This window comes from Salmo salar, chromosome ssa05 (assembly GCF_905237065.1).
Source record: "Salmo salar chromosome ssa05, Ssal_v3.1, whole genome shotgun sequence".
NCBI lineage: Eukaryota > Metazoa > Chordata > Actinopteri > Salmoniformes > Salmonidae > Salmo > Salmo salar.
Genome location: NC_059446.1, coordinates 28,694,828 through 28,766,916, shown reverse-complemented (window position 1 = coordinate 28,766,916; position 72,089 = coordinate 28,694,828). Strand labels below are relative to the sequence as shown.

The window sequence follows — 72,089 nt, the reverse complement described above, 5'->3', positions numbered from 1 at the left end:
TAAACAAGCGTACAGTCAATAACACAATAGAAAAAAATGAAAGTCTATATACAGTGTGTGCAAATGGCATGAGGAGGTAAGGCAATAAATAGGCCATAGGAGCAAAGTAATTACAATTTAGCAGATTAACACTGGAGTGATAGATGAGCAGATGATGATGAACAGATGATGGTGTGTAAGTAGTGATACTGGTGTGCAAAAGAGCAGCAAAGTAAATAAAAACAATATGGGGATGAGGTAGGTAGATTGGGTGGGCTATTTACAGATGGACTATGAACAGCTGCAGCGATCTGTTAGCTGCTCAGATAGCTGATGTTTAAAGTTAGTGAGGGAAATGTAAGTCTCCAGCTTCAGCGATTTTTGCAATTTGTTCCAGTCATTGGCAGCAGAGAACTGGAAGGAAAGGCGGCCAAAGGAGGTGTTGGCTTTGGGGATGACCAGTGAGATATAGCTGCTGGAGTGCGTGCTATGTGTGGGTGTTGCTATCGTGACCAGTGAGCTGAGATAAGGTGGAGCTTTACCTAGCATAGACTTATAGATGACCTGGAGCCAGCGGGTCTGGCGACAAATATGTAGCGAGGGCCAGCCGACTAGAGCATACAGGTTGCCGTGGTGGGTAGTATAAGGCGCTTTGGTAACAAAACGGATGGCACTGTGATAGACTGCATCCAATTTGCTGAGTAGAGTATTGGAAGCTATTTTGTAGATGACATCGCCGAAGTCGAGGATCGGTAGGATAGTCAGTTTTACTAGGGTAAGTTTGGCGGCATGAGTGAAGGAGGCTTTGTTGCGAAGTAGAAAGCCAATTCTAGATTTCATTTTGGATTGGAGATGTTTGATATGAGTCTGGAAGGAGAGTTTACAGACTAGCCAGACACCTAGGTATTTGTAGTTGTCCACGTATTCTAGGTCAGAACCGTCCAGAGTAGTGATGCTAGTCGGGCGGGCGTGTGCGGGCAGCAAACGGTAGAAAAGCATGCATTTTGTTTTGCTAGCGTTTAAGAGCAGTTTTGCGGCCATTGTGGTTCTGAACTCACTAAATTCTCGGGGGAGAAGAGCCTTGGTTGGGGAGGTGAACAAGAACCTGATGGTCACTCTAATAGAGCTCCAGTGTTTCTGTGGATATGGGAGAACATTCCAGAAGGACAACCATCTCTGTAGCACTCCACCAATCAGGCCTTTATAGTAGAGTAACCAGATGGAAGCCACTCCTCAGTAAAAGGCACAAGACAGCCCGCTTGGAGTTTGCCAAAAGGCACCTAAAGGACTCTCAGACCATGAGAAACAAGATTCTCTGGTCTGATGAAATCAAGACTGAACTCTTTGGCCTGAATGCCAAGCGTTACATCTGGATGAAACCTTGCACCATCCCTACGGTGAAGCATGGTGGCAGCATCATGCTGTGGGGATGTTTTTCAGCAGCATGGACTGGGAGACTAGTCACATTCGTGGGAAAGATGAACAGAGCAAAGTACAGAGATCCTTGATGAAAACCTGCTCCAGAGCGCTCAGGACCTCAGACTGGGGTGAAGGTTCACCTTCCAACAGGACAACGACTCTCTAAGCCAACAACAAAGACAACGCAGAAGTGGCTTCGGGACAAGTGTCTGAATGTCCTTGAGTGGCCCAGCCAGAGCCTGGACTTGAACCCGATCGAACATCTCTGGAGAGACCTGAAAAAAGCTGTACAGCACACTCCCCATCCAACCTGACAGAGCTTGAGAGGATCTGCAGAGAAGAATGGGAGAAACTCACCAAATACAGGTGTGCCAAATTTGTAGTGTAATACCCAAGAAGACTCTAGGCTGTAATCGCTGCCAAAGGTGCTTCAACAACGTAGTGAGTAAAGGGCCTGAATACTTATATAAATGTGATATTTCAGTTTTTTGTTTTTCAAAAAATTGCTAAAAAATCTACAAACCTGCTTTTGTTTTGTCATTTATGGGGTATTGTGTGTAGATTGATGATAAAACTGTTTTAATCCAGTTTAGAATAAGACTGTAACATAACAAAATGTGGAAAAAGTCAAGGGGTCTAAATACTTTCATAATGCACTGTATATCCCTAGCTAATATTGGCTGCTAAAATGAATGACTTTCAGCTCCAAAGGCAGGTGTAAAACACAGTTTATTTCTGTAGCCTATCTTGTGTTTTGAAAAAGCATCACGATTTATGGCTGTAACTACATGCTACATTTGCTCAGCAATTGTGTGCGCATGTTCGCGCAAAATTCTTTTTGGGGGTCACGGGTCAAAAAGTTAGAAAACTTTGATAGTTTACTTGATAGTGGCAACAAATAGAGTTGGGTGGATATTGTCATGATAGGCCACAGTATTTCTGACCATTTTCTATTTTGACTGGAATTGTGTCGGTCATTGTTAATAAGTGCAGCAGTTATTCCAGTTCAAAATCGTCTTGCAAAATAATTTACTCATCAGATTGTCCTACTTTCCCATCTTCCTGTAATAATTGCTCAACGAGTCTGTGACCGCGATTGTGGGAATTCTTTTTTGGGGGGGTGCCCTTTTTTTGCTTGAGCACATGCCCCCCAAAAGGTCTGTGCATGGCCCTGCACACACACTTACACCCTTACAAACACACACTAGTGCTGAGCAATTAACTGAAATGTATGCTATTTTTAATAACGAATTGACCTATATCGGTTCAATAATTTGAATTCAATTTTTTTTAGCTCAATGTACAGTTTCTCTAGAGATAAATCAGATCAAGCCCGAACTGTGCGATGTAGTAGGGAGTTATAGTTTCCAACAGGCCAATGTTCTACATAATTTAGCGCAGAAAACGTGGTAATTAACTACAATGACGATAATCCATTGCGCGCTGATTTGTGTGGGCACGGAGAGAGCAGTTGCTTTGTGAGGTATCTCTACCTGAAAATGCCTTTTTTGGTTACTGTATCACCAACTGATTTTTGCTCTATATGGAGTAGCCCTAAAATCCCTCTGGAGTAAATGTCAGTTGGCTTTTCATGGCCGAGCATTCAGAGGTCAAGACAGCAGGTGCGGTAGAGAGAGAATCAAAAACAGCAGGTCCGGGACAAGTTAGCACGTCCAGTGAACAGGTCCGGGTCCTATAGCCGCAGGCAGAACAGTTGAAACTGGAGCATCAGCACGACCAGGTGGACTGGGGACAGCTAGGAGTCATCAGGCCAGGTAGTCCTGAGGCATGGTCCTCGGGCTCAGGTCCTCCGGGATGGAGAGAGGGATTTTAGCAGTCATGTGCATTTTACCAGTAAGCATAAGGTCTCATGAGTCATAAGTAACCCCTGTGGATAAGCCAAGTCCTAGTAGACTACCCCTGGTTGAGAAACACTGATCTAAGTGATTGATAGTTTGTATTCAGCAGTCATAAAAGTATGCCTTATTTACTTTGAAGAACTACTACAATTTTGATTTTGTCAGACAGCATTCACAGCAGCTCTATAGAGATGAGATGATGACTTGGAATGAAATAATAAAGTCAACAAATAAAACAATAATAAAACAATTAATAAAGTAAACTAATGTGAATAAATTATGGTTAATAAGAGATCAGCAGTAATGGCAGTGACTACCATCATTGGACTTTTATTAATTGTTTTATTCTATGTTGTTACAGCATTCAACACACATAATGCATAGTGTATTTAATGTAAAAAAAGATAATCGAAACTGAAATTGAAAACCGTTGTAATAATCAAACCGATACCGAACCTACCTCAAAAAGTACTAATCGCTCAGCAATAGCACACGCACACACACCATGCTTTAATCCAGGAAGCTTGCTGTCTAGCAGAGCTGAATAAATACCCAGTTATATCATGTTGTACTTTGTTTATAGCTCATTTCAAACACTGGGTAGATTTATTTTCAGAAGCGATGGAGGGGAAGGATAAAATCAATAGGCAGAATAATGATGCGAGTCCCGTCTGTACTACCTTTTCTCCTTTAAATTCAGAATCATCAGTCAAACCAGCGTTTTCCAAACCAGGGGTCACGACCCCATGTGGGGTTGCCTGATTTGAAAATGGGGTTGTGTGAGAAACTCGCTAGATGCAGTTGTAATAAACAGACCGGTTTCAGTTTTCGTCCTACAAATGTGGCTCTATCTTTTTGAACAGTTTAAGATGCAAAATATTATGACCCCATCACTGAAAGATAAGACTCTCAGGAACATGTATGTGTCTTCTGTTTCATTCTACAATGCCCACAAGCCACGCAGGACTGATTAGAACAGAAATCAGACTGGGGGAAAGAAGATCATACAAAATTGTTGCCTGATGATCTTCTGAACTTCCCAATACCTTCCTGACGTATTTCAGTCACTTCAACCCATAGTTCCTTCTGATTTAAATACTGTCAAATGTACGGTCAGACTGATTTGTAATAGACTGTCATAGTCCACATTAAAAAAGATAACATTGGCCATTCATTACAATTAAAATTTTTAACTTTTTTAATTGTGACTATGACAGTCTATTACAAATCAGTCTGACAGTACTTTTGACAGTATTTCAATCTGAAGGAAGTATGGGTTGAATCAAGTCATGATTTTTGAGGTCCAAAGTCTTTGTCTTCCCTTAAAACATTTCTTTGTTGTCAAATATGCAGTTTAACATGCAATTTCCTTATGTTAAACTGCACATTTGTGTATGTGCGTGCGTGCGTGCGTGCGTGCGTGCGAGAAGGAGAGAGACTGTGATGAAGAGAAGAGAGAAGCCAAGAAGCTGCTCAGTGTGCTTTTCAAAGCCTCCTCAATGTAGCAAAACAGCAACAGAAAATAAACACCATTTTAGCTAATGAGGTGTTTAGAGGTCCATGGGCTTTCCTCCCTGCATAATGATGGGGGAATGAGGAAATGTATTTACACAGAGGGAAGATAAAAGGATTTGTAAGGGTATGTAAGTACAGAAGAGGAGCCGAGAAGGCGATCAATAATTAATTTACTTTCAGCCAGTCAAGGGCAATTAAAAAGCCCCTCCACCCACCCACCCACCCACCAACTAATCTCACTGACCATTGTCCCAAACAGGGATTACAGCATTTATGGATCGATACTACGACACACAAACTCCCCCACAAACACTGTAGAGCTGGATTACAAGTGTTTTGATACCATTACAAATGGATAAACACACTGTTGTTGATGGATTTCTGTTTACCTTGAGTATGTAACTGGAAACAACAGCTAGGTACATAGAATGTACTCACTGACTGTTTATAGCCTATATGCTGTATATTGTACACCACCACACACACGGGCTTGTTTCCAAGATGGCATAGCAGTCAGACGTCCTTTGTCCTCCTCTTGTCGTGTCCCGTGTATATATATATTTACATATTTTCTTCGCATATCTTTTTATATATTTTTTTCAAAAAACTCAACCTCAAAACACTCTCCTGCAACCCGCCTCACCAATTAAAAAAAAAAAAGTATTATTTACCTCAAATCTGAAATCCACAACAGAACCTAGCCAGAGGTCAGCCAGAGGTTAGCCAGTTCACTGGCTAAAGTTGGAGTTCAGCTAGCCACGGTTGGCGGTCATCAGCTATCCCTTAGCTCGAAAAGCTATCGGCAGTTTTGTACAGCGCGACTCAGACCAGAGCATACCGGATCTCTCCATATCCCTGGATTTCTACCGCAAGGCTCTGGACATTTACACCTGGATCTTGCAGCTGCTACCCGAGTGACTATTGGCTAACGTCGGTCCCGGAGATAACATCAATTATTCCGGAGCTAGCCAGCTGAAGAGTTCCATCAGCCACTCCTGGGCTACAATCACCTATCCGGACCCATTTTACTGCTGATGCGGAGCCCCATCGGGCCTTCACGACTGGACTATCGACGTTATCTGCCCGAGGGAGTTATCCAACTGGCCCCTCCATCGCGACGTATCCTGAACGCCCATCAGCGGCCAGCTAATCATTAGCTGTCTTATTGGCTGCTATCTGAATAGGTCTATCGGACAATTTTCTTGGGCCACTATAACTATAACTATTTTGCCAATTGGACTGGTCCCCCCTACCACACGGAACCCCACAAATCTACAGACGGAAACGCACGAGGTGGCTAAAAACAGACCTCCCTCCATCTTCGGCCCGGCTAGTTGTCTGAATCTCACTGGACCCTTATGATCACTCGGCTAAGCATGCCTCTCCTTAATGTCAATATGCCTTGTCCATTGCTGTTCTGGTTAGTGTTTATTGGCTTATTTCACTGTAGAGCCTCTAGCCCTGCTCATTATACCTTATCCAACCTTTCAGTTCCACCACCCACACATGCTATAACATCTTCTGGTTTCAATGATATTTCTAGAGACAATATCTCTCTCATCATCACTCAATGTCTAGGTTTACCTCCACTGTATTCACATCCTACCATACCTTTGTCTGTACATTATACCTTGAAGCTATTTTATCGCCCCCAGAAACCTGCTCCTTTTACTCTCTATTCCAGACGTCATAGACGACCAATTCTCATAGCTTTTAGCCGTACCCTTATCCTACTCCTGCTTTAGCACACTCTGCCAACCCGGATGTCCTAAACGTGTATGAATCCTGGCTTAGGAAGTCCACCAAAAACTCTGAAATCTTCATCCCTAACTACAACATTTTCAGACAAGATAGAACGGCCAAATGGGGTGGTGTTGCAATCTACTGCAGAGATAGCCTGCAGAGTTCTGTCCTACTATCCAGGTCTGTACCCAAGCAATTTGAACTTCTACTTTTAAAAATCCATCTCTCTAAAAACAAGTCTCTCACCGTTGCCGCCTGCTATAGACCACTCTCAGCCCCCAGCTGTGTTCTGGACACCATATGTGAACTGATTGCCCCCCATCTATCTTCAGAGCTCGTGCTGCTAGGTGACCAAAACTGGGATATGCTTAACACCCCAGCCATCCTACAATCTAAGCTTGATGCCCTCAATCTCACACAAATAATCAATGAACCTACCAGGTACCACCCCAAAGCCGTAAACACAGGCACCTTCATAGATATCATCCTAACCAACTTTCCCTCTAAATACACCTCTGCTGTTTTCAACCAAGATCTCAGCGATCACTGCCCCATTGCCTGCACCCGTAATGGGTGAGTGGTCAAACGACCTCCACTCATCACTGTCAAACGCTCCCCGAAACATTTCAGTAAGGAAGCCTTTCTAATCGACCTGGCCCGGGTATCCTGGAAGGATATTGACCTCATCCCTTCAGCAGAGGATGCCTGGTTATTTTTTTTAAATGCCTTCCTCACCATCTTAAATAAACATGCCCCATTCAAGAAATTTAGAACCCGGAACAGATATAGCCCTTGGTTCTCTCCAGACCTGACTGCCCTTAACCAACACAGAAACATCTTGTGGCGTTCTGCATTAGCATCGAACAGCCCCCGTGATATGCAACTTTTCAAGGAAGTTAGAAACCAATATACACAGGCAGTTAGAAAAGTCAAGGCTAGCTTTTTCAAGCAGAAATTTGCTTCCTGCAACACAAACTCCAAAAAGTTCTGGGACACTGTAAAGTCCATGAAGAATAAGAACACCTCCTCCCAGCTGCCCACTGCACTGAGGATAGGAAACTCTGTCACCTCCGATAAATCCATTATAATTGAGAATTTCAATAAGCATTTTTCTACGGCTGGCCATGCTTTCCACCTGGCTACTCCTACCGTGGTCAACAGCACTGCACCCCCCACAGCTACTCGCCCAAGCCTTCCCCATTTCTCCTTCTCCCAAATCCAGTCAGCTGAAGTTCTGAAAAAGCTGCAAAATCTGGACCCCTACAAATCAGCCGGTCTAGAGAATCTGGACCCTTTCTTTCTAAAACTATCTGCCGAAATTGTTGCAACCCCTAGTACTAGCCTGTTCAACCTCTATTTCGTGTCGTCTGAGATTCCAAAAGATTGGAAAACAGCTGCTGTCATCTCCCTCTTCAAAGGAGGGGACACTCTTGACCCAAACTGCTACAGACCTATATCTATCCTACCCTGCCTTTCTAAGGTCTTCGAAAGCCAAGTCAACAAACAGATTACCGACCATTTTGAATCCCACCGCACCTTCTCTGCTATGCAATCGGGTTTCAGAGCTGGTCATGGGTGCACCTCAGCCACGCTCAAGGTCCTAAACAATATCGTAACCGCCATCGATAAGAAACAATACTGTGCTGCCGTATTCATTGACCTGGCCAAGGCTTTCGACTTTGTCAATCACCACATCCTCATCGGCAGACTCAATAGCCTTGGTTTCTCAAATGATTGCCTCGCCTGGTTCACCAACTACTACTCTGATAGAGTTCAATGTGTTAAATCGGATGACCTGTTGTCCGGGCCTCTGGTAGTCTCTATGGGGTGCCACAGGGTTCAGTTCTTGGGCCAACTCTTTTCTCTGTATACATCAATGATGTCGCTCTTGCTGCTGGTGAGTCTCTGATCCACCTCTACGCAGACGACACCATTCTGTATACTTCTGGCCCTTCTTTGGACACTGTGTTAACAACCCTCCAGACGAGCTTCAATGCCATACAACTCTCCTTCCGTGGCCTCCAACTGCTCTTAAATACAAGTAAAACTAAATGCATGTTCTTCAATCGATCGCTGCCTGCACCTGCCCGCCCGTCCAGCATCACTACTCTGGACGGTTCTGACTTAGAATATGTGGACAACTACAAATACCTAGGTGTCTGGTTAGACTGTAAGCTCTCCTTCCAGACTCACATCAAACATCTCCAATCCAAAGTTAAATCTAGAATTGGCTTCCTATTTCGCAACAAAGCATCCTTCACTCATGCTGCCAAACATACCCTCGTAAAACTGACCATCCTACCGATCCTCGACTTCGGCGATGTCATTTACAAAATAGCCTCCAATACCCTACTCAATAAACGGGATGCAGTCTATCACAGTGCCATCCGTTTTGTCACCAAAGCCCCATATACTACCCATTGCTGCGACCTGTATGCTCTCGTTGACTGGCCCTCGCTTCATACTCGTCGCCAAACCCACTGGCTCCAGGTCATCTACAAGACCCTGCTAGGTAAAGCCCCCCCTTATCTCCGCTCACTGGTCACCATAGCAGCACCCACCTGTAGCACGCGCTCCAGCAGGTATATCTCTCTGGTCACCCCCAAAGCCAATTCCTCCTTTGGCCGTCTCTCCTTCTAGTTCTCTGCTGCCAATGACTGGAACGAACTACAAAAATCTCTGAAACTGGAAACACTTATCTCTCTCACTAGCTTTAAGCACCAGCTGTCAGAGCAGCTCACAGATCACTGCACCTGTACATAGCCCATCTATAATTTAGCCCATACAACTACCTCTTCCCCATACTGTATTTATTTGTTTTGCTCCTTTGCACCCCATTATTTCTATTTCTACTTTGCACTTTCTTCCACTACAAATCTACCATTCCAGTGTTTTACTTGCTAAATTGTATTTACTTTGCCACCATGGCCTTTTTTGCCTTTACCTCCCTTATCTCACCTCATTTGCTCACATTGTATATAGACTTATTTTTCTACTGTATTATTGACTGTATGTTTGTTTTACTCCATGTGTAACTCTGTGTTGTTGTATGTGATCGAACTGCTTTGCTCTATCTTGGCCAGGTCGCAATTGTAAATGAGAACTTGTTCTCAACTTGCCTACCTGGTTAAAGAAAGGTGAAATAAATAAATAAATGTTACCTTTCTAAAACAGTTGAAATATTTAGTGAACAGTAGTAGGGTAGAATAAAAGATAAAACACAATGCAGATTTTGTTTTTCACAGATTTTTTTCCATTAAACATCATGTTCAGCTTTCATGGCATCGTGTAGACTAGGGCTATACATTTACACCAATGGGAACATAAGCTTTCCTAGTGACCTCTAGACTTCTCCTATATGTTCCAACTTCCACCACATAATCTAAATACACTGACATACTATGTGCTGGATATGAAACACCACCACTATCTAGACTAGATATCTGACCGCGTCTGTTGAAGATCAGGAGGATGTACAGAAAGCATTTTCACTGCCTCATCCCAGGCATTACCTGATATAAATGTAACGTGGGGGATATACACATAAAATATCTATTCCTATAGCCATACTATAGCATATTTTTTTTACATGTGAGGTGAGGTCTTCGGGAGTAATCTAAAATACATAGGTTCTTTACATCAGGGAGTGGAGCACTGGAATGATCAGGTCAGAAATATACAAAAATATTACTCAAGCAACTCAATGAAAGCTTCTCATAGACGCCATCTTCAGTGCCTAGTGCTCCATACAATCACTGCTGGCACACACAACAGGATTAGATCATCTCAAAGTCTCATAGTTGCACACCCCCTAGCCACATCGACCGGACCACAGTGGAGACGGTGGAAAGCTTCAAGTTCCTCAGCGTACACATCACTGACAAACTGAAATGATCCACCCACACAGACAGTGTGGTGAAGAAGGCGCAACAGCGCTTCTTCAACCTCAGGAGGCTGAAGACATTTCCTGTCGGGCTGTATCCCCACCTGGTACGGCACTGCCCGCAACCGCAGGTCTGCCCAACACATCACCAGGGGCAAACTACCTGCCCTCCAGGACTCTTACAGCACCTAATGTCACAGGAAGGACAAAAAGATCATCAAGGACAACAACAACCCGAGCCACTGCCTGTTCACCCCGCTATCATCCAGAAGGTGAGGTAAATACAGGTGCATCAAAGCTGGGACCGAGAGACTGAAAAACAGCTTCTATCACAAGGCCATCAGACTGTTAAATAGCCATCACTAGCACATTAGAGGCTGCTGCCTATATACATAGACTTGAAATTACTGGCCACCTGAACAAATAAAACACTAGTCACTTTAATAATGTTTACATATTTTCATTACTAATCTCATGTGTATATACTGTGTTCTATTATATTCTGCTGTATCTTAGTCTATGCCGCTCTGACATTGCTCGTCCATTTATATTTATATATTCTTAATTCCATTCCTTTACTTAGATTTGTGTGTATTGGGTATATGTTGTGAAATTGTTAGATATTTGTTAGATTTAGTCGGAGCTAGAAACACAAGCATTTCACTACACCCGTAATAACATTTGCTGAACACGTGTATGTGACCAATAAAATGTGATTTGATTTAATTTGACATAGGCATTCAATCGTCAATCAATTTATTACGTTTCTGGCCAACACACAAAAGACATACCTAGGGAGGCGTGCCATGGGAGAAGGGGAACGCGTACCAGAGGCCACGGTCGCCACACCCGTCCTCCCAAGGCACGCCAGCCTGCACATAGTAAGGGGATCCGCTGAATGACACAAACAGGATGGCTTAATTAACGATCATGCCCATAATTAACCATCACGCCCTTAATTAACAATCACATACGCCTGGCACTAGCAGACCTACAAGGATGCGGTCACATTAGGACAACGGTTCTACCCAGTTACAGAAATATGAAGCACCTTAAAACAACACCAGTGTAAAAGTGGGTCAGAAAATTCTGACTGTGAGATGGGACTCAAAGATGGATGATAGGGGAGGCTTTGGGAAATATATCTCACGCCCGGGGATAGTTGGCTTTCAGCCTTCCACACCATGGCACCAGGCAGTTACTGTCTGCAGACACTGATGGAGGCTCATCTAACTAAGTAACTGCATGCCCCTGACATCTGATCTGGGCTAGTTAATGCACACATCTGTACAGTTATACATGGAGAGGAAGAGAGGGAGGTGGGAGGGAGAGAGAAACAGAGAAAGAGAAACAGACAGAGAGAGAAAAAAGAGAGAACAGAGCAGAGAAGAGAGAGAGAGATGAAAAAGAGAGAGAAACAGACAGAGAAGAGAGAACAGAGGAGAGAAGAGAAACCAACCAAGAGAGAGAGAAACAGACAGAGAGAATAGATAGAGAAGCAGAGAGTGAGAGAAACAGACAGAGAGAAAAACATAGAAAGAATAGATAGAGAGAAACAGAGAGAGAGAGAGAAAGATAAAGTGAGAGAGAGAAACAGATAGAAAGTATAGATAGAGAGAAACAGAGAGAAACAGAGAGAGAAGCAGAGAGTGAGAGAAACAGAGAGAAACAGAGAGAAACAGAGAGAAAAGAAATGAGAGAAACAGAGAGAAACAGAGAGAGAAGCAGAGAGTGAGAGAAACAGAGAGAAACAGAGAGAAACAGAGAGAAAAGAACTGAGAGAAACAGAGAGAAACAGAGAGAGAAGCAGAGAGTGAGAGAAACAGAGAGAAACAGAGAGAAACAGAGAGAAAAGAACTGAGAGAAACAGAGAGAAACAGAGCAAAAAAACAGAGCTATACGAACTCTCTGTCTAGGGATTTGGGGCAATATAAACTCTCCACCACTCCTTGAACGGAAATGCATTAGTTATTTGTTTCTTTGGAGGTCAAACACTTTTTAAACTTTAAGAGCTTGTCTCTGTGTGTATATAGGCGTGTGTGTGTGTGTGTGTGTGTGTGTGTGTGTGTGTGTGTGTGTGTGTGTGTGTGTGTGTGTGTGTGTGTGTGTGTGTGCAATTAGCATAAACACAAGCCTTGCATTTTATAAACTGCCTCATATTCTGCCAAGCACATCCATTACATGTAAATGTAGGTCCCAGAACCAGACGTCTCAGTTACAAGATTAACAAGTAGATGTGCATTTGTCATCCCACAATGAGAGTGAGATAGAAACAAGCTGGGATCATTACAGCTATGAGAAGCTGTGAGAAACTGCCAGCTATGTCTTGAATAACAGTAAGTCTAGTGACCCTCTGGGCCACTTCAATCCAGTCTACCGAGACAGCCAAAGCATAGTGGGACTGAACAATCTCACTCTCGAACTGGAAGGCAGGTGACATCCCCTTACATGGGAGCCAGAAGGGGACTTAGGCTACACCTCTTGAGGACCGCTAGACTATAACTACTTGGAGCCTCTTATGTTGAGCATGCCTGGATAGTGTGTTGAGTGCATGGGGTTGGAACTCATCTGTGTTCAATCGACCCATAGAAGAAGAAAAAATTGCTTGGAAAGCAGTGCAATGCTTGACTCTCTCTCTGTCCCGCTTGGTACGCGATACACAAGTTGCCCTAGCAGGAAGTTGATAGTTGCCTAAGGCAATGGGGGGAAATTGAAAAGTGGGACTGAAAAAAGAAAATGCACTCCAGCTGCTATTTACAGATATCTCTTTCCCAGGTGCATCAGTGGAAATGGAGACAGTCTGTGATTGGAATCCTAATTTTCTTTTTTCAAAGCAAGTCTTCACAATGGAAAGTCATACAAGCTAGAAGAGTACACAGATGGAGTTAGCCGTTGATATAGCAACAGACGCTAACAGCTCATCAAATCCCATTGTGACGCCAGGGTGGACATATTTTGGCTCATGGACACTATTTGGCATTACAGGCCCATACTGCCTCCATGTGGATGATGGAAATAACTTCAGATTTCAGTGAATTTCCCATGATCCAGGAGGATGTCAACACTGGGGGTCTGTTCAGGAGAGTGACTAAACCAGCTATCCAGCCTTGATGAAGAATTACATTTTTTTTATTATATATATATATATATACACACAGTGAGGGAAAAAAGTATTTGATCCCCTGCTGATTTTGTACGTTTGCCCACTGACAAAGAAATTATCAGTCTATCATTTTAATGGTAGGTTTATTTGAACAGTGAGAGACAGAATAAAAGCAAAAAAAACAGAAAAACGCATGTCAAAAATGTTATAAAATGATTTGCATTTTATTGAGGGCAATAAGTATTTGACCCCCTCTCAATCAGAAAGATTTCTGGCTCCCAGGTGTTTTTTATACAGGTAACGAGCTGAGATTGGGAGCACACTCTTAAAGAGAGTGCTCCTAATTTCAGCTTGTTACCTGTATAAAAGACACCTGTCCACAGAAGCAATCAATCAGATTCCAAACTCTCCACCATGGCCAAGACCAAAGAGCTCTCCAAGGATGTCAGGGACAAGATTGTAGACCTACACAAGGCTGAAATGGGCTACAAGACCATCGCCAAGCAGCTTGGTGAGAAGGTGGCAACAGTTGGTGCGATTATTCGCAAATGGAAGAAACACAAAAGAACTGTCAATCTCCCTCGGCCTGGGGCTCCATGCAAGATCTCCCCTCGTGGAGTTGCAATGACCATGAGAACGGTGAGGAATCAGCCCAGAACTACACGGGAGGATCTTGTCAATGATCTCAAGGCAGCTGGGACCATAGTCACCAAGAAAACAATTGGTAACACACTACGCCGTGACGGACTGAAATCCTGCAGCGCGCACAAGGTCCCCCTGCTCAAGAAAGCACATATACATGCCCGTCTGAAGTTTGCCAATGAACATCTGAATGATTCAGAGGAGAAGTGTTGTGGTCAGTTGAGACCAAAATGGAGCTCTTTGGCATTAACTCAACTCGCCGTGTTTGGAGGAGGAGGAATGCTGCCTATGACCCCAAGAACACCATCCCCACTGTCAAACATGGAGGTGGAAACATTATGCTTTGGGGGTGTTTTTCTGCTAAGGGGACAGGACAACTTCACCGCATCAAAGGGACTATGGACGGGGCCATGTACCGTCAAATCTTGGGTGAGAACCTCCTTCCCTCAGCCAGGGCATTGAAAATGGGTCGTGGATGGGTATTCCAGCATGACAATGACCCGAAACACGGCAACAAAGGCAACAAAGGAGGCAACAAAGGAAGGAGGCAACAAAGGAGTGGCTCAAGAAGAAGCACATTAAGGTCCTGGAGTGGCCTAACCAGTCTCCAGACCTTAATCCCATAGAAAATCTGTGGAGGGAGCTGAAGGTTCGAGTTGCCAAACGTCAGCCTCAAAACCTTAATGACTTGGAGAAGATCTGCAAAGAGGAGTGGGACAAAATCCCTCCTGAGATGTGTGCAAACCTGATGGCCAACTGCAAGAAACGTCTGACCTCTGTGATTGCCAACAAGGGTTTTGCCACCAAGTACTAAGTCATGTTTTGCAGAGGGGTCAAATACTTATTTCCCTCATTAAAATGCAAATCAATTTATAACATTTTTGACATGCGTTTTTCAGGATTTTTTTGTTGTTATTCTGTCTCTTACTGTTCAAATAAACCTACCATTAAAATTATAGACTGATAATTTCTTTGTCATTGGGCAATCGTACAAAATCAGCAGGGGATCAAATAATTTTTTCCCTCACTGTGTATTATATATATATATATATATATATATATGCAGTACCACCTACTCATTTCAGGGGTTTTTTTTAATTTATTTTTTACTATTTTCTATATTGTATAATTGCAGCCCAAATAAATGGTTCAGAGTTCAAGTAACAGACACATCTCAACATCAACTGTTCAGAGGAGACTGTGTGAATCAGGCCTTCATGGTCGATATAGCTGCAAAGAAACCACTACTAAAAGACACCAATAAGAAGAAGAGACTTGCTTGCTCCAAGAAATACTAGCAATAGACATTAGAATGGTGGAATCTGTCCTTTGGTCTGATGAGTCCAAATGTGAGATTTTTGATTCCAACAGTCGTGTCTTTGTGAGACGCAGAGTAGGTGAACGGATGATCTCTGCATGTGTGGTTCCCACCCTGAAGCCTGGAGGAGGTGTGATGGTGTGGGGGTGCTTTGCTGGTGACACTGTCACTGATTTATTTAGAACTCAAGGCACACTTAATCAGCATGGCTACCACAGCATTCTGCAGCAATACGCTATCCCATCTGGATTGCGCTTAGTGGGACTATCATTTGCTTTTCAACAGGATAATGACCCAACAAACCTCCAGGATGTGTAAGGAGAGTGATGGAGTGCTGCATTAGATGATCTGGCCTCCATAATTACCTGACCTCAACCCAACTGAGATGGTTTGGGATGCGTTGGACCACAGAGTGAAGGAAAAGCAGTCAACAAGTGCTCAGCATATGTGGGAGCTCCTTCAAGACTGTTGGAAAAGCATTCCAGGTGAAGCTGGTGGAGAGAATGCCAAGCATGCGCAAAGCTGTCATCAAGGAAAAGGGTGGCTACTTTGAAGAATCTAAAATATAAAGTATGTTTTGATTTGTTTAACACTTTTTTGGTTACTACATGATTCCATATGTGTTATTTCATAGTTTTGATGTCTTCACTATTATTCTACAATGTAGATAAATAGTAAAAATAAAGAAAAACCCTTTAATGAGTAGTTGTGTCCAAACGTTTGACTGGTACTGCATATATTATTTGATTGTTTTTTTTTATTTGTCCACGGGTCTACAAAAGGTCTCCAGTTGAGGTCAGAAGTTGGAGAAGTTAAGCTGACTACTTATTTTGCACACACTTATAGCAGGTTACACATTTATAGCAGGTTTCAACCATTGATGTACATAAACCCTGATTTGTTTATGCTATGTATTGGCCATTGAGAGGCTTTGAAGCCATTGGTTGGCCATATTGGCACTATCCAATAGGAGCAGTCCTCCTTAAGAATGAATGGAATTCTACTGTATTTCAATTAAATGTTTCGAGGACAAAATTAAATGCATTTATGCATTTTTGTTGTAGTGGGGACAGTAACATTAGCAAACTCAAAGACTAATATCTAAGGAAATTTAATTTAAAAGTATTTATTAAGGTGTCTAATAGAATAAATGTGTGGATGCAGACCCACAAGCCACTACGGCCCCTCATGATGAGTTGCCTGTTAGTTCAGTCCATTTAAAGCATATTAAAAAAAGTATAAATCTGTATTTTTAAGCTAGAGATACCTATTTTTTTGCATGGGGTACGTCTCAATCTACCGCGTTTGTCAGACCAGGAGATATCTCGAAAATCGGTCTTCTCACGAAAACGTCTGTAACGTCCAACTGGTTTGGTCGACTGATATTACCCCTCTATGGAAAGAACACATTGGTGTTCTCCGTTTTGCTCTACGACCCCCACAAGTGTCAGGGGACTCGTCTGAAGGTAACCCGGTACCGGGCTGAAAAATGAAAGGACATGAATATGTTATGGTAATTCCACTGTAAAAAAAAAAATGAAATCACTCCAGAGTTTAAAAAAAATATATATCTCAGATATAGGACCGATACTTCAAAACATACATCCTTTTGATTACAGTTTTACTATCCGTTTCCCATGCATGAATCTCTTATTCAATGAGTTTCTACGGGTTAATAGCATTAAGGCCAAATTCAATGTTTTGTCAAATAATTGTTTTACATATTTTTATTTATACCTACAGGGGTGCTAAATGAAATATAACTCTCGGAGAACATGTCCGTTGGTGCTACATGTTATATTTGTCACTGTTTTCAGACTGGGAAGGACACATTTTGCAGAAAGTTGTTCCGTATGCTAGTTTGCAACATTGCAGAGAATTTAAGAAAACCTGGAGGAAAAACCTTGGGGGAAAAAAAGTCATTGTTGTCAGAAGTGCGCTTATACACAAAATCGACTTACCGGTACAATGTTGCACCTACGATACTAATCTGCTGAGCACTAATGGAGCTCCGCCCAATCAAGGCATTTGGTTTGGTTTGACATGTATTGAGGCGGCACCAATTTACACAGGGTCTCCATCCCTATTTATCTATTTTTCTGCCATGAACTTCCCCAGGCTTAGCCGTATTAGGGAAGCCTGGTTCTCGAAGAGGCTAGCTTAGTAGAAACCCAACCCCGGGCCCTTAGAATCTAGAGGGATACAATATACATTTCTTTATTAAAAGACAGGTGCTGCTGATAATACTACCATCGCTATCGAGTGAGACGACATGTATGTGTAGCCAATGGGTCTGATGCTGTCTGGCCAAAAAGAGTATGGCATGTTTTGCGGTGTGTGTGTGTGTGGGGGGGGGGGGGCTCAGATTGGCCTCTGCCTGGGGCCTCCAAATCACTAAGTTTGCCCCAGCTCACCAAGGCCAACCAGTTCCAATGTTACTTTGTAGTTTAGTCCATCTAGGCCAGCGGTTCCCAAACGTTTTCGGTTAGTGTACCACTAACTGTATTTTTCTCTGCCCGGAGTACCCTTGAAGTACCCCCTCATGTGAATTTTACCAGTATGCCTATGGTCTCATAAGCCTTCTCAAGTACCCCCTATGCATAGGCCAAGTACACCAGTACCCCTGGTTGGGAACCACTAATCTAGGCCAACCAGCTCCAACGTTGCTTGGTACTTCAATGGTTTAAATTGAGCTGACACAAATACACTAAATACAAGGTCATTCAAAAGGACTGAGGTCCCACATTGGTCCATACAGTCTCCATGTGCAGGAGCACATCATACCCAAACCAACGGCTAGACAAGGGACTCCCTAAAAACACGCCACTTTGATAGAGCTACGACCAGAAGTGAATTTTTATAGCAGGTTAGGAGAGAATTTTTGCTAACCCTAACCCTTTTCCTAACCCTAACCTAATTCTCCTAACCTGCTACGAAAAAGTAACTTCCTGTCATAGGAGTATCAAAGTGTTTTTAGGAAATCTCAGCTAGACACACCCTTCCTTTTATCAACTCCAAACAGGAAATTGCCTCAGATTAGCCTTGTTAGTATACCTACTGCCATCTACTGGTGTGGTAGTGCTTTCTTAACGAAATGCACTCGGAACTGCCAAGCTAGGAATACGTCAGACAACGATGAAAAGTCTTTACATCGTTGGAGCAACTTACATTATGCGAATTGTCTGCATAATCTTGTCATCCTGAAGTCTGCGGTCGGTGTGCTCACATTACACCAATTTGCTCACATTGAGACCTGTCAACACCCCTCCCTGTCCTGTGCTTTCCAGATGTGTCGTGGCCTGCCTGTACAAGTTGCAAGTCGCATCATAGCACTCCAGTAGTACCACCCCACTACACAAGATACAACAAACATTTCTGGCATGTCAGAAAAATAATTGGGACCTAAGATGCGGATTGGGAGTTTAGACCCATAATCGCACATCTTTCACCCGCTCACATTATGCGACCTGCGACGTCTTGGTCGGAGTTTACGATCGACGTTAGGATTTATGTTGGCTGTACACTACACGATCTTGGCCCCGATTTAGCCGTCCCAGACAGTTTTGGATATTGGAGACAAAATCCCCATGTCTTTGCCTACCCATCACCAACGGTTGTTTTATGTGAGAGGGTCAGAGCATTTGAGCAGTCCCAGATGTCCCAATATTTTCAAACGTTTGACTTTATCAGCACAAAATCTGCAATACTCCTGTAGTGTGAGATGTGCAATGACAAGATTTGAGAATGATGGTCAGCAACAGCCAATGAGAGCTCGCCAGAGAAAAGCCAGTGAGTTGATGACGTTGTTTCGCATCATGCAGAAATGTAGACCAGGGATGGGCAACTTTGATGTGAGTGTGGGCCACAAAAAACCTCAACTCATCATGAGGGGCCGCAGTGACTCGCGGGTTTGCATACCCACATCCATACCACACCCCAAACCCACCGCTCCCCTACCCAGTTAGCAAAAAAGTTTTGCGACCCCCCTCTTGACAACATTTTTTCATGCAATTCTACTCATTTTGACATGGGGCGTAAAGAAAATGTTGCCGTTTTAAAGCATGTTTGCTGCAATTCTACACATTTCTCCATGGGGCGGAGAGAAGATTTAGCAATTTTATAACTCATGTCATGTAATTCTACTCGGCAGAGGGAAATTTGTAGTTTTACAGCTAATTTCCTGCAATTATACACATTATTTTTATATGATATCTGAGTGAGAGTGACTAACAAAATCAATGGGGAACCCCCCGGTCGGTAATTTGACAATGATTAGGCCGACTACAAGTTTCGATAGCTGGCCGCTAGACTAACTTACCAATCTCCTAAAAAAAATGTTGCTGACATGGGCTAATTGAGTGACTGTCAATGACTGACAAGAGAAAAACTGCTGATGCACAACCACATTTCAAAATTGCACCCTGTGTATTCTACTATTCTAACTCTCAGACCCAAATGACCCTGTGTATTCTACTATTCTAACTCTCAGAGCCAAATGACCCTGTGTATTCTACTATTCTAACTCGCAACAGTAAGTTGAGACCTCGACTGCGTCCGCGGGCCGCCATTTGCCCATGCCTGGTGTACTCTCAAACGATGACTACTATTAGTATGCGTTTGTACTTGCCTTTACCCAAAGCGACAAATCATTACAGCTCTGAAGTTCACAAGCAATGTTATTTCAACTCTGTATGCCAAGTGTGAATGTCTGACTGAAAATGTTTGAGGCGCATCACTGTTGTCGCGAGTCAGCGAGGTATCGAGAATCCTCACAATCAATCATCTTACAGTGTGTGACATCCTGTCTGTGCCAGATTGTTAAGTGCACACCCCACTACGATGGCAAGACAAAAAACTACAGGAAAGACGGTTGTTTAATGTGAGATGCTCAGCGATGTTAGGATTTAGAAAGTCGTGTAGTGTACATCTGGCATTACATGCAAGCCCAGAAATGTGTGATGGATCCCAAATCAGTTTAAAATAGTGTAATGCATGGCCACACAACAATCAGATCTAAGCCTGCGTTTACACAGGTAGCCTAAGTCAGATTTTTCCCACTAATTGGTATTTTGACAGATCTTTTTCAGAACTGATCTGATTGGTCAAAAGAAAAATTTGTGAAACAAATATCAGAATTGGGCGGCATGTGTATTACATTTCAAAGATTCTCAACATTTCACAGTCTATATTTCATACACTATTGGCTAATCTGCAAACAAAAAGGAAAACTTAAACTAGCTGGATGACTTCAGGTGGTTACAGTTAAACGTACATAAAAGGTTTCCCTCTATAGCTTTATTAAACAAGTTCACACGGATTAACACCATATTCGCTCATCTGGTCTGTTCTCTCAATTTGTCTGATATCAGAAATGATTAATGACATGTTTTGTGGAAGGAAATGGCTTGTCATTAATTATAGGTGTTGATCAATTCTCGGGCCGACTCTTCTCTGTATACATCAATGATGTCGCTCCTGTTGCTGGTGATTCTCTGATCCACCTCTACGAAGACGACACCATTCTGTATACTTCTGGCCCCTCTTTGGACACAGTGTTAACTAAACTCCAGACGAGCTTCAATGCCATACAACTCTCCTTCCATGGCCTCCAACTGCTCTTAAACGCAAGTAAAACGAAATGCATGCTATTCAATCGATCACTGCCCGCACCTGCTCGCCCGTCCAGCATCACTACTCTGGACGGCTCTGACTTAGAATACGTGGACAACTACAAATACCTAGGTGTCTGGTTAGACTGTAAACTCTCCTTCCAGACTCACATTAAGCATCTCCAATCCAAAATTAAATCGAGAATCGGCTTCCTATATCACAACAAAGCATCCTTCACTCATGCTGCCAAACACACCCTCGTAAAACTGACCATCCTACCGATCCTCGACTTCGGTGATGTCATCTATAAAATAGCCTCCAACACTCTACTCAACAAATTGGATGCAGTCTATCACAATGCCATCCGTTTTGTCACCAAAGCCCCATACACATCCCACCACTGCAACCTGTACGCTCTCGTTGGTTGGCACTCGCTTCATACCCGTCACCAAACCCACTGGCTCCAGGTCATCTACAAGTCTCTGCTAGGTAAAGCCCCGCCTTATCTCAGCTCACTGGTCACCATAGCAGCACCCACTCGTAGCACGCGCTCCAGCAGGTATATCTCACTGGTCACCCCCAAAGCCAATTCCTCCTTTGGTCATCTTTCCTTCCAGTTCTCTGCTGCCAATGACTGGAACGAACTGCAAGAATCTCTGAAGCTGGAGACTCATATCTCCCTCACTAGCTTTAAGCATCAGCTGTCAGAGCGGCTCACAGATCACTGCACCTGTACATTGCCCATCTGTAAAGAGCCCATCTATCTACCTCATCCCCATACTGTATTTATTTATCTTGCTCCATTGCACCCCAGTATCTCTACTTGCACATTCATCTTTTGCACATCTACCATTCCAGTGTTTAATTGATATATTGTAATTACTTCACCACCATGGCCTATTTATTGCCTTAACTCCCTTATCTTACCACATTTGCACTCACTGTATATAGACTTTTGTTTTCTTTTGTTCTACTGTATTATTGACTGTATGTTTTGTTTATTCCATGTGTAACTGTTGTTGTATGTGTCGAATTGCTATGCTTTATCTTGGCTAGGTCGCAGTTGCAAATGAGAACTTGTTCTCAACTAGCCTACCTTTTAAATAAAGGTGAAATAAAAATAAATCAGGGCTACCAAGAAATCTTAGGTATTGCAGTACATCCACACATCAGAAAGGAGCAGATTTTTATTCAGTAAATGAAAACTTAAGCAAAAGAGTACATTTTGTGTGCACTACATCACACACTGACTTTTATCCATAGCAAGTCTGTTTTGTAGAAACACAACTGGTGGGAAAATGCACATTTTCCTTTTGCGGATTTTAGAATATTTGCATGAAAATGAGAATTAACGCACTCTGAAACTTTGGTATAATTTCAGCCAGCCAGTAGTTTTGAAAGTGGTGCTCAGGAGCTAAAAGTGGTCCTTGTTTTTTGTGTAGTATGTCAAATTGTGTACTAAGTCATCCATATCTTATATTAGATCCTGCTAAAAAATGTTACTCTTTTCTTGCAATTTGGGTGATTTGTTACGATTCGAATTCATACAATATGTTACACATTTTTTGTGCTTAGGATCCTGGAGTGCATCATTAAGAGGTTTATCTTGATGTGTTCTTTTGAATGGCTCATGGAAAATAAGTAAAATACCTTTATCACCTTTTTAGGCATACGATTGCACCGAGTCTGGTGGGGCTTGATGCAGATGAAGAAAGCTTCTCTGAAACAGTTGTTTTGAACAAGACTACAGGCATCAACATCCATTTAAACAGAATAATCTCTCAATTTCCAGCTTCAAGACAACATACTTTACATTTATTTACAGTCATCTTTTGTACCATGTTCATAGGAGCAAGACAAGGTGCCAAAGCAAGGCATTCAGTTACACCTAATACACCTCCAATGAATACAAGTACAGTTTTACATACACTTTATCAAAGCATCTTGATGTGCTTAGAAAATGTTTTTAAAAAAACAATACAGGTTTACATGAAGAATACAATATTGTGACAGAAAAAAAAATAACACTAAATAGATCTGCAATACGAAAAGTTGTGAACATTTTACTGAAAGCAAACTATCGTATCAGTCAACTTTGACCACTTAAGGCTAAATCAATTGAAAATAATGAACTGAGATTCAATGGAGAAAACTACAGCACTTCTTTAGATCTGGTAAAACAAACTACATTTGGCAAAAAGATAAGCTCCTTTTTGATCCCAAAAAAGCGCAGCCAGGGTTAAGTGGTGGGCGTGGAAACGGGGCGTGGTCAGTGCTGCTGAATTTAGTAAACAAATTTTAGGCCCCCAATATTGATGTTTTTTGGTTTACATTTTTGCAGTTTTAAAGTTAATTTCTTCCAATTCTAAACATTTTGCCATGGACCCAAGAGAACATTTGGCAGTTAAAGAACAAACTGTAATTCTATGCATTTTCCCATGGCTAAAACTGTCTTATTCTGGTCAAACTTAATAACAAATACTGATAAATTGTTTTGGGAATTTTAAATTCCCCTGACTGTTCAGCGTTTATTTTGATAATTGTTAGTTCTCAAAGACGATATTATATTGCTGCTTAAGTTTATATTCCGAAAATGAATGAGTATGTGTGTGTAATATATACATACATACATACATTTTACACATACACTAACAGTCTAAAGTTTGGACACACCTCATTCCAGGGTTTTTCTGTATTCTTACTATTTTCTACATTGTAGAATAATAGTGAAGACATCAAAACTATGAAATAATATATGGAATCATGTAATAACCCAAAAAATATAATTTTCATTTGAGATTCTTCAAAGTAGCCACCCTTTGCCTTGATGACAGCTTTGCACACTCTTGGCATTCTCTCAACCAGCTTTATGATGTAGTCACCTGGAATGCATTTCAATTAACTGGTGTGCTTTGTTAAAGTTAATTTGTAGAATTGCTTTCCTCCTTAATGCATTTGAGCCAATCAGTTGTGTTGTGTCAAGGTATGGGTGGTATACAGAAGATAACCCTATTTGGTAAAATACCAAGTCCATATTATGGCAAGAAAAGCTCAAATAAGCAAAGAGAAATGACAGTCCATCATTACTTTAAGACGGTCAGTCAATCCGGAAAATATCAAGAACTTTGAAAGTCTCTTCAAGTGCAGTCGCAAGAACCATCAAGCACTATGATTAAACTGGCTCTCATGAGGACTGCCACAGGAAAGGAAGACCCAGAGTTACCTCTGCTACAGAGGATAAGTTCATTAGTTACCAGCCTCAGAAATTGCTGCCCAGAATAAATGCTTCACAGAGTTCAAGTAACAGACACATCTCAACATCAACTGTTCAGAGGAGACTGCGTGAATCAGGCCTTCGCCAAACAGAAGAACAAACTTGCTTGGGCCAAGAAACACAAGAAATGGACATTAGACCGGTGGAAATCTGTCCTTTCGTCTGATGAGTCCAAATTTGAGATTTTTGGTTCCAACCGCTGTGTCTTAGTGAGACAAAGTGTAGGTGAACAGATCTTCGCCTGTGTGGTTCCCACCGTGAAGCATGGACGAGGTGGTGTGACAGTGCTTTGCTGGGAACAGCCAGTGATTTATTAAGAATTCAAGGCACGCTTAACCAGCATGGCTACCACAACATTCTGCAGCAATACGCCATCCTATCTGGTTTGTGCTTAGTGGGACTATCATTTGTTTTTCAACATGACAATGACCCAACACACCTCCAGGCTGGGTAAGGGCTATTTGACCAAGGAGGAGAGTGATGAGTGCTGCATCAGATGATCTGGCTTCCACAATCACCTGACCTCAACCCAATTGAGATGGCTTGGGATGAGTTGGGAATTTCTTATTATTCTCCTGACTGTTGTGCGTTTATTTTGATGATTGATAGATTATATTAAATAAAAAACATATTTTTACATACTTATTTGGTTTTTGCTGTTTAAGCAAAATTACATTCCGAAAATGTATTATAGTGCTCAGCATTTGTGGGAACTCCTTCAAGACTGCATTCCAGATGAAGCAGGGTGAGAGAATGCCAAGAGTGTGCCAAGCTGTCATCAAGGCAAAGGGTGGCTATTTGAAGAATCTTAAATATAAAATATATTTTGATTTGTTTAACACTTTTTGGGGTACTACATGATTCCATATGTGATATTTTATAGTTGATGTCTTCACTATATTTTCTACATTTTACAATGTAGAAAATAGTAAAAATAAAGAAAAACCCTTGAATGAGTAGGTGTGTCCAAACTTTTGACTGGTACTAATATATATATTTTTTAAATATTTTTTTTTTAGTTTGGAATTAGGCGTCCCGAAAACACGCTTACGCAGAAAAATCCCTGGCAGCTACGAGTGTGATACTGTTAAACATAAAACATATCAACAAAAAGCCTCCTAGTATATCCTCAGTAAGAAAAGTGAAATGGCGCATAAAAAAGAACATAGTTAACTTTTGGGGGGGTATTTCAATTCTCATGGTTATTCCACCCTTCATCGAAGGTATAGGTTTGTTTATGGGCAAATATGAATGAGACCATTTTGTCGTGAAATCATATTACAATTGATTGAATAAAGGCAATTGTCTGTGTTGAAGCTCTGGTTTCAATTGGGTAGCAGATTAAACTTCGCAACAGCATTTCAACAAACGCCATGGAAACGGAAAGGAAAAACAACCAACCAACAAACAAAAAAAACTACTTAGACGACAAACTTGTTCTTGGTGGTGGAACCACTCTTGGTGGCAGTGTCCGCGTGTGATTGATATCCGATGATCACCTTGTGTGGCACGCCTAACCTCTCCTTCCACCCTTGTCTACAGAGGAGGGAAAATACACAGTCTAGTAAAAATATCTGGATATGGATAAAAACAAGAGATGGTCAACATCTTTCAGGGCTAACTAAATGGTATGGCAACGCCAGCTCACCCTATGTGTGTAATGGCATCCTTGTTTTCGTAGTCTGTTGTCCATATCGCAAGTTTGTCTCCTTTCGTTCGGATGTTGACTACTGCCCCGCATACATCATCACTGTGGTCATCGAAGGCTTCGCCCACTAGGCACAGGAGCTGAAACGCACATGGACAGCCAGATGTTTTAATACTTTAATGACAGCTAGACATAATCAACTTTCTGAGACATGTATTGCATGTCCAAGTAATGCATTTGTATATGTACTTCTGGGAAAAAGTCTGTGAATATATATTGTGTGTGTGTGTGAGAGAGAGAGGCGACTAGATAACTCTGCTATGTCCCACACACTTAACATGAGATAAATACACCAACTTTTACAGAGTAGGGTTACATACAAATAGTTAATACATCTTAGTGTAGTTCTGCCCTTTGTGCGTGTAATCAGACTTGTAGGGGTGGGGTACTAACCGTTTCCAGCCAGAAGCGGTCGAGGTCGGCCCTGCGCTGCTGTTTGGAAAGTGTGATGAGCCATCTGCCGCCACGCTTGTTCCTCTCGTCCTCCCACATGGGCTCGATACCATCCTGCAGCACAAAAACAGACCAGGCTCAGGGGTTAAAGGGCAAAGTTCAATTCATTACTTTTTTTGCCTTTATAGGTCAGGGGTTGCTTGTCTGCAAAGATCAGCCTCGACATTTGCTTGTTTTGGTTGCAAAACTTGATACTACATGATAGATGGGCTTTGGATTAAACTGGTTTTCAGATAAAGGGATTAAGCTATACCCAAGAACAACTCTGTTCTCAGTTTCTGTATGTTTGGTTGTTACTTAAGAGGAATAGATGAAACCTAAAACTGGAATCCAGTTCAACATAAGGAACGGAACTGAAAGCTGACTGAAGTGAAAAGCAGCCAAGCAATACTAGTATAAGATCATGCCATTGAATTATGACTGATAGAGGCTGTTTAACAGTCTGAGTTGTGGTCTATTTAGGGCAGACTGACCTCCTTGGGTGGGGTCGTAACCCTTGCAGTGAAAGCTAAAGCCACAGGCTGAAACGAGACCTTGGGAGATGTGACAACTCCCTGTCATAGTGTAGTGTATGGAAGAAAAAGGAGCATGTGTGATATTACAGAAAGGGAAAAATCATCCTTACCTTGAAAAGTGAGTAGTCACAGCCAGAGATCAAGTTACTTGATAGTTGGATGTGATTATACAGACTGGGAAAACAGGAGGAAAGGCATAGTATTGACACAGTAAGTCACTCAGTCTGAATATATGTAAGATGTTGTAGGTGACTTTCTCCAATAAAATACTTACGCCCAGAAGTCTTCCACCGTGTCAAACTTGGAGATGAGACGGAGGTTTGCTTGCCAGGTTTTCGTTTTGTCATTCTTAAAGAACCACAGAGCCCATCTGTAGAGCAAACAAAATACAACGATTTTATGTCAACACTATAGACAGATTGGCTGACGTCACAAAAATAATGTGTGAGCATCAATGTGGCCGGAAGCCATGATTTGTTATGATTCTCAACGGTCAGATAGCTAGCAACAGGTGTTTGACTGATTTCATGGCAATGCTAATTTGGCAAGAATTCACTAGCTAGCTAACCAACAACGATGTATTTGAAAGAGAAGAGCTCATTGTGCAAATGTATTTATATTTTCAATGAATATTTGGAGACGACATGTAAACTATATTTAAACATTCTAAGCCAACCCTGTCAGTTTTGCCCCATAGTTGCACATGCGTCGGTTTTGTTGCTGAACAACCAACCTGTCTATAGACTATAAGTGTATATTGACAATGCATCACGCAAAACACACTCCCAGTCAACCTTATGACAGTTTTCAGTTTACTATGTACGTTTCTTACATTGTGTAGGGATTGAGGGGGAAGATGTTGGTCCTGTGTGGCTGGTTGAGCATGGCGCTTGCGGGTTCGATTCCCGCTGGGGCCACCCATATGTAAAATGCATTCAGTCATGACTAAGTTGCTTTGGATAAAAGTGTCTTAAATGGCATATAATAAGATGAGCTGTACTTGAACCAGCAACCTTGTGGTAACATGGCAAGTGGTCTGTGGATAAATGGTGCAGATCAGCGGCCACAGTACACTTTTAGGGATATACAGTGCTTCCTGTAATATGTTAACCCATGCCTGACAAGCTGGTAGAAACCATAGTCAGGAATTAACATTAGTGCATACTGATATCCCAATGGATATAGCTAGTTATGTATTTTCATGTGGAACTAGCTAGGTTAAGCAGCTATAGTACTTACCTATTTTGTAGTGGATGTTTGATGTAATCTTCAGGATTTACAACTTCTTGACCAGTTGTTTCACTTTTTTTGCCCTCAGAATTAGGGGGATTCAAACTTGATTCCTGGAGAGATGGGGGAAGAGATCTCAAAAAGCGACCTAGCATTTGAGACAAACCATTTCACGCCCAACTGGTACAACTTGTCCCTGGAACGCACCAAGAAGGTCAACTGACTAGCCACCTTTCTTGAAGGGGCGGTGGCGACCGTGCCTGTTACTAGTACTGTTAACGGTTGACACTGCTGGGCATGGATATTTTTAACCTTCAATACTTATGAAGATATAGTGACTAACATTGAGACGTCTTGTAACTTGCTATATGCCCAACTCCAGCATGCACAATCGATTAGCTAGCGACAGTTCGTGTTTCACTTAGGAGCCCTCGAAGAGTCGAACATTCCAACAATCATTCTCACATTTGCGGTGGTCGTGCACTCGCAGCAACACCCACCATACATTTGCATCACTAGCTAATATATCACATTTGATATATTTCAGAATAACTAACCTGAAACTGCCCATTATCTTACAAAATGTAGAGTTAATGCAATCACTCACCAACTCAGCTGTCGCCATCTTCTGATTATCTGATTCACAATTCTGTAATGTGAAACATAAAAGCGGATTGGATTGCGCTTTCCAACGTGACAACCAAGTATGGTAAACCTAACTGCGCATGCTCAGATGTGAGCTCTTCAACTTCAAAATTGCTTGGAACACTTGCAAAGTACAGTAATTAAGTCGATGACCACTATTTATTTTGTGAATCGCTTTATTTTTACACTAGTTTAAGGCATTAGGGTTTACCCACCTATTTTATTACCACTTCATCTGTACACAATGCAGACATTTTATTTAGTCTCCATTAATCATTTTCATATGCTTTGATACCAGGGTCTCAGTGACAATCTTACTACATCAAAACATGCCAATAAACTGCTCAAAATAGTGCCTGCTCCATCATATTTTACCTGTTAAATCCCTATCAATGATGCATCCATGATCAATCAAATCAATGTCGCATAAGTAAACCATTTGGTTGTGTAGCTCTGGATGATTGACAGACTTCAATAGGATTAAATGGATAGAGTTTTAGTCTGGAAAGTCCTTTGTCCAATTTCTGAGCCATCCAGAAAAAAATATTTTCAAAAGTATAGCCGGTACCTACGGCACATTTCATTTCAAACTGTAAAGAAAACATAAGAGAGGACTATTGCTTTTCTGAATTTTTTTATTGATCCTAATTGACATGGACAGAGCCACATATGTACGCAACTGGACTGGAGAGATAATCCTGAAAGTTTAATGACATTAAGTGCACAGGGTTAAGTGCTACAGTGTATGAAAGGTGATTGTTTTATAAAGGCCTGGAGGTGAGTGTGATGCGCAACATGGCAGGGAGGCACTTCAGAACTTCAAGACGGTACGGATGCTGTAAAGGACAAATTAAAATACGGTGATTAGCATAAAGCTTTAAAGGCCTTTAATATACTTTGTGTTGGAAGTATACATTTTTATAAACTAACATCACACTGATGTAATATGATGCAACACCTGATCTATTTACCTCTTTCCAGCATGCATGAGGTCAAATGCCTCATTGATCTGGTCAAAGGGCAAGGTGTGGGTCACAAACTCATCCACCTTCAGCTTCTTGTTCATGTAGTCAGTCACTAGTTTGGGGACGCTATCCACACTCTTCCAGCCTTGGACAAAGGAATAGGAAAACATAATGAGGAATCTATGCATTACCTTACTGCATTGTCATACTTCCATTTAAAAAAAAAAGTCTCCTAACTAGTGCCACATTACTGCTCATTTATCCCCCCAAAAAATAGGTGACTTTACAGTTTAAAATACATTTATGTCAAAAAAAAGGCAAGGTTTCTCATAAAAATCATCCACGACATTAACCTCCAAATGCTGTGCCCCTCCACACACGGCCGGTAACCAGCTGGAACGGACGTGTGGAGATCTCCTTTCCCGCGCCTGCCACCCCGATGATGATGCTCTCGCCCCAGCCTTTGTGGCACGCCTCCAGAGCTGCCCTCTGAAACAACAAATTGAGCATCATCAGAAGATCGGCTTCCCTAAATACTCTTCTGCTTAGCAAAGTGACATGTATTTTGCAGTTGTGGTCCAAGCCTGAAGTACCCCCTACAATGACCTCTGGTGGTGAAGAGTATAACACCTTCCATCGTGTTGAGAGTCTTTATTTTGTTAGACAACAATAAGAACTGAGGACAATGTACATAACAATAGACCGACAGACAACAATGCCATGGTGTAGCCTAATACAAAAATAAATAAGGACAAAACATTGTTAGCTTACATTCCATGGCATATGTCTTTCTAAGCCTGTCTTTCTAAAGTCATCGAAAGCAGAGTTAAACAAATTACCGACCATTTTAAATCCCACCGTACCTTCTCCGCTATGCAATCTGGTTTCAGAGCTGGTCACGGGTGCACCTCAGCCACGCTCAAGGTCCTAAACGACATAACCGCCATCGATAAGAGACATTACTGTGCAGCCGTATTCATCGACCTGGCCAAGGCTTTCGACTCTGTCAATCACCACATTCTTATTGGCAGACTCGACAGCCTTGGTTTCTCAAATGATTGCCTCGCCTGGTTTACCAACTACTTCTCTGATAGAGTTCAGTGTGTCAAATCGGAGGGCCTGTTGTCCGGACCTCTGGCAGTCTATGGGGGTGCCACAGGGTTCAAATCTCAGGCCGACTCTCTTCTCTGTATACATCAATGATGTCGCTCTTGCTGCTGGTGATTCTCTGATCCACCTCTACGCAGACGACACCATCCTGTATACTTCTGGCCCCTCTGGACACTGTTAACTAACCTCCAGACGAGCTTCAATGCCATACAACTCTCCTTCCGTGGCCTCCAACTGCTCTTAAACGCAAGTAAACTAAATGCATGCTATTCAAGCGATCACTGCCCGCACCTGCTCACCCGTCTAGCATCACTACTCTGGACGGCTCTGACTTAGAATACGTGGACAACTACAAATACCTAATGTGTCTGGTTAGACTGTAAAACGCTCCTTCCAGACTCACATTAAGTATCCCCAATCCAAAATTAAACCTAGAATTGGTTTCCTATATCACAACAAAGCATCCTTCACTCATGCTGCCAAACATACCCTCGTAAAACTGACCATCCTACCGATCCTCGACTTCGGCGATGTCATCTATAAAATAGCCTCCAACACTCTACTCAACAAATTGGATGCAGTCTATCACAATGCCATCCGTTTTGTCACCAAAGCCCCATACACTACCCACCACTGCGACCTGTACGCTCTCGTTGGTTGGCCCTCGCTTCATACTCGTCGCCAAATCCACTGGCTACAGGTCATCTACAAGTCTCTGCTAGGTAAAACCCCGCCTTATCTCAGCTCACCGGTCACCATAACAGCACCCACTCGTAGCACGCGCTCCAGCAGGTATATCTCACTGGTCACCCCCAAAGCCAATTCCTCCTTTGGTCGTCTTTTCTTCCAGTTCTCTGCTGCCAATGACTGGAACGAACTGCAAGAATCTCTGAAGCTGGAGACTCATATCTCCCTCACTAGCTTTAAGCATCAGCTGTCAGAGCGGCTCACAGATCACTGCACATAGCCCATCTATCTACCTACCTCATCCCCATACTGTATTCATTAATTTTGCTCCTTTGCACCACAGTATCTCTACTTGCACATTCATCTTCTGCACATCTACCATTCCAGTGTTTAATTGCTATATTGTAATTACTTTGCCACCATGGCCTATTTATTGCCTTAACTCCCTTATCTTACCTCATTTGCACTCACTGTATATAGACTTTTTGTTCTACTGTATGTTTTGTTTATTCCATGTGTAAGTCTGTGTTGAATTGCTATGCTTTATCTTGGCCAGGTCGCAGTTGCAAATGATAACTTGTTCTCAACTAGCTTACCTTGTTAAATAAAGGTGAAATAAAAAAAATATGGAACATTTTGCCCTTATAATAACATGCAGTATATTTGCTGTAATTAACATTGTTCAATAGAACTCTAGTCAACTTAGTCAAATAAATATGCCTAAATAGTTAACCAACACTCCCACTTTCTTTGATGCTGTTGAATTTTCTGTTTTCTAATAGTAATTGTACTTTCAAGGATGAATCGGTGTCTTAACCTGTTGAGGTGTAGGGGGCAGTATAAATTAAACTGGTTACTACTCTGGCCCAGAAGCTAGAATATGCATATCATTAGTAGATTTGGATATAAAACACTCTGAAGTTTCTAAAACTGTTTGAATGGTGTCTGTGAGTATAACAGAACTCCTATGGCAGGCAAAAACCTGAGAAAAATCCAACCAGGAAGTGGAAAGTCTGAGAATTGTAGTTCTTTTGATTCTCTATCAAAACTACAGTTTGTGGGGTCATGTTGCACTTCCTAAGGCTTCCATTGGCTGTCAACAGCCTTCAGAAAGTTTTCAGCATTCTCCTGTCACTGGGCAGATAATAGGAGCTCAGTCACTGAGTGGACTGCCTGGAGACAAAGGGATTGGATATGCGCGATCCCGCCGTTCCTTCTTTTTCTTCTTGAATGAATATGCTATTTTCCGGTTGGAATATTATCGCAATTTTACTTTAAAAATACCATAAAGATTGATTTTTAAACAGCGTTTGACATGCTTCTAAGTACGGTAATGGAACATTTTGACTTCGGTAACGCGCTCGTGCGTTATGCCTTTGGATAGTGCTCTGAATGCACGAACAAAGAGGCATTTGGACATAAATATGGATTATTTCGAACAAAAACATTTATTGTGGAAGTAGCAGTCCTGGGAGTGCATTCTGATGAAGATCAGCAAAGGTAAGAGAATATTTATAATACTAATTCTGAGTTTAGGTTGCCCCGAACTTGGCGGGTGTCTGTATAGCCCGCTGTGATGGCGAGCTATGTACTCAGAATATTGAAAAATGTGCTTTCTCCGTAAAGCCATTTTAAAATCTGACACAGCGGTTGCATCCAGGAGTAGTCTATCCATAATTCTTTAAATAATTGTTCTATATTTTGTCAACGTTTATGATGAGTGTTTTTGTAAATTGATGTGCACAGGTCACCGGACGTTTTGGTGGGAATACATTTTCTGAATATCACGCGCCAATGTAGAATGCTGTTTTTGGATATAAATATGAACTTTATCGAACAAAACATACATGTATTGTGTAACATAATGTCCTAGGAGTGTCATCTGATGAAGATCGTCAAAGGTTAGTGCTTCATTTAGCTGCGTTTTGGGTTTTTGTGACATATGTCCTTGCTTGGAAAATGGCCGTGTGATTATTTTTGTCTATGTACTCTCCTAACATAATCTAATGTTTTGCTTTCGCTGTAAAGCCTTTTTGAAAATCGGACAATGTGGTTACATCAAGGAGAATTGTATCTTTAAAATAGTTGTATGTTTGAGAAAGTTGAATTTTGTTGTTTTGAATTTGCCGCCCTGATTTTTCACTGGCTGTGTCCTGCAGGTGGTAGCGTCCCACGTAGCCCATAGAAGTTAACAAATTGTTTAAAAAGGTTGGGTGTTTTGAATATTTTACTATCTTCATCTTAACCTTCCATGTGGGGGGTATAGCAGACACCAACTCAGCATATATGACTTGTTTAAATATGCCCATAGGTTCAACACAATGTTCCAAAATCAAGCAACGTTCCATCCTCGTCCACAATGTCATTTAGAAAATAAATGTGTTTTTCAATAAAAAGGTTGCCAACAAAAGAGGTTGTCCGTCAATTTCAATATTTGTGTTGTACCAATTACGTTGCTGAAGAATTTTCTCAGGATTTTCAGGTAGATGGAATTGTAACTGTAAGCATGCTTTTATTGCCTCCTGGAGAAATGTTTAAGAAAAGGTAGGAGGTTGTGTGTGAAAATCAGAATGGCGACTTTAGTTAATTTAGTTGAAATCCAGTTTGGATTGGAATATAGTTTCTCTATCCAGGACACATTCAAGGTCACATCCAGGGCCTTTAAATTAGTCAGTGTTAGCCCACCCTCTTGAAATCAGTAACATTTTATTAAAATATTCCGTTTTATTGTTCCATATAAATATAAAATATTTTCTGTTCATATCGTTTGAAAAAGGTATTCTCTGGTGAAGGAAGAGACATAAGAAGATAATTGAATTGAGACAGCAAAACAATTTATTAATGTGACATTATTAACTTTATTAAATGGACAGTCTTACCATAATAGCCACGTTGCCGATGCATTCAAAGGAGTAGTCCACCCCACCGTCGGTCATCTCCACCAGCACCTCCTGGATGGGCTTGCTGTGGTCCTTGGGGTTCACCAACTCGGTGGCCCCAAACTCTTTGCCCTTGTCAAACTTGTCTGGGTTTATGTCCACGCCGATTATCCTGGTCGCCCCGGCAGCCTTGCAGCCCATGATGACAGCAAGGCCGATGGCGCCCAGGCCGAAAATGGCACAGGTGGAGCCAGGCTCAACCTGGAGGTAGGTTGGGAACGCAAGAGTTCCAGAATGGCTTTTATCAGTAAAACAAAGTGATACAATCTTAGTGTCAGATGTGTGTTATTATGATCATTGCCTATTCATTTGCAACCAGTGTACATATTAACTAAGTATTTGCACCAGTGGAAAATTAATTTACAGAGGATAGAAAACAAAGTGATAAAACCAAATGACAAAGCTGTAACTCTTCGCTTGTGCTTTCCACTTCTAGACAAGGTACTTTGTCTTGCAGCCTGGTGTCACCCACCAACCTTGGCAGTGTTGAGGGCAGCTCCGTAGCCCGTGGAGATGCCGCAGCCCAGCAAGCACACCTTGTCCAGGGGGGCCTTCTCATCCACCTTGGCCACCGAGATGTCAGCCACCACTGTGTATTCAGAGAAGGTGCTGGTCCCCATGAAGTGGAACAGCTGCTTGCCCTTGCAGGTGAACCGCGAGGTGCTGTCAGGCATCAGACCCCGGCCCTGGGTTATTCTGGAGAGGGGGCAAATAATTATCAGTAACAGCCAGTTGTAATAGTATAAGGTGCAATTTCGAAATTGGGTAGTACATCAGTTGATCTTGTCATGTTAGTCATTGCATAGCTTAGAGGGCTAATTATAACTTGTCCGAAATGTCCAGATCAACTTGCCCATGTCAGCCAACCTTGTTTTATTTACGTTTTTTAGCCCACAGATATTGTAGCAATTTTGTCAACCAAATATCACATGAATACACATTAGATGTGGAAAAAAAGTAAAGAACTGCAAGAAAATTTGCTTTAAAACATTTTCTTTGCGCCCCCATGAGAAAACACGGAGAATTGCAGGAAACAAGCTTTAAACCTGCAAAATTCTCTCCACCAACAACAGAGGTGTAAACTATTTATGTCATGAACAGTGCTTGTGCCCATAGAAAGACGTGATGCGCGCGCGGGATGTTCCCCAATGCTGGAAGGGGGGCCCCCTGAGTGAAACATTTTTGTCAACTATTTCAGACCTCTCTGCCTGACAGAATTTGGCCTTGATTTGGTTTAAGTTGCAATGTTGGTGTTCGCAACAGTTGTTGCTTCTTTGCCCGCACAGCAGCTACTTGAATCCCAAGACTGGAGTAGCATACGGTCCTACTATATCTGAGATTATTCTAACTGTCATTACAGATATGCTCAGTCCCCCACTGCCTGGCTGACTTTGAAAATAGAATGAGCTTGACCTCAACCTTCCAAGCTATAATTGACTCATCCTGCACTAATGACGGGCCAGATTCCCTTCCAATTACCTGATCTTCCCGCAGAGGTTGGTCTTGGGGTTTTTGCAGAATTTGCACTCACCACACTGTGGCACATACAATGGGATGACGGTGTCACCTAGGAGATAAAAATTACTTTTAGTAAGGATACAGTTCAGGAGGACGATTTCATTCAAACATAATTTCATTCCAGCCCAGTACCTAAACATCTGATTCGACTGGTCATCTGATTCAATTGATCAAGTCCTTGTATTATTTGATTCTGGCATGTTAGTTCTGGGCTAAAATAAAATAAAAACTTTTTTTATTGTCACATACACCAGATACAGAGCCTTCAGAAAGTATTCGCAGCCCTTGACTTTTTCCACATTTTGTTGTGTTACAGCCTGAATTTAAAAGGAAATACATGTAGATTTTGTGTCACTGGCCTACACACACACACAATATCCCATCATGTCAAAGTGGAAATATGTTTTTAGAAATGTTTACAAGTTAATAAAAATGAAAAGATGAAATGTCTTGAGTCAATAAGTATTCAACCCCTTAGTTATGGCAAGCCTAAATAAGTTCAGGAGTAAAAGTGTGCTTAACAAGTCACATAATAAGGTGCATGGATTCACTGTGTGTGCAATAATAGTGTTGAACTTGATTTTTGAATGATTACCTCATCTCTGTACCCAACACATACAGATAATTGTAAAGTCCCTCAGTCGAGCAGTGAATTTCAAACACAGATTCAGCCACAAAGACCAGGGAGGTTTTCCAATGCCTCGCAAAGAAGGGCACTTTTTGGTAGATGGGCAAACATTTTAAAAGGAGACATTGAATATCCCTTTGAGCATGGTTAAGTTATTAATTACACTTCAGATGGTGTATCTATACACCCAGTCACTACAAAGACACAGGTGTCCTTCCTAACTCAGTTGCCGGAGAGGAAAGAAACCGCTCAGGGATTTCACCACAAAGCCAATGGTGACTTTAAAACAGACTTCACAGTTTTCTCCTAAGGATGGATCAACAACATTGCAGTTACTCCACAATACTAACCTAAATAGAGTGAAAAGAAGGAAGCCTGTACATAAAATATATTCCAAAACATACATCCTGTTTGCAAAAAGGCACTAAAGTAATACTGCAAGAATGTGGCAAAGAAACGTTTGTTCTGAATACAAAGCGTTATACTTGCGGCAAGTCCAAGACAACACGTCACAGAGTACCACTCTTCATATTTTCAAGCATGGTGGTGGCTGCATCATGTTATGGGTATGCTTGTCATCGGCAAGTACTAGGGAGTTGTTTTAGCATAAAGCCAGGTTCTCCTCTAGGATTTTGCCTGTGCTTAGCTCTATTCCGTTTATCTCTATGCTAAAACAACTCTTTCCAACAGACAGTAGGAGACAAATTCACCTTTCAACAGGCCAAGATCCTAAAACACAAGGACAAATATAAAATTGAGTTGGTTACCAAGACATCATTGAATGTTCCTGAGTGGACTAGTTACAATTTTGACTTTAAAAATCAGCTTAAAAAATCTATAGCAAGACTTGAAAATGGCTGTCTAGCAATGATCAACAACCAACAACCAACTTGACAGAGCTTTAGAGATTTACCCAGAAAGACTCACAGCTGTAATCGCTGTGAAAGGTGATTCTAACATGTAGACTCAGGAGTGTGAACACTTATGTAAATGAGGGTGGGGAAAAATTATATTAAATCCATTTTTAATTCAGGCTGTAACACAACAAAATGTGGAATGAGTCAAGTGGTATGAATACACTATAGGTGCAGTGAAGTGTGTTGACAGGGTCAGCCATAGTAGTACGGCGCCCCTGGTGCAAATTAGGGTTAAGTGCCTTTCTCAAGTACATAGACAGATGTTTCACCTTGTCGGCTCGGGAATTTGAACCAGCGACCTTTCGGTTACTGGCCCAATGCTCTAACCTCTGTTTTAGGGATAATATATTTGTTGATATTCACAGTCCCTCACCTGGTTTGAACTTGGTGACTCCCTCTCCCACGCTTTCGACTGTCCCGGCGCCCTCATGACCCAGGATGACAGGGAAAAGTCCCTCGGGGTCACTGCCACTCAAGGTGAAGGCATCTGTGTGACAAACCCCTGTCGCAAAGACCTGAAAGACAACATTGCCATTAGTTAATTAATTCATCACACCCAGTAGGCTATGAAGCATGTGTGCCAACTAGCCTAAAACATCCCTAATTGTTGAACCACTTCTCAACCCACCAGGACTATTCCCTACAGTACAATACCAACATCTGCACCTGCTATGTTGATCATAGAAACATGGTTGTCTCAAAGGTGGAAGACAGATGGCTAGCTATTAGAGGAATGTGGTAAAATGCTTATAGAGTACACCATAATGACGTTCTCTAGTCTAAACACTGGGCCAGATAGGCCCTGTGGAACATATTCCAAAGATGACTTCCTCACAGCTGGCCTACTGAATCTATTTGGGCGGGGAGACAGGGAAACACAAGAAGCTCCCCACGGTATTCCAGCTGCTAAACAGTTCATCCCTGCCGAAGAGCGGCCTGCCTCAAACAGTATGTTATGTTTTACAGATCGAGAGCTCACTGACATGGTTCTAGGAATATATATATTGTATCACACACAAACCAAAGATACAGCAGTCTACTGCAGGATGAGGTTGTTGGTTATGTTGTTCCTGGACATGTAATGCAAGTACAATACAGGAGCATTAGTCTTACACATTTTTGGCAAAGGAAAGGGTTACCTTGATGCGCACTTCGTTGGCCTTCGGTGGGGCCACCTCCACCTCCTCAATGGACAGAGGTTTCCCAGCCTCCCAAGCTACTGCTGCCTTGCACTTGATCACCTGGAAGAGAGAAGCTCAATGTGTCAACAGTCAACTTCATACACAGAAAATATGATTTGGAAGATTGATTGGGGTGTCTGTGGTGAGTGCAGTAGAAGAGAGGAGGGTGGTCAGTGATTGAAGATGGAATGTGCAGTGACTGGACTTCAATCTGTAGCCTAGAGCCAGGCCTACTAAAGCCAGTATACAATCTCTAGTTTAATCTGGAGGGGACTGGTTCAAACATGAGACAACTTGAAACAGCAATGAACCGTTTGTGATTCTAGCTGATGTTCCAGTCCTGAGAGGCCAAAGCAATGTGATCTCTACTACTCTCTATTTTAGTTATGGTCACAAAAAGACCCATAATAAATTGTAGTATTCTGAACAAAAATATAAATGCAACACAGAACCATTTCATTGGTTTTACTGAGTTACAGTTCATATAAGGAAATCAGTGAATTGAAATAAAATCATTAGGCCATAACCTATCAAAATATACTTTATATTTGAGATTCTTCAAAGTAGCCACCCTTTGCCTTGATGACAGCTTTGCACACTCTTTGCATTCTCTCAACCAGCTTCATGAGGTACTCACCTGGAATACATTTCAATTAACAGGTGTGCCTTGTTAAAAGTTCATGTGGAATTTTTTACCATCTATACATATAAAAGTGGGTGAAACAGTATGTAAACATTATTAAAAAGGGACCAGTGTTTGTCTATGTACCAGAGGAGGCTGGTGGGAGGAGCTATAAGAAGACAGGCACATTGTAATGGCTGGAATGGAATCAATGGAACACGTTATTTCCATGTGTGTGATGCGTTTTAATTACTACCATTCTGTTGATTTCATTCCAGCCATTACAATTAGCCCTTCCTCTTACCTGCCCCCTCTGCTATGTACATAGGGAAGCAGGCTAAGGTGTTGGGTGGTAGCCGGCTAGTAACAGTGATTAAGATCAGGGCAGAGTACTGGGCGGAGGCTGGCTAGTGGTGAATATTTAACAGTCTGATGGCCTGGAGAAAGAAGCCGTTTTTCCAGTCTCTCAGCCCCAGCTTTGATGCACCTGTACTGTCTCCGTCTTCTAGATGGTAGCAGGATGAACAGGCCGTGGCTTGGGTGGCTGAAGTAATGATCTTATTGGCCTTCCTGTAACATCAGGTGCTGTTGATATCCTGGAGGGAAGGCAGTGTGCGTTGCTGACAGTGTGGTTGCCGTACCAGGCGGTGATACAGCCCAACAAATTGCTTTCAATGGTGCATATGTAGAAGCTTGTGAGGGTCTTGGTGGCCAAGCCAAATTTCTTCAGCCTTCTGAGGTTGAAGAGGCGCTGTTGCGCCTTCTCCACACTGTATGTGTGAAGGGACCATTTCAGGTTGTCAGTGATGTGCACACCGATGAAGTTTAAGCTTTTGACCCTCTCCACTGCAACCTGTCGATGTGGATGAAGCGTGTTCTTTCTGCTGTCTCCTGAAGTCTTGTTTTTTTTTATTTTTTTTAGGTAGAGCTTCTTTTGCTCCCATCACTCTGCCAGGGCTCTCCACCTACTCCCTGTATGCTGTCTCGTCGTTGTTGGGAATCAGGCCTACCACTGTTTTGTCGTCAGAAAACTTGATGATTGAGTTGGAGACGTGAATCGTCATATTGAACGTTTACTGTAAATCCATATTATGGTTCAATTGCGGGCTATCTGAGTGCTGAAATCAATAGTTTTTAATAAAAACGTAATCGTATGTGACATCGGAGCTACAGTCCACCCACAACTCCATCGTAAATAGTGGAGTTAGGTCGGCTATTGCCTACCTAGATTCATTCAAAGTCCATGACCCCTCAAATTGCATAACAGCAGTTTAACTTCATTCACATCCGCTTAAAATGAAACACACTGCAATGTTTCTTTGAATCGCTCGCTGGATATTCGTGGAACTTCTACGGACAGTTCACTGTCCTTTCAAAATCTGCCTTTGCGAGCAAAATACACGCTTTAATGTCCTTTCAACGGCAAGACGTTAACATTAAACATTTTAAAAGCGAAAAATGTAAACGTATACAAAGTCGATTTTTCATATACTTTGAGCTTACCTTCCCAGCTGCCTCCATGTTCTTTCTTCAGCACGAGAGAAAGGGCTGGTTGCAGTGGCAGTTCAAGAACTGCCGTCTCGACCAATCAGGACAGGTGTTGGCGTCCATGACGATATGTTCCATGATTTGTGGAAATCCTCAGCCAACCACATACGCAGTGAATGCACACTGTCATGACATTTATTGGAGGATATTGTCCAATTATAGCAAACCTTATTATACAGTAGATCACATTGTCAATTGGTTTAGGGCGGGGGTCTGCAACCCGCGGCTCTAGAGCCGCATGCGGCTCTTTAGCGCCGCCCTAGTGGCTCCCTGGAGCTTTTTCAAAAATATGAAAATGGAAAAAGATGGTATGAATATATTTTTTGTTTTAATATAATTTATTATCCAATGCTGTAAAAATGTGTATAATAAATATTGAATTTCAACATTTCTGTCCACGAAGATTTACGTCATAGCCTGCGACACACGTTTCTTTCAGCTCGGCGTAGTGCCAGACAGGTTGCTGTTGCAAACAAACCGGCGGGTGTGTCATGGGCCATGGATCCCAAAGGGAAAAAGAGAAAGATAGCTGAGGAGAACAGAGGATTCCACAGTTCTTTGACCGAATCATTTGCTTTCATTGCCAATGCGGAAGGATTGCCTGCATGTTTGCTTTGTAATGAGAAGTTGTCAAATAACAAAAAGAGTAACGTGGAAAGACATTTCCATTCTTCCTGACAGTTATAGGAACATGAAGAAATATGCATATGGAGTATTATCCATCTTTGGATCAACATACCTGTGCGAGCAGATATTCTCAAACATGAACTACATAAAATCCAAATACCGCACCCGCCTCACAGATGAGAGTTTGCAGTCCTGCGTGAAGATTAAAGTTACATTTTACATGCCCGATGTTGATAAGCTGTCCAGTGATGTCCGAAAACAGAAGTCACATTAAACGGCTAAGAACACAATCCTGTCATAGGCACATATTTAGTAACAAAGTGGCTGTTTTTATAAAGTGATTTCTGATTTTTGTCAGTATATATTTGGAATGACACATAGGGATATTATTGTGTTTTGTTGCTCAGGTCCGAGGAAGGCTGCATTGTATTGTGCGTGTCAAAAGAGAAGAGGGTGCTGCTGCATTTTACCCTTGCACATTTGCAGAAAACTAAAGAGAAGAGGATAATGCACAGAAATCGAACTTAAACTGTATTATTTTAATTTTATATACTTTACCTTTTCAAAAGGCTGCTGTTTTATTGCACTCTGTCTGTTGCCCAGATACGGGGGAAAAGAGAAGAGGATTGTATCGTATTATTGAGGATAAAGGATTTTATTTCCATGGGGAGGTCTGAAATTACAGGAGGCCTATTATGCACGTTGCACATTGTTGTTTTTTCGAATCCTAAAATAAAAATGACATCAAATCTGATTTCTGTATTGTATTTCTATAAATGCATCAATGCAACGAAACATAATACATTAATATTATAATGGGAGTTAAACTTAAAGCACCATCGTACAGCAGAGTAGTCACGTGGTGCGTCATTCTCTCCAGAATGCGCTACAGGTAAAATAAACGTTTAATCATGAATGCTCATTATGTATTTGTAGCCTACTTATTTTGATAGTAGGCTAATATAGACACTTACAGCATGTGTTGCCTTCATTAAGACTTATATAAGGCTTAATTTCTTTCGGCTCCAGATAAATTTGTTTTTTTGGTCCAATATGGCTCTTTCAACATTTTGGGTTTCCGACCCCTGGTTTAGGGTTATGCTTGAACCAGCAACCCTTTATGGGGGTGAATGACGTCTACCCACCTAGCTGTGCCAAAAAAAGCCTTGGCCTCTCCACAGATAGTACTCACATAAGGGGCATCAGGCACACAAACTGAACAGTGATATCGGCCCCTGAAGTGAGGCATTGACATGACACTGCAATGTAATCCTATGGAGTATATCTCATCTGTTGACCACACAGCTATTATTACAGCAAGGAGAAGTATCTCACAAGATTAGTCACAGTAGCCATTTAGAAGACACATTACAGCTTGATATGGGACACCAATGAGCTTTACAGAAATGAGAATGACAAAAATGTATGGTGAAGACATAAATGATCACATTTAATCCACACAAACAGCTAACAAATTTCAAAGATTTATAATTAGCCTTTGCAGAGAACTGTTGGATTATTTGGTTTCGGCAGTGGTACTAGCAACCGATTTTTCTTTTGGTACATGACCAGTTGACAAAAGGTGTTGAAACAAACACAAAATCACCCTGAATTTGGAGGTGGTATTGTTCCGATTCTGGAACACTTGTTTATTTGCATGAGCAAAAATAAAAGACATGAAGTTAGATGTCCAAATAAAAAGGGGAGAAACTTCTACAGAGCACTGTTTAATCAAAGGCTTTTCTTTACAAAAGGTGGCAGTACTCTGTAACCACATTGGATTTCTGGGGTAAATACAATATTTTCCACTGATTGTAATGAATACTAATGTCCATCATATCTTCCACTTACAAAACCAAGCCTTATATGTCTTATAAAATTCAAGGTATTATCAATTTCTGTCTCTTATCAACATTGCACTCCAACATGAAAGCTCTCAATCATATTTCAACAGTATAATACAGTGCCACATCCTAAATGTACCCCGAAACCATCCAGTGTGAACAATGTTGAAGAGTTGAAAAAAACTGGGATATTAATGATACTATTCCCTGTGACAGCAGAGTGCTTTCAAGGTTCATTAAATAAAAAGCCATTCATTCACACATTCATCATAGATTGGTATACAAAAACAAAACAAATTGATAATTGAGCAGTATAAAAAGATGCCATGTTCGTTCTCCATGTCAAGTCCAACAGAGCCAAGCTCCAGCATCGCATTGCACTGATTTGCTTCCTGTAGGGATTGACACTTGGTGAGGATCCCACGAGGTATACAGTGTTTGTCATCATCTGCCACCTGGATGACAGAAAAAGGCATCAACGCCACAGGAACACACATCATGAAATCTAAAACAGGAAATTGTCTATTCACAGTCACTTGGATTCCTTTTCCAGGATTTGGACTCACCTCTGAATCCTCGTCCGCCTCCACCTCCCCTTCCTCTGAATCCTCCTCCACCTCCCCGCCCACCACCGAAGCCTCCTCTTCCAAATCCGCCACGGTCACCACCACCGAAGCCTCCTCTTCCAAATCCGCCACGGTCACCACCACCCCTGCCACCACGGAATCCACCTGGGAGGACAAATTCATTTTGTTTGAATATCAATGGACTAGCATTCTTCCACCTTTATTCACAAGAGAAAAAACAACCATGGGGCTGAGCGGTAGACATTTCACTCTTACCTCCGCGGGGACCTCCTCTTCCACCTCTACCTCCTCTGCCTCCCCTTGGAGGACCCTTCTCACCTGGGGGTCTGGGAAGAAACCTCTGTAGTGGTAGGAGTTTCATTGGATCTACGTAGAACTGTGGACCAGAATATGTTACACAATACAGGTCAAGACATTTCTATGCAATAACTAAAGCAGAGTTATGGTCAATTCAGTGTCCATGGCGCAAAAGTTCTGCAGGGGGATTATGATGCAACTGTGGCAAAAACAGAAGTACACATTGGCTGTGCAGAGAGGCCGCACTGAGCTCCTGCAAAAAAAACAAAAAAAGCAAGCAAAGATATGTGAATACGTGTTTGATTCACAGATGATTGGTTGACAGGAGAGTTGAGGGAGGTGTTTCTGTAATTTCTGTTCCAAAAAGCACGAGAAGCATGAATGCACTGCCATTCAAAAAGCTCCTCATTCTCAGATAACCACACTGATGCCAGATTGGGTATCATAGACAACAAAAAAAAAAGTATTTAAGCACGTGTAACAAACTGCTACGTGTAACAAACTGATATACCTTACCTTCTGTAATTTTTTGAACGAGGATGCCTTCATATTATCAGAGAGTTTGACAGAGAAATACTGTAGCTTTAGGTTAAGGGGCCAACTAGTGTCACAAATGACATGAAATTCAGTGTTAAACAGTAGAAAAATTATCTTAGCATGCAACTTTTTACATTGAGAGTAGTATTTTGTATCACTGAAGAATGTAATGATATAAACCAACCACAAATACGATACAGGTTAGACAACAAAACATTGAAAGGATACAAAGTCACGTAGCTGACCGAAGATTTCATCCACCTTCCCGATCTGCTCCTTGTTTTCCAAGTACACAGGCGCGTTGAAGTAGGGAACTTTGTTCTCCTCCGTTACACACTTGCACACAATTTCATCCTCACAGGGGTGCATAAACTCCCCTAGTGCTGGAGGAAAAAGCAAGGACATATGGTCAGTACAGAAAAAAAACATGGATCATAACTGCAAGTAAACCTACAACAACGGAGGTTGCAACACCTGGCAGACAACATCGACATTAATAGACAACTGGAGTAAATTCAGGATGCCAAGCATCAACAATGCCCCCTGCATCACGAGAAAGTGTTTAATCAATATGGGTGCATCATCACATTGCCAAATCATTCAGCTTACCAACAACATATTCTGGAGGGCCATAGTCCTGAAAGCCTCCTCGTCCACCACCTCGGAAACCACCGCCGCCACCTCGACCCCCATATCCTCCTCCACCGCCACCACCACCGTATCCGCCTCTTCCCCCTCCACCACGGTTGAATCCACCGCCACGGCCACCTCTTCCACCACCTCCTCGGAAAGACATGTTCTTGTGCGCCTGTAATAGATAGGAGATGATATTAGCTAAGTGACATAGCAACAATTCAATTGCATTTCATTTTCAAAGACAAGAAATGTTTCTCAAACAATGTCAGTAATAAACTTTTCCAAATGCCTGGCTATCTCAATGCCATAATAAAACTTGCTAGCTATGCCAGTGCTTCTCAAAACGGGGTCCCCAGGGGCACGCGAAGGTACTGCAGGGGGTCTTGCGGCCAGATGGCAAAATATTTTGATTAAAAAAAATGTTTTTGAAATGAACATTTTTGAAAACATTTGACAGTTTTTAAACGAATATTACATTTTGTCCAAGGGATGCCTTTTCACCTTGCTGGCTCAGGAATTCTAACCAGCGACCTAACAATATAATGGGTTGTTCCACGAAAAACATGCTTTTTGAATCCATTTGATAAGCAGAAATTGTGCACCAATATTGAACTTGAAAAGCCTGTTATTTAAATTAAGTACCCTTTAATATAGACCACATGTGGGGGGGGGGAAATTGGGGAATAAAGCCTTGCTAAAGTGCCAAAACTCAGCATTTTGATTAGCGGACTAAACACCACCTCCATCGTGAAGGAAGTTTATGATGAATTTCCCCAACAGAGTGGAGCAGAGACCAGGCTTTGTGGAATCTAGCTCCTACTACATTGATTCTCCCAAGGTCAATACTTAAATCCATACTTTTTCAATAAAACGTTAATGAAACAAAAACCCCAACTTTTTGCTCATTTCTGTTTCTCGAAGATGGCAGCTCAGCATTAATGTGCATGTGTCTATTGAATCTCCAATGTTTGTAAATGAAACCTAGGCTATAAAATGATTGTAATATGTAAAAACACTATGATTCGCTCTCTCTCGTTATTTTTCAGTATCTCTGTATAGAAAATGTGCCAAGTGAATAAAGTTATGCACCAAATTTAGTGTTTGGCGCATAACTTGGCTTATAAAAAAAAAAAAAAATCTGTTCTTCATAGAATTATATTTTCACATTTCATTATTTGTCCTGAAGAGGGCACTCTGCATGGCTATAAGCATATCTTGCTTTTGCCCTCTACTGCAAGACTGAACACTATACCAAAACAACAATATACACATCAGTCAGAGAGGTGAGTGCTGAATAGATAGAAGCTTGCCAGGTCATGTTGGGTGACGTGACAAACAATGGATGCTACGCCCAAAAGTAAAACAAGTGCCGTGCTAAGAACACGCACCGTTACAGCGGTGACGCCCGCGAAATCTGGTGCGTTATATTAGCTTTCTGCAAAGGGTATTCCTCAAGCTCTGTCATTAAAATGTTTTGGGAGACAAAAAAAACACAGCAGGTTACAAAGCAACACTTCGTAGCTATGTTTTGATGTTTGCGATGTCACTTGTCAGGGACTGGTCCAAATGCACATTTTGCCACCATCTAGCCTGCTAACTAGCTGTGAGAGTACTTGATGCCGTTCACTTAGGGTTAGTGCTAAATACCAATACATTGAAAATGTGTCCTGCGTAGTTGTTTTCAATGTGGCTGGTGTTAGGCAGTTCAGTCTTCAGAGCCTTGTAAATGTTTTTGCTGGAATCAGTGCAGTTTATCCTCCTTTCACTAGAGTAACACATTTTCTATTTTAAAAGACTGTCATACCGGTGAACCCAAATTGTATGTGGTGCCTACATTGTTAATTCCTCAAATTTATTAAATCAGGTATAAGAGTTTTTTAATTGTATTTTTTATTCCAGCTATTTTTATTATATTAGCAGATATATCGGTTATTGAATAATATTTTCACTCGGATCCAAAAGTCCCATATCAGTCGTGCTCTTGGTGAAACTATTCCTTTTTAAATATTTTTTTTCTATAAAAAAAACAACATTTTAGATCTAATACTCAAATCGTAGAGTAAAAGCAGGTGAGATGCTTCTATTTTTGGCCATTTTCTTGTGAAAAACTGAGCGGGCAGAGCATAACAAATCAACCCTGAACCCCATAGATAGAGTAGAAATGTGTGGATATATGGCAGGATATTAGCTTTAACGCTGCAACAGCAAAGCTCTCTGACAAGGGACAAAAATGTGTACAATTGCCGGAAATTAGCTTGAAAACTTTAAACTCTCCGATGCCAAGAGTTCCTTGCAAGGCCCGAGACTTGGTTCATCCAGCCATGCACTGCTGAAGTTATAGTAAAACTACAGTACTTGTATGCCATGTTTTCCTCTCTCAAGTTGTGTTCTGATTATGAGGGGGTCCCTGATGAATTTGTAACAAACGGGGTCCCCAGCCCCAAAAAGGTTTGAGAACCCCTGCGCTAACTACGTAACTTAGTTAGGTAAGTTAGCTAATTCATTGACTTGATCGATGCATTATATCACGTTTCCGATTGATACCAGTTATCAGTACAGCTACTTGGAATGGCTGTAACGTTTTCGTTGACATTAACAAATTAAGCAACTACTGTTATACTGCAACTTTACAGAAGGGGTCAATTGAACAAGCTAGCTAACAGTTAACTCGACTTAGCTAGGGTTAGCCAACATGGATTTCTTATTTACAACATATCAAAAGACTATCACGTTATGCTTTGCTGAGCACATTGTGGTAGCCTCTTGCAACTGATGAAATACAAAAAAATATATATTTGAAAAACATAGCTACCTTCGTAGAACAAATAAGATCAGCGGCCGGAGCGAATTGTACCAAAAACTATTTCCACGCGATGCAAACGCATGTGGCTTTTTTGTGGTGCTGTAAATCAAAACCAGAATTGAAGCACTAGTTACCACAGCCACAAAGTTAAATTGCCTATATCGTAAAAATGAATGAAAACAAAAATGAGTTTTTTGGTCTTAATTTAAGATTAATATTAGTCATACGGTTAGATTTAAAATCTGATCTTAATCAAATAAAATGTAGGAATGGGCGGGGGTTTTGACTTTGTGGCTGAGTTAACTAGCGACCACACTGAAAAACAGAAGATAACTGGACTGTCGTAAAACTTTGACTGTCGTAAAACAAATGTGCTTAATTCACGCTGAGAAAATTCTCATAATACACGCACGAATTGATACCAAAAAGAAAGGCTCACAACACTGGAATTGCTACCAAGTTACCAATACTTTTGAGACATTTATACTTTACATAGAGTAGGCTAATTGTTTCACAATAATGCTTTTTAAAAACGACTTATTGTTGTAAAACTGCAATTTTGTACAGCTCTGGTGGTCCAGAGCTTTACATGCATCTTGAGCCTCAAGCCTCGTGTAACAACCTGTACCAGAGCTATCGTGTGGAATGTGTACATGTTTGACATATTTATCTTTATCAGCCTACTTGTTGATGTGCATTTCCCCTCTAGACTCACATCTAGAAGAAGCCTAAATGAATATTGAGGGCCAGGTAAGCAATGATGTGTATGTCTTGTTAGGGTCAGATCGACATTTACAGAATGGTTACCTTGAGGATTTTTGTTCTTCTCAATTTCAGTCAAGGGGAGGATTTAGTATTATTTTCATATATTTTATAATACATTTCTCCGTGTTTTAGAATTACGTTCTTATGTGTGCCTGATGCCGCCCCTCATCCCTGATTATCTGATGGGCACTGGGCACTCAATATCATGTTCGCCTATAGGCTATTAAGTGTGGGGGACAATCCAATAGTCTGGGTATCCATTTGATTAGCTGTTCAGGAGTCTTATGGCTTGGGGGTAGAAGCTGTTCAGAAGCCTTTTGAACCTAGACTTGGCGCTCTGGTACCGCTTGCCCTGCGGTAGCAGCGAGAACAGTCTATGACTAGGGTGGCTGAAGTCTTTGACAATGTTTAGGGCCTTCCTCTGACACTGCCTGGTATATAGGTCCTGGATGGCAGGAAGCTTGGCCCCAGTGATGTACTGGGCCGTACGATCAGGCCTACCACTGTTGTGTCGTCGGCACACTTAATGATGGTGTTGGAGTTGTGCCTAGCCATGCAATGTATATATTCCAACCCTGAGCCCCCTCCTGCTCTGCTCTTGCTGATAAAAAGCTGTTTTCATGCTGCTTAAACAATGGCTGTGCTGTGTAGGGTTATGGTGGCAGTTCAGGAGGAAAGTCAAAGGTTTCTCCCACAATTGTTTTTTTGATTAGGCCCAGTCCTCTTGTGAGGAACTAGTTTATAGCCTATGTTCTGTTCAGTTTGAGAAGAGTGTGAAGATGAGGAAGACCGGAGGTCAAGTTTGATAGCTTTCTATTACTATAATTGATTTTATAAAACAACACACATGGTGCTGAAAGTAGGCACATTCAAGTTGGCATAATTCATTTAAACCTTCATTTTAATTAGACTTTACTAACAAGAGGGCTTTGTGTTGTAGCCTATTTCTTTCTTATTTAATAAATAAGAGGTAGGCGTACCTCTTTTACAATCGAAATTAGGCTAGTCTGCTATATCCATAGTTTGTCATTAAATTCCTCCACCCACAATGCACTCTTTAAATAACAGCCCTTCACTGACATGGAGGTAGGCTATTCGGATGGGATACGATTACTGGGGGAGCTCAGGTAATGTAATTATGTGCATGAGCACAAGTCGCCACATCTGTAATTTTAGTCCAGTCCGAATCTGCCATGTCAGTCATTTTTACTTGGCAGGAAGGTTATTATCCCAGCCCTAAACCCTATTCGCATGGGATTAGTTTTACTGGGGGAGGTCAGGTAATGTAAAAACAGACATCTGTAATTTGAGTCCTGTCCAAATCTGCCATGGCAGCAGTAGCGGTGCGTGGGTAAAATCAATGGGGAAGCCCCCCCCCCCATATTACAACCTACACTTTATGTGTTGTGATAATTGCATTGTTTGCTATTAATTCATATGCCTTGTGACCGTGATATGTAGGCCTAAAGGCTGAGACAATAAGAAGACAGCAACTTTCATAACAGTTACATACCAATAAAAAAAGACTACTGGGTGGATAGGAACATTAGCCCGAGCTATTTAGGAGGGATATCACACCTGGAACAAATTATTGTCAAGTTCTGTTTTTACTGCCGAGGGGTGCCCTATACCTGTGCCCAGAGTGGAGTAGTTCAAAGTTCGGGCACAGGGGGTGGCTTGGGTCTAAAATTATTTTGTGAGTCTTGTGGATCTCTTGTGGCCATGACTTTAAAGATCTCATCCAGGCCTGTCAGTTTGACTCCAAGTACCTTGCTTGCTGTGGTGATAATCCTTCTCAGCATATTTCTCTGGGTGACAGTGGAATTGCCAAACCAACAAACAATACAAAAAGTTAAAATACTCTCAATGAAAGATTTGTAGAACAGAGTCAGTATAGTGCAATTAACATTAAAAGATCCCAGCTTTTTGAGAAAGTACAGTCTCTGTTGACTCATTGTCCATGGATAATTAAGTAAAACCACAAGTCCAAATCCCTATCCCCAGCCATGGCTAATTTAGGAAAGGGCCAAATGTAGCTACCTGAGGACAACAACACAAAGAGATACAACAATTCAAGTTGTTTCTGTTAATGATGTATGCTCTCAAAGTGATTTGATAGGAGGGACGCTAAATCCAAGCTGGCTTCCCTTAACCATTTTTTTTCTTGCCAGGACCATTCACAGTTGAGCTCGCTCAGTTTAGCTCAAAGCTGATTGGCTAATTTTGAATACAATTTTTTTCAAGGGAGGCCAAATGCTCGCTGGCTTCCCTTGCATTCAATGCAACGGGCGGCAACAATGTCATACTCGTTTGGACCAGACAGCATCAGATAGATGGCCTACACGTAGAGAGACAGAGGGATGCTGTTTCGCTTGCTCCAATGCTTTGTCCTGTGAGATACATTCAGCCTCTTGCGAATTGAAGGAAAATTATGAAACACAGAGACGAAAGATCAAATATTTTACGTGTAATGAATTATTTTGTTGGTAAATTTACCCTTGGCGTCCATGAATACACACCACTGCATGGCAGTCATTTTTACATGGCAGGAGAGTACCAATTCCAGAAAGTTTTGGCGAACTCCAAAGTCCTCTGATACCCATACTAGTCCAGTGCGAATTGACATCCCTGTGTTTTGAGGGATAACCACAATGTATTTAAAAATGCATTGGTTTGTTATGAAAAAGAAGGCTATTAAACATTTGTATTTAAATTATAACTTTTTAATGTATATAAACAAAGTGTATTGTTTAGTATTCAAAACGAATACAATCTGAACAGCATAATTGAATATTGCACCATATCAAAGAAAAATAATTAACAATTTAGCATCCCACAAATTGAAATAAATGTAAAAAAGGACACTATTACACATGTGCATTTAAAGTATAACTTTCTTAATGTATATCAACAAAGTGCATATAAATGTAACAATTCAAAACGAATACAATCTGAAGAACATAATAATAGAATATTGCACCACATCAAAGAAAAATCAATAACAATGTGCAAAACTGCAGCATCGCACTTAAAATATTAAACGGGTCCCTCTTTTCTCTCTCTTCTTTATTGCCATGTTATAACTAGCAGCACACAGCAATGCTGACCATGTTTTGCTTTGATGAGAGATTTGCATTCAGAAATGCAAGCTGCCTCACTTTCGAGGGGCTGATGCGGTTTCTTCTCTCAGTAATTATTTGTCACTTTTTCGAGAAGACCCTCTCAGAGGGAACGGATGTGGCCACTATGCAGAGTCTCCCTGTCATGACTTTAGTAAGCCGTGGGTAGACAGAGGCCTTGTTCTTCCACCAGCTCAAATGATGTCAATTAGCCTAACAGAAGCTTCTAAAGCCATTACATAATTTTCTGGAATTTTCCAAGCTGTTTAAAGGCACAGTCAACTTAGTGTATGTAAACTTCTGACCCACTGAAATTGTGATATAGAGAATTATAAGTGAAATAAGGACAACAAAGTCAAGGTATTGGAGTGGCCATCACAAGGCCCTGACCTCAATCCTACAGAACATTTGTGGGCAGAACTGAAAAAGTGTGTGCGAGCAAGGAGGCCTACAAACCTGATTCAGTTACACCAACTCTGTCAGGAGGAATGGGCCAAAATTCACCCAACTTATTGTGGGAAGCTTGTGGAAGGCTACCCGAAATGTTTGACCCAAGTTAAACAATTGAAAGGCAAATCTACCAAATACTAATTGAGTGTATGTAAACTTCTGTCCCACTGGGAATGTGATGAAAGAAACAAAAGCTGAAATAAATCATACTCTACTATTATTCTGACATTTCACATTCTAAAAATAAAGTGGTGATCCAAAGTGACCTAAGACAGGGAATTTTTACTAGGATTAAATGTCAGCAATTGTGAAAAACTGAGTTTAAATGTATTTGGCTAAGGTGCATGTAAACTTCCCACTTCAACTGTAATACTGGATTAAATAATGATGTAGTAATAACTGCTTACTGTACCTATCTCCTCAGTGACCTGCTCAAAGGGTTCCAGGACTCTGCACACCTCCTCCACCACCTCCCATTCCTCTTGGGTCAGAGCATCAACAGGTGCATTGACAACGGCCAGGGTAAAGATGATGGCATCCTTTGACTCAAGAAACTGCTTCAACATATAAAATGTTGAATTCCACCTTGTAGTGCAGTCTTGTTTTGGCCTCAGCTCAGGCATCCCCACCTGGCATTGTGTAGACTTTAGTTTTTCAGCACCTACTGTGCTCCTGTGGAAGTTTTCCACAGCTTCTTTCACTTTGTCCACAATGGGCTTCATCACCTTCAGAGCATATCTTACAATCAGGTTGTTTGTGTGGGCAAGACATGGATGATGGGTCAATTTTAACATTTTCATGGCTTTGGTTATGTTAGCTGCATTGTCGCTAACACAACTTTTCTATCTTCTCTCGCCACTCTCAACAGTTCCTCTGCCAAGTTCTCTGGGGTGTGTCTGTCGCTGAACTCAAAGCAGTCCAGAAGACAGCTAGACATCGAAAAATCTTCAATGAAGTGACATGTAACCAACATGTAAGAAGTGGTTACCCTTGATGTCCAGCAGTCAGTGGTAAGACAAACTGCAGTAGCTTTTTGGACTCTTTCCCGCACTGACGCCTGTGTGTGTGTCTGATTGACAGGAACAACAGGTGAGGCTGTTACACGGAACCCAAACCGGCTGCGCGCATACGCCATCGTGCGCTATCGTGCATAAATTAATTTTGTCCCCCTACACCAAACGCGATCACGACACGCAGGTTAAAATATCAAAACAAACTCTGAAGCGCTGACATTAATTTGGGGACAGGTCGAAAAGCATTAAACATGTATGGCAGCTTGCACTTGCTAGCTAATTTGTCCTATTTAGCTAGCTTGCTGTTGCTAGCTAATTTGTCCTGGGATATAAACATTGAGTTGTTATTTTACCTGAAATGCACAAGGTCCTCTACTCTGACAATTAATCCACACATAAAACTGTCAACCGAATCGTTTCTTGTCATCTCTCCTCTTTCCAGGCTTTTTCATCTTTGAACTTATATGGTGATTGGCATCTACACTTTCATAGTATTACCGCGACAACCAGCAAAACAGTTCGTCTTTCAATCCCCCACGTGGGTATAACCAATGAGGAGATGGCACGTGGGTACCTGCTTCTATAAACCAATGAGGAGATGGGAGAGGCAGGACATGCAGCGCGATCTGCGTCAGAAATAGGAATGACTTCTATTTTAGCCCATGGCAAAGCAGACGCTCGTTGATGCGCGCGAGCAGTGTGGGTGCAGTAATTGAATAACATATATTCCTACATTTATTTTGCAACTGCGAGCGGTTTAGTCAGGGTGTGAGTCTGAGCACAGTCAGAACGAATGTGTGTGCCCTTGAGCATTTAGGACTATATTATTCGTTCTTTGAATTAGTTCATTCTATTCATTTCAATATTTTGATTATTCATATCTTCATTTTCATATATTTTATAAATAGATTCGGCTCTTCTGATATGCCTATAAGAGCCGGCTCTTAGACCCGACTTGTTCGTGAACGACCCATCACTATTTGGCAGGTGTTGCTCACGGTTTGAGCAAGAAAACAACTGATTCGATCAATTGGAAGAAGTGCTGCGCATTGTCTATATATGAAGGGCCTACATGTACCAACTTTCCCAGTGAATGCTTTTGTTTATGTTATGTGCAAATGAATTGAACATCGCCGAATGCATCATAAAAATATTGCGCTTATTTAATGCACCTCTTGTTAGTAGATCGCAAAGCAGCATACAACTGAGGTAAACATTTGGAAATTACAAGTTAACTTTCTCATTCATAGCCAAAAAATGTATATGAAGTGCAAGTGCGCTGTTTATCTCATCTGAAGGCTGGGGGGGCATTTAGGACTTCTACTGCGGATCGCTAAAATATCCTAATGATTATGATCACACTTCCTCAATTCAAATATTATGGCGACACTATACCAAAGATGGTTTGGTATGGTTTATAAAAATTGTTGAGTTATCAGTGTTGCCTGTTATCGTCCGGAAATATCTTCACGCCTAGAAAAAAACCTACAGGCTTTCGTCATCTTTCAATATATTGAGAAAAAAAATAACTAATTACATGGGTTAGTTTGGAAACTAATCCCGTCTCTTATCGTCCTCTGGAATGAAGTAAATTCTGGGGTAATACATGCATAACCAACGTTCTCTAGTGATACTAGTCCCGTGTGAATAGGGCTCTAAAATACTATCATCCCGCCATCCCTGTGTTTTTAGGGATATCCCAGAGTTTAACTAGGTGCTGCAGCCCGTTTGGATAAAATATATATATATATATATATATCATCATGCCTAGAAGAGCCGCCAGGCTTCCGTCATAATGGTCGATTTTGGAATGAGGAAAAAAATCATATTACAGGGGCAGTTTGGTAAAACTAATCCCGTCAGTGTTGTCCACTGGAAAAACAGACATGCTATAATTACATAACCGACGCTCTATAGTAATGCTATTCCCGTGCGAATAGGCCTATTAAAAATAAGACTGGAATTGAGGGGGTATGAGGGTATGCCATAGGCGTACCTTTTTATAAAACAATACAGCACACACGTCTAATTCAACTGACTTGATGGAATTTACCCCCACTACAAAGTAGTCCCCCTTAGGGGGGCCACAAGGGGGTCCAAAATTGTTGTCACAGGGGCACTGCCCCCCCCCTCCGCCCCCAGAACCGCTAGTGTCTGGTTACGGTGCCGCTCTCAACACTGCCATGTTAGGAATTTCAGACTTCCACCATACTCATGGGCGTGTAATCATGACAAACTTAGCCAACATATGAATGGCATTAAATAAGGCTTCAAACCCCATGCATTCACGCTAAGACAAAACAAAATAAGTCTTCTCAGTGCTGTTAATTGCTTAGTGCAGTCTTGTGTCTCAACAGGCTTAAATGAGATGTCAATATAATTATGAAGTTGTTCCTTATCCCTCTTCATGTCGAGCCCGGCTCCAAATGTGTAGTGTTCAGGTAGGAGGCCGTGGGCCTAGCTACAGTCATGGGCTGCAAGGTGGATATCAACCCGGACAAGTTTAACAAGACGGAGGCATTTGGGGCCACTGAGTTTGTGAACCCCAATGGCCACAGCAAGCCCATCCAGAAGGTGCTGGTGGAGATGAACAACGGAGGGGTGGACTTCGCCCTGAAGTTTATTGGGAATGTGACTGTCATGGTTGGCATTCAGCAAGTCACATTTCTATTCCATCAAATGGTAAAATACAAAGCAATTAGGCTACATGTAAGACGGATTGTGTGGCCACAAACCTTCCTTGTAAATCGGCAAGCTGAAGTCTAGTGGTATCAGTGTGGCTCCCAAGCCGCGCAGCGGTCTAAGGCACTGCATCTCAGTGCTAGAGGCATACTACAGACCCTGGTTTGATTCCAGGCTGTATTGCAACCGGCTGTGATTGATAGTGCCATAGGGCGGCGCGCAATTGGCCCAACGTCGTCCAAGTTAGGGTATGGCCGGGGTAGGCGGTCATTGTAAATAAGAATTTGTTCTTAACTGACTTGCATAGTTAAATAAAGGTTAAATAAAAAATAAATCAGTATCCAAAAGGGCCAGATATACACTGAGTATACAACACATTAAGAACACCTGCTCTTTGATTTTATTTATTAGGATCCCCATTAGCTGACGCCAATGGCGACAGCTAGTCTTACTGGGGTCCGACATATAACAAAAAATACATTGCAGACAAAATACATTTCAATTGACATATATTTAAAACATTAACGTGTGTGTGTGTGTGTGTGTGTGTGTGTGTGTGTGTGTGTGCGTCTATCAGTTACACATACACTGTACATGTCAGTACATACACACAACAAGTAGGTCACATGGGGGAGAGGTGTTGTGCCGTGAGGTGTTGCTTTATTTGTTTTTTGAAACCAGGTTTGCTGTTCACTTGTGCTAAATAACATGGAAGGGAGTTCCATGCACTCGTGACTGTATAATTCTGTACGTTTCCTTGAATTTGTTCTGGACCTGGGGACTGTGGAAAGACCCCTGGTGGCATGTTTGGTTGGGTTAACTGACCAGGTGAATCCAGGTGAAAGCTATGATCCCTTATAGATGTCGCTTGTTAAATTCACTTCAATCAGTGTAGATGAAGGGGAGGAGAAAGGTTATAGAAGGATTTTCACGCCTTGAGACAATTGAGACATGGATTGTGTAAGTGGGCCATTCAGAGGGTGAATGGGCAAGACAAAATATATAAGTGCCTTTGAACAGGGTATGGTAGTAGGTGCCAGGCTCAATAGTTTGTGTCAAGAACTGCAGCGCTGCTGGGTTTTTCACACTCAACAGTCTACCATGTGTATCAAGAACTGTCCATCACCCAAAGGGCATCCAGCCAACTTGATACAACTGTTGGAAGCATTGGAGTCAAGCTGGGCCAGCATCCCTGTGTACCGCTTTCAACACCTTGTAGAGTCTATGCCCCGACGAACTGAGGCTGTTCTGAGGGCAAAGGGGGGGCGGTTCACTAGGAGAGACATGTAAAATCTAGACTAAGTTTAGCTGATCTAAACATTGTTAGTGCCATTGAAGAGCGTCCCCAAACTCATTGAGGAGTACATGAATAAGAAACTGAAGCTGGATGAACTCTGTCCCTGGATCAGATCAATGAGGCCTTTGACCTCCTGCACAGCGGGAAGAGGTGAGGGTTCTGAAAGTGTGTGTGTGTGTGTGTGTGTGTGTGTGTGTGTGTGTGTGTGTGTGTGTGTGTGTGTGTGTGTGTGTGTGTGTGTGTGTGTGTGTGTGTGTGTGTGTGTGTGTGTGTGTGTGCGCTCAGTCACTGGATAGCTGAGTTATGTCCCACATACTTAACATGGGATAATTACATCACAGCTTCAGAGCAGGAGTTGTAGAGTAGAATTACTTACATATTATGTCTTAGTGTAGTTGTGCCTTTAGTTGTTGGCTAAAGAGGATGGAGTCTTTCAGTGACTGCCTTTTATTAAGTCATAAGGGAGAACTTCCACATCAATACAATACTGTATGTGGTAACACATACACATAAACACATATACACATAAATCCACTATAATTGAATTTCAATAAGCATTTTTCTACGGCTGGCAATGCTTTCCACCTGGCTACCCCTACCGCGGTCAACAGCACTGCTACTCGCCCAAGCCTTCCCCATTTCTCTTTCTCCCAAATCTAGTCAGCTGATGTTCTGAAAGAGCTGCAAAATCTGGACCCCTACAAATCAGCCGGGCTAGACAATCTGGACCCTTTCTTTCTAAAATTATCTGCCGAAATTGTTGCAACCCCTATTACTAGCCTGTTCAACCTCTCTTTCGTGTCGTCTGAGATTCCCAAAGATTGGAAAGCAGTTGCTGTCATCTCCCTCTTCAAAGGAGGGGACACTCTTGACCCAAACTGCTACAGACCTATATCTATCCTACCCTGCCTTTCTAAGGTCTTCGAAAGCCAAGTCAACAAACAGATTACCGACCATTTCGAATCCCACCGCACCTTCTCTGCTATGCAATCTGGTTTCAGAGCTGGTCATGGGTACACCTCAGCCACGCTCAAGGTCATAAACGATATCGTAACCGCCATCGATAAGAAACAATACTGTGCTGCTGTATTCATTGACCTGGCCAAGGCTTTCGACTCTGTCAATCACCACATCCTCATCGGCAGACTCAATAGCCTTGGTTTCTCAAATGATTGCCTCGCCTGGTTCACCAACTTCTACTCTGATAGAGTTCAATGTGTCAAATCGGATGGCCTGTTGTCCGGGCCTCTGGTAGTCTCTATGGGGGTGCCACAGGGTTCAATTCTTGGGCCAACTCTTTTCTCTGTCTACAGCAATGATGTCGCTCTTGCTGCTGGTGAGTCTCTGATCCACCTCTACGCAGACGACACCATTCTGTATACTTCTGGCCCTTCTTTGGACACTGTGTTAACAACCCTCCAGACGAGCTTCAATGCCATACAACTCACCTTCTGTGGCCTCCAACTGCTATTAAATACAAGTAAAACTAAATGCATGCTCTTCAACCGATCACTGCCTGCACCTGCCCGCCCGTCCAGCATCACTACTCTGGACGCTTCTGACTTAGAATATGTGGACAACTACAAATACCTAGGTGTCTGGTTAGACTGTAAGCTCTCCTTCCAGACTCACATCAAACATCTCCAATCCAAAGTTAAATCTAGAATGGCTTCCTATTTCGCAACAAAGCATCCTTCACTCATGCTGCCAAACATACACTTGTAATACTGACCATCCTACCAATCCTCGACTTCGGCGATGTCATTTACAAAATAGCCTCCAATACCCTACTCAATAAACTGGATGCAGTCTATCACAGTGCCATCCGTTTTGTCACCAAAGCCCCATATACTACCCACCACTGCGACCTGTACGCTCTCGTTGGCTGGACCTCGCTTCATACTCGTCGCCAATCCCACTGGCTCCAGGTCATCTACAAGACGCTGCTAGGTAAAGTCCCCCCTTATCTCCGCTCACTGGTCACCATAGCAGCACCCACCTGTAGCACGCACTCCAGCAGGTATATCTCTCTGGTCACCCCCAAAGCCAATTCCTCCTTTGGCCGTCTCTCCTTCCAGTTCTCTGCTGCCAATGACTGGAACGAACTACAAAAATCTCTGAAACTGGAAACACTTATCTCCGTCACTAGCTTTAAGCACCAGCTGTCAGAGAAGCTCACAGATCACTGCACCTGTACATAGCCCATGTATAATTTAGCCCAAACAACTACCTCTTCCCCTACTGTATTTATTTATTTATTTATTTATTTTTTTGCTCCTTTGCACCCCATTATTTATATTTCTACTTTGCACTTTCTTCCACTACAAATGTACCATTCCAGTGTTTTACTTACTATATTGTATTTACTTTGCCACCATGGCCTTTTTGCCTTTACCTCCCTTATCTCACCTCATTTGCTCACATTGTATATAGACTTATTTTAATACAGTATTATTGACTGTATGTTTGTTTTACTCCATGTGTAAGTCTGTGTTGTTGTATGTGTCGAACTGCTTTGCTTTATCTTGGCCAGGTCGCAATTGTAAATGAGAACTTGTTCTCAGCTTCCCTACCTGGTTAAATAAAGGTGAAATAAAAAATAAATACAAAAACATTACAGGATGTGATACATTGAAGCTGTCTCAAATAAATGCTATTTAGCTCACCTATGGGTTTTTGTTCTTTGACCACTTTCTCACCATCCCCGTCTATCATTCGAACAATTATCAAAAGGTGGTACTGACAAGCCTGAGCCAGCTGGAGGAAGATGAATTTCATAGGTTGATTATTATCCTGACCAGGGACTTCAGATAAGCCATATGCTTGTTAAGCCATATCGCTTATAAACTACCTTCTAATTACAATCTAGGCTCCTACGGTCCAAATATTTTAATTATCTCTACAAAGTGCACTGAAACTTAGGAAATGCCCAATACCGACCTCATTATATTCCCGTAATTTCACTGTAATGGAAGATTTTAATAGTTTTATATTTGTATCGACATGTGTATTGATTTAACTGTTATTTAATCAGGTTGTTTTAGTTGTAGGTCTACTCCACTTTATATGAGTGGACAATGGACCTATTAAGGGTCCAGATTCTATTATGGGATTCTGTTATGGGTGAAATGTATCAGATATGTTATAGCATGACTTTAAATGCATTACATGTTCTGTGCACAGCTAATTTTTATGTTGTCCCTGCATTGGCTATATCTACCAGTAGATGGCAGGCACACCCCACAAAAAGCCTCTGATGACGCCATCCTCAAGCAGAGAATGAATCAAATACTGACGGATATATTAGACCCTACTGTGACTAAATTGATTGAGACTCAGTGTTGAAATGTGTAGTATTGTCACTGATAGAGACTTCATTAATTGTGACAATCAATGGTTTTATTCAATCATGGAAAATGTTCAACTATTAATTCAGGCAAAAGCTATTCACTTGATACAATCAAAGAACTTCAACTTTCCCCCCTATGTAACACTTTAATAGAGCTTGCTAGTACGTAATGCTACGCTTGTTTAATGGGAGACACAAGACAAATTTCCCCAAGGGGATTCAATGTCAAATAAATTAAAGTATTACATACATTTGCATTGAGGAGAAGGTGGAAGAAGCAGCGAGAATGTTTTGCCACAGAGAGACAAATGGGACAGTGTCACCAGCGGTTGAGAAATATATGCTTCATGTGGCCAGGGTATAGTTTCGACCTTGGTAATATTACATATTGATTTAATATAGAGCGCTCTGGCGGGAAAAAATAACAGTTGCAGCCTGTCAGGGCCTAAGACAAAACGTTGCTTGGGGAATGCCTCCCAATGATGAACTGAAATAGCTGTCTCGAAATGTGCTTTATTGAAGTTCCATTCAGATCAAATGAATACCCTTGGCAGTTTCCCTGCTTTTCCATCTTTATTTAAAATGGAAAATGAACCGGTGCCTCCCATCCACATTCAGCTCTGCGTTCTGTGTGTAATCAATCAGAGATCCAAAGCTTCGAAAGTTAGCAAAAAAGAGAAGAAGGGAGAGAGAATGGGGTATGGGTACGAGGGGGGAGAGAGAGAGATCAAAAGGCGAGAGAAGAAAGGAGGAGACAAGTTTTGACAGGTGCTTATGTGACTTGGCACTCTCATTTATAAATGTTGGATGAGCCCACCCTTCCAGATTTATAAGGCTTGCTTTGGGGACAAATGTCTATGTGTCTGTCTCATCTGTGGGAAAATATCCATGTTGAAGTCTAGAAGTCTGTCTTCTTTTCTTTAGGGTGTGTTTGAATTTCTCAACCTTTAGATTGTCACTGTGCTAAGACACCGATACACCAAGGAACTGGTGTTTGGATTACATACATCACTACCGCACTACATGTTTGAGAGACTTGGGCCATATCTCGTTCCCTATTTCATCATGTATCTCTCTGTGTAATATGCTGCGGAGTCACGTCTCTTAAAGCATCAACCATCTCAACCACTGATCTCCTTCAATCCGTCCATGTTTTTATCTTCTTGTGAATTATGAGATCTGTCTTTTTTGTTTTACTATGAGAATACGTAGGCACTGTATTGCAAAACAAATTATTTCACTACTTGATCAAAACATTCAGTTATAATATAATGATGAGTGAACCAATCTACAATGTCTGCCTGTAACTCCATCTCATGAGTATAGTAGAACATGTATTTCAAACTTCAATAGTATTTCCACAGGAGGAGTGACAATCCTGAGGAAGGTACCATTCGGACTCGAAGTCTATGTTTAAATAAAAATTAATGACGAAATGTAATTATTTTCTGTTTTCCCACAAATATCAAGCTTTCAACCTGCAGTCGAGGTGTTGTTAGTGTTTGCTTCATTCCCGACAGATATTAGAGACTCATAAGGAAAATTTACAAACAACAGAAATGCCAGCGTGGGTAAATACTGCATGGTGAACAAACAGACCCTCGTAGGAAAAAAATGTCAAAGGGCTGCATTGTCTTCCACAATATTTAGATTGGGATCAAGAGATTTCCTCCTTAATTAGAATATTCTTGTATATATGACACAGATGGTGGCACAAACCAACCAGGTTCTAGAACTCAAAACTATGGGCACTTTATGATTTTGAGTAGAAATGTAAATTAAAGATTGAGCACTGTGCACTTATGGCCTTCTTAGTGTGGGTTAGTCAGTGTATGAGACTTTACTGATACCAATGATTGCATGTGTGAGATGCACACATTTCCAGGATGTGCAAAACTCCATAAGACCCATTTACTATGTTATTCTACGTTCAGGCCTGCTGCTCTTTTGAAGACGTGGGCTATTTAATGCCACATTCCATAGAAACGGCATCTTTTTAATGAATGGGTAAATTATGAAAGATGATGAATGACTGACCAGACAGTGGTGATTGTACATCTGGTACTGAAGCACGACAATGAATTCAAGAGCATCCAATAGTGTAGCATAATCAAGAGGAGGTACTGTAGGCTGTTAGTTGTGGTTCACATGTAGACACACCTTGGTGATTTCTCTTCTGATGAATGTCTCTGTCTATTTTCTACTATTACATGTAAGTTAAAGATAAAGTTAAGTCACAGTTATTCAGATAGGTGTGACCCTATATGGTAAAAACTTGCATGCAAATTCAGACATGGGTACGTGAAGAACATGTATTGTTCAGTCTTCAGATTGGATTGGATTGGATTAGGAAAATAAATCCACAGTGGTAAAATATAACCCATTTTGCCTGGGATTTTTAGCACCAAAACAATATTTATGGAGGTTGAATTTTGTTGCATTACCTTTAGGCTTAAACCCACAAAGTAAAACAACAAATGTGACATGTTTAATGAACACGGAGTAGAGCATACTTACTGAGCTCTCACCCTTAATCGTCATAGAGGAGGAAATACATGTACCTGTTTGAGAGAGTTTCTTAAAGAAAGAGAGAGGAAAGTGAGAGAGAGAAAGATAGTGGGATGGATACAAAGCCGCAACTGCTATGGAAGAACACGCAACTTAAGTCACTAAATACAAGCAGTGGAGGCCCCTGTTTAATCAGCAGATCCTGGCCATTACTGCTAAGGCCAGGCATAGCCTGTGACATCCCCACCTTGTCTTACACCGTTACAAGGCTTTAGCTTCTTTGTCACTGGCACACTCTGCATCAATGGAGGAAACCCCAGGCCCGAGCATAGAAATAGAATATAGAATATAATCCTATATTATAGAATATAATTATAATTAAATGGACCCAAGCCTCTCTGTGTCGTGTGAGGTCAAGCCGTTGGATTGTTTTGAAGACGTGGACATTGGAGGAGTGTATTTCTTGTCATATCTATTCTGTTTAGTCTGTTATGTTGTTTGTCAGAATATAGCTTTAGCCTATTGTGCATGGACCACTCTTGATATACCTATTTCAGCCTGTCAGCTTCTTACTATGAGTCAGCAAAGGATAGACAACAAAGGCCTTAAACAGGATTATAGCAACCCACACTTGTTTCACAATGCATATTCTTTCTCTTTGCGCACACACACACACACACACACACACTTTTTCTGCATGACAGGCTAAGCTGTTGTTGTGTCTGTCAACAATAGTAAAGTAGTAATTGTGAGATTACTACTGTATGTCCGTGCCACGCCTCTGTCTGGTTTGATCCCTATCCCTCGCTGTAATTGACGTAGTAAATAATGAGTCACCTGAAGACGTGGCTTGTTGTCAATATGGTCTGTGATAGGCTACTCCCTTTTTTTTGTTATACTGGGGACATAAAAAAAAACACAAATTCAATACAGTTAATATACATTTTAAAGTGTGATTCAAATATGAAGTAATATTTACTTGCTTTTACCGGTTTAAAAATAGAAGTTATAGGTAAAACACAAAATGACAGACACTATATTAAAAACAGATGCAATTTGAATGGAAATGTTTTTGAATATGAGAAACTATGATTACCAAACAAATACATTTTTAAACTCAAACTCCATATTATTGTCATACAAACATCTGATAACTCTTAGTTGTCATACAAATGTCATACAAATGTCACAAAATACTACAATTAGCTAGCATAATTTAGCCAAATTGCTAGCAATGATAGATGGTCACTCAAAGTTCAAATCTCCAATGGTCATTTTGAAAGATGTTTGAGAGTGATGTTTGCTGAGTGAGGTGAGAAAATACTATTTTTGACAAACCTTTTACCTGATTTGGTGAAATGTTTTTAACTAGCTAGATCCCAATATGGTCTGACTACACCAAGTGACAGTAAAGCCAACTAGCTAGCCACCATAGGCACAACTGTACTTTTTTTAAATGTAGTATTTGTTTTAATTTAAAATTAAAACTATAGTTCAACTCTCCTTTGACCTTGTAAACTAAGAGCTGGACAACTGTATGGACTTGAAGTTGGTTAGAGCTGTTTGAATGTTTATAAGAGTAGACCTAGTGTTCTCAGAACACTCTGAAAACTGGAGAAAGAAAGAGACTTTCGAAGAGCATTATCCCCAATCCCAATCCTAAACATTCTGGGAGCCACAATCTCTATCTTCTCATTTGTGTAATATTCACCTGAAAGGCTCGAAGATGAGAGAGGGAGTCTATGATGATGGCCTATAGGCCTACTCAGTAAACCCCTCTTCTCAACTGTTCACTCAACATCATCATAGCATGTGGTTGGGAGATGGAGTGGGATAAGACAGCTTTCTCAGCCTTCCGTGTTTACCCCCTAATCCTGCGGAAGAACTTCACAAGCCAGGGGAATACTGTGTTTCTTTAGATCCAAAAACCAGACATGCCCCCTTTTTAATGGAGAGCAGGAATTTGGTTAATTACGGGGAATGTTTTTAAGATCATTAGTGGGAATTTACATTGCAGTCACTCTTATCCAGAGCGAATTACAGGAGTAATTAGGGTTAAGTGCCTTGCACAAGGGCACATACATTTTCACCTAGTCGGCTCGGGGATTCAAACCACCGACCTTTCGGTTACTGGCCCAACGCTCTTAACCGGTATGCTTCCTGTCGCCCTCATTTGTGTGTGTGTGTGTGTGTGTGTGTGTGTGTGTGTGTGTGTGTGTGTGTGTGTGTGTGTGTGTGTGTGTGTGTGTGTGTGTGCAAGCATTACAGTTGTATTTTTAAAATATGACACTTGATACACTCAAATTGGTAACATTCATCAAAAATTAATTTCATTGTGGTACGACAAAACAAATATTGAGATGAGTAGATCGTGAGTAATGGATTCCCCACTGACAGATCAGTGTAGTCCAAAAATCAGCTTCCCAAAACACTATTCCTTGGCCTTTTTCCAGTCCACAAAATGGATTAGCGCCCGTCCCTAAATACGGTTGCAACTAAATACAGTTGAAATGTTACTTTGGCTTGTGGTCATGGTAAAAACAAAACAAAACCCAAATTATACGCTACAGAGGCTTGTGGCCATCACTCACTGTCTGCCTCCCACAGATTTCAATTATACACAGCCTAAACAGAAAAATTTCACAATTTACACCATCAATACGTTCAATTGAGCTTGTCCTCACGCCAAAGAGGTGTCTCAAGCTCAAGGTAGGCCTATACACCTATTGTATGTCTTTGTTGTTGATCTGTTGTTGTTGCCTGGCATTTCTGTTCAGGAACTAAGCATACATTACAGCCTGGCCCACTTAGCTTTGATTCGTTTTTGAGAAGAACACAGCAGAAAGATTGAATTACTTTTGGAAGATGGTTGGTTTCAGGCAAAGCACGAAAAGAACAATCAACTTGAGTTATGTTTTTAACACAAACACATTTAACCTTAAAATAAGGATTTATTCTTGAATGTGAAATTCTGGCAGGGGACTTTAGGATGTGGAGAGTACTCTTACCACATACAGTGAAAACCAACAACCCATCCGGCCTCTATCCGAGCCATGTTGTTTCAGCAAAAGCGGATCTGCTCGAGTGAGCTGGAACTTCTCCTGTTCATGTTTGCTTATACTTTTAGATTCCCGCTTAGAGCATCGGCAGATTTGCTTAATATCATCCTGGGCACAAGATACACAGATAGGGAATGTCATTCCAGTCCCAAGGTACAGAGTCAAAATCAAAAAGTCAAACAAGCAGTTTGTGAGAAGAACCGTATAGGCTGGAAGTTAGAGAAGATAGGTGAACACAAACACACGTTCCTCCGTGCACCCGCCCCTTCCTCCCCTCATCCCCTTTCACTTCACCAACACAACTCCATCTTTCCTGGCTGGATTAGTTAGAGTGAAAGCCTCTCATATTAAATTGATCATATTTGAGGTTAACATAAATTAGCACTGCTACACAGACAGCATAGCCAATGAGGCCCCTGAAAAGGAAGGAAGCTCCTCAGATGGGCGCTAAAGCTAATAAGCAGGCCAATCACTAATCTTGTAAACAAACTCACTATGTGGCCCTCTCCTCTCTCGCCTCATAAATAATGTATATTTTGCCAGCCTCCCAATGTCTCTTTTGACTTTTGATTTGCCGGTAGAGTTCAATCTGTTCTCCAAACACATCTCTTTTTCCGTCCCCCCTTCTCTTTCTTACTCCTATTGGTTTACTTTAATTAGTGATATGGAAGGTGGGGGGGAAGGGGGTTTGGGAGGAGGGCAAATTCTGAAAACAAACACTGCCTTGAATGGTAGGATGCCGGTGGATGCAGCCAGTGCCATTTCACAGACGGCAGGGACACATGGTTTAAGTCAACACTACTAATTACATTAGATCCCCCTGGCACATGGGGTAATTTTGCCTCCGTCCCATGGTACAATAGGACTGATCCTTTTTTACCCAAAGCAGTGTCTATTGAATGATTTTAACAATCTATTCGTAATGGAGATAAGGGCCACCACAATCTAGGAACTGTACTGGGTGAATATGTATGTGTGGGGGGTGTTGTGTCTGTATATGCACAGGAGTTCTTTCATCGTGTGTGCACGTCATGCACATCCCGTTAAACAGTTGTCCTGTTTGATATTTCAGTCCCCAGCCCACATGTCTGGGGAGTATGAGCAAACACATTTGGTTGAGAGGATGTTCCTTGAGCAAACATTGCGAAAATCTGGCCTTGATATGAATGTCAGCCTCTGTCATTGATCATTGGGAGGGTAGGAATATTTTACTCTGATTTTATAGAAATATCTCACACATAGGTCCATCGTAACATAAGCTAACATAACATAAGTCCTTTCCTAGCTTTACATTACTTCCATCCCATTTTGATTTGCCATTTTTGTAATATCGCTGAAAAATCAGTCTGAATCTAAACATGGTATACCTGTAGGGACTGTAGCACCCACTAGAGGGAAATGTTATATCCAGAAGCCTATAGCTTACTGTTGTATTGTATTGGCCTATTACTTTTTCCCATTTTGACTTCTAGCATTTCTAAAGACTGTTCTGTGAGTGACAGACACCAGTGTCCAAGTTGAGACACCATCAAACTGGTGGATCTCTCATGGCAAATCCTAGGGCTTTAATGGAGTGTGGTCCCAGGGTTAGTGTGATAGAAAACAAACAGGACTCCCCTCCTTCAAGTGATTAGGACTTAATTAAGTAGGACAAAGTCAAAAGAGCAGGTTTTGTTTATGTCTGCAGGAAGATCTCAAATGCTAGGAATTTATTTAATAACAACAATATAGAGAGCTAATAACAACAATGCGACGAAAATCAATTTCACCCTCAAACCAATTATTGGTTATTTACACATTGAATTTGTTTATTTATTTAGTTTAATTTGAAAGTATATAAAGTGTAGATCAATCCTTTTATTGAAAGATCATGGTCACGCACACACACGCACAACCATACTAACCATACCCCACTGAAACAAACAAAAATCCAAGAGCGAAAGAAAAAAGTAATGCAGCAAAAACAGCCATGCTGATTGCTAACGCTTTTAAATCAAATCCCCTAATCCAGGCACCACCACACCTCCATCACTCCACTTTCTAAAGCACCCTGCTCCTCTCATCACCGTTTTCCCTGAAATCAACCCAGCCCACAGACAAATAGACAGACAGGCCTATCCTGTCAAGTGGCCTATACCTAATCCCCATACTCGCTGAGTCCTGGGGCCACCATCCCAGCCATCCCCGCCCCAGAGCTTTCCTCTCCTGCCCTAACAGGCTACACACCCTCCGACCAAGAGGGGAACACCCACAGTCACCGCCATCTGAAAAGGCTACCTGCTCCTTCAAACAACCCCTTCAACCCCATTCAAAATCCGGGATGCTGCAATTCACTCATTCCGTTGTGGGGGAGGTAGGGTGTGGGACTTTGATTGTGGAGAGTCAGGAGAGTCTGTGTGTGGCAAGGTGGCCAACTCTAGGCTTACCCTGCGGTAAAGGCCTAGATCCATCCATTCCATTTAGGAAGCTTTTGTACCTGTCTCACCCTGCCATTCTGCCATTCAAAGAGGCTGCTATAGTCATTTCTCGGTCTCGGCTCATTAACAAAGGAGGTTTACCGGCTTCAGAACCAAGAGCTGAGGGATCAGAGCTCCCACGGATAATTGAGCTATTTGGAAGAGAGTGAAAAATATTGCTTAATGGCGGGTTTCAATGTTGAGCAATCTTTGAAAAGAGGTTTTGAAAGCTGTTTCATGGAGAAAAAAATGTTTAATGGTAAGGTGAAGATATGATTTGCAGCCTAATATTGGATCATTTTATCTCACCTTTATGACAGATATAAATGACAGCTTTTACTCATAATGTCAGACTGGTGTATAATATAAGTTAAATTATGAGGTAAATATTTATAAAATGATTCAATGCCAAGGCAGGCAAGTAACAGACTGGTGGTAGTACTAGTATTACTAGAAATATGAGTTATACTGTAGAAGGTTTTTACCGTACACAAAACCAATCTGTGATATTATTTGACCATTACTGTGTAAATACTGTAATTAAATAACTGCGGTTTGGATGGAATTGAGCCTCAGCTCTTTTCTCAGCTCAGTGCTGGTGTGTCAAAGCTAATTTAACACCACTAGAGGGAGCACTGATGCACTAAATCACCGGCAGCCATTGCACTGGTGTTATAGAAATCGCTGACTGACTAATACAATTGAAGATGTACTGCAGACAATGCTGTGTTTTTGTAGCATTTAAACAGTGTAAGCAATGCTAGGGAAGGTTTAATTGAATTCCATGATCGGTTGAGTAAGTATGAACACTATAGGCTATGATAATGAGATTCAATACAGCATGTAGGACCTGCAGAAAAGCCATAGAGCATAGAAATATTCAGAGATTCAATTGTATACCAAAAGATAGGACTTGGGACCATTACATATGTTCTGTGTAGGAGCCAGTTAGTCTACTTTATGGCACTGCAATTCGTGCACCACAACCCAGTAGCAGTGACAGTATGGAGTATGAAGTTAAAAAGGTCTACTCCCTCACACAGTCCCCTACTAATTCAGGCTGTAAAAGTAGAGCTCTTCATCAGACAGTTTGCTCTGTCTCTCTGTTATCAGTAGACTCCATAAGCATTCATCTTAGGCCCTGGTCAAGCCTTTTAAAATGATCTGAACCTTTGTTTGCTTTACCGTTTGTTTGAATAATCGGAAAACCAAGATACATTTTTAAAAATGACATCATTAAATATGAGGCCTGTACACTTCTCCACGATAGAGAGTAGACCATCCGTCATGATTAGGACAAACGACTTAAGACTCCTGATCCAAAGGCTTTCTCTCTAATGGTCTTGTACTGACTGTATGTGTGTGTCCATCATAACCTGGTGAGGTAAGGAGATAGGGAGCTAGTTGAGGTGTACACACTAAAGAACAAACTGTAATCTCTCCCTGTCGTTTGAGCTCAGCTAAAGTCCAAGAGATGTGAACTATTAGAGCTGATTTTTAGTAGCTATTGAATACTGTTGGGGAAGAGTAAATCTGTGACTCACTCACGCTGTAGGCCTAGCTAAAGACTGCAACCCCCTGAAAAAATCCAAACCAGAACCAAATATTCAAGAGAAGCAGCGATGGACGTGCCGTTATGTTTCACGTAGGAGCAGGTTCAGATTAATGCTTTGAAACGCTGCCTCAGTAAATTACGACCAGAAGTGAGTTATATCTCTGTGGTCTGGTAAAGATGTGCTTAAAAAAATTCACCCCTAAAATCATAAAATGTTATGACATCAAGGCGTGGGTGCAATGAAAGTATAATAAATCTTGGATCTCCTCCACCTATACAGGGCCATTCCTTGACCATATGACTCCATTGTCAGTCTGAGATGTTCTCAATAAAGCTGTCTGACCTCACAGTGGTGTTAGGACACCTCACTTTGCTCCCTCATCAGGAGATGTGGATGTGGGGTCCAGGTTTTCTCCCATGGCCTCTTCCCTCCCTGGGCCTGTATTCACACAGTTCTGATCTAGGATCAGGTCCCCCTGGGCCTGTATTCACACAGTTCTGATCTAGGATCAGGTAACTCTGGGCCTGTATTCACACAGTGCTGATCTAGGATCAGGTCCCCCTGGGCCTGTGTTCACACATTGCTGATCTAGGATCAGGTCCCCCTGGGTCTGTTTTCACACAGGATCAGTTCCCCCTGTCTATTATATCATCCTATTCATTATCATCTAAATGACTAAACTGATCCCAGATCAGCACTCCAACTCTGAGACTGTTTGTGAATACGGCCGTGGTTCAAATCAATCAAATGTTTTAATATAATATATCCCTTTTCGCATCAGGAGCTGTTCCAAAGTGTTTTTCAGTGCCCGGCCTCGACCCCAAAGAGTCAGCAAAAGCAGAAATATAGCGGCCAGGAGAACTGGAGGAAGAAACCTAGAGAGGAACCAGGCGATGGGTGAGTGGGGTCATTCCTGTTGTTTTAACATTTTTGTGAACCTTGGAGATACAACATCACCCCAGAAAAGGGGTTTTCCTGTGACATCATAGGGAAGCGTGTAGTAACCTGGAGTGGTGAGAGAGGCTGAACGTTCAAAGGGTTCTGTCAATGGTAGTGTATAATTAGGGATATCTGGGGGCTTATGGGTAAAAATCAACACTGTTTGTCTACTGTACTTAGAGTGAGGTTACTGTTTACTGTTTAGTCAACAACAACAATGAAGTTAGCCTGTGTAATCAACGGATTCTTTACTTTGACTCAAAATAACCGATTGATCAACAGCGTTAAGATAGATGCTCTTGATGTAATTACGCAAAGATGTAAAATATTCAATGCTAGTACGTGTTTATTTTGCCAGTCCACACAGTTTTTAGCTATGACTTCAATAACACTGTAGTAAAATTGACCAAAACTGAATGAAACAACATGAGCTGTAATCTCAGTGTGAGACACTACAATTTGACATGGCCTAATAAAAGCATGCAGTCATCACCCCTTGGTCTATACAACTATTTCAGCCATTTTGTTTTGTTCCCCTCTCTCCCCTTGCACTT

The 72,089-nt window shown here is 41.6% G+C and overlaps 3 protein-coding genes across 4 annotated transcripts; all 3 read right to left on the bottom strand.

Annotated features, from left to right (window-relative positions):
• Positions 1-25,310: 25,310 nt before the first annotated feature.
• eif4ea (eukaryotic translation initiation factor 4ea) lies at positions 25,311-29,219 on the bottom strand. The gene is made up of 7 exons (XM_014199188.2): positions 28,859-29,219; positions 28,261-28,364; positions 27,296-27,391; positions 27,132-27,195; positions 26,447-26,560; positions 25,994-26,133; positions 25,311-25,881 (listed from the first exon to the last, which is right to left on the bottom strand). The coding sequence occupies exons 1-7, from the start codon at positions 28,874-28,876 to the stop codon at positions 25,767-25,769; spliced, it is 651 nt and encodes a 216-aa protein (XP_014054663.1). The 5' UTR covers positions 28,877-29,219; the 3' UTR covers positions 25,311-25,766.
• A 302-nt stretch (positions 29,220-29,521) lies between these two features.
• On the bottom strand, positions 29,522-40,997 carry adhx (Alcohol dehydrogenase class-3). Its single transcript, NM_001141021.2, is given in 9 exon segments — positions 29,522-29,732; positions 29,868-30,006; positions 30,215-30,350; positions 34,538-34,798; positions 35,074-35,293; positions 36,077-36,164; positions 38,034-38,175; positions 38,800-38,901; positions 40,967-40,997. Coding segments are annotated over 9 exon segments (1,131 nt in total). The 5' UTR covers positions 40,985-40,997; the 3' UTR covers positions 29,522-29,707.
• A 2,065-nt stretch (positions 40,998-43,062) lies between these two features.
• LOC106604513 (H/ACA ribonucleoprotein complex subunit 1) lies at positions 43,063-48,647 on the bottom strand. 2 transcript variants are annotated; one of them, XM_045718028.1, is made up of 8 exons: positions 48,352-48,647; positions 45,615-45,711; positions 45,513-45,584; positions 45,132-45,286; positions 44,883-44,942; positions 44,325-44,445; positions 44,049-44,213; positions 43,063-43,937 (listed from the first exon to the last, which is right to left on the bottom strand). In XM_045718028.1, the coding sequence occupies exons 2-8, from the start codon at positions 45,697-45,699 to the stop codon at positions 43,927-43,929; spliced, it is 669 nt and encodes a 222-aa protein (XP_045573984.1). In that variant the 5' UTR covers positions 45,700-45,711; positions 48,352-48,647; the 3' UTR covers positions 43,063-43,926. The 2 variants fall into 2 exon arrangements, with proteins under 2 accessions (XP_045573984.1, XP_014054662.2); XM_014199187.2 differs by having other exon boundaries at positions 45,513-45,711.
• Positions 48,648-72,089: the final 23,442 nt, after the last annotated feature.

Excerpts from the sequence above, each read along its gene's own strand:
- eif4ea (XM_014199188.2), bottom strand. Across the intron at positions 26,561-27,131 it reads GTGACTACTCACTTTTCAAG|GATGGTATCGAGCCCATGTG; the intron begins GTAAGGATGATT and ends TTTGTGCTGCAG. Across the intron at positions 26,134-26,446 it reads ACCGCTTCTGGCTGGAAACG|CTCCTGTGCCTAGTGGGCGA; the intron begins GTTAGTACCCCA and ends TGTGCGTTTCAG.
- LOC106604513 (XM_014199187.2), bottom strand. The coding sequence starts at position 45,699 with ATGTCTTTCCGAGGAGGTGGTGGAAGAGGTGGCCGTGGCGGTGGATTC. Across the intron at positions 44,943-45,131 it reads TCGGTCAGCTACGTGACTTT|TATTTCTCTGTCAAACTCTC; the intron begins GTATCCTTTCAA and ends CTAAAGCTACAG. Across the intron at positions 44,446-44,882 it reads CGTTCAAAAAATTACAGAAG|TTCTACGTAGATCCAATGAA; the intron begins GTAAGGTATATC and ends TCTGGTCCACAG.